At 37.9% G+C, this 62,437-nt stretch overlaps 2 protein-coding genes across 6 annotated transcripts; one reads left to right on the top strand and one right to left on the bottom strand.

The window, feature by feature from the left end:
• Window positions 1–2,342: 2,342 nt before the first annotated feature.
• Window positions 2,343–29,312, bottom strand: LOC127451124 (histone-lysine N-methyltransferase EZH1-like). Of its 3 annotated transcripts, XM_051715563.1 has the most exons (20): window positions 28,976–29,305; window positions 25,913–26,059; window positions 24,701–24,826; window positions 20,454–20,576; window positions 19,852–19,969; window positions 19,443–19,646; window positions 17,774–17,876; window positions 14,918–15,081; window positions 14,465–14,556; window positions 14,156–14,315; window positions 12,720–12,901; window positions 11,272–11,363; window positions 11,118–11,146; window positions 10,079–10,204; window positions 6,312–6,490; window positions 6,017–6,112; window positions 4,237–4,318; window positions 4,068–4,148; window positions 3,890–3,974; window positions 2,343–3,640 (listed from the first exon to the last, which is right to left on the bottom strand). In XM_051715563.1, exons 2-20 carry the CDS (start codon window positions 26,048–26,050, stop codon window positions 3,580–3,582), a joined length of 2,241 nt encoding a protein of 746 aa, XP_051571523.1. In that variant the 5' UTR covers window positions 26,051–26,059; window positions 28,976–29,305; the 3' UTR covers window positions 2,343–3,579. The 3 variants fall into 3 exon arrangements, 2 of the variants coding, with proteins under 2 accessions (XP_051571523.1, XP_051571524.1); XR_007899063.1 differs by lacking the exons at window positions 2,343–3,640; window positions 3,890–3,974; window positions 4,068–4,148 and having other exon boundaries at window positions 4,277–4,318; window positions 6,286–6,490; window positions 28,976–29,311; XM_051715564.1 differs by lacking the exons at window positions 2,343–3,640; window positions 3,890–3,974; window positions 4,068–4,148; window positions 4,237–4,318 and having other exon boundaries at window positions 6,029–6,081; window positions 6,286–6,490; window positions 28,976–29,312.
• Window positions 29,313–38,686: 9,374 nt separating this feature from the next.
• Window positions 38,687–48,958, top strand: LOC127451126 (receptor activity-modifying protein 1-like). 3 transcript variants are annotated; one of them, XM_051715568.1, is made up of 7 exons: window positions 38,687–39,415; window positions 39,507–39,626; window positions 41,694–41,758; window positions 42,615–42,672; window positions 46,052–46,081; window positions 46,236–46,404; window positions 47,426–48,958. In XM_051715568.1, exons 2-7 carry the CDS (start codon window positions 39,602–39,604, stop codon window positions 47,673–47,675), a joined length of 597 nt encoding a protein of 198 aa, XP_051571528.1. In that variant the 5' UTR covers window positions 38,687–39,415; window positions 39,507–39,601; the 3' UTR covers window positions 47,676–48,958. The 3 variants fall into 3 exon arrangements, with proteins under 3 accessions (XP_051571528.1, XP_051571527.1, XP_051571529.1); XM_051715567.1 differs by lacking the exons at window positions 38,687–39,415; window positions 39,507–39,626 and adding an exon at window positions 40,501–40,719; XM_051715569.1 differs by lacking the exons at window positions 38,687–39,415; window positions 39,507–39,626; window positions 41,694–41,758; window positions 42,615–42,672 and adding an exon at window positions 45,120–45,761.
• The last annotated feature ends 13,479 nt before the right edge of the window (window positions 48,959–62,437 follow it).

Below are 62,437 nucleotides of genomic sequence, written 5' to 3'. Positions count from 1 at the left end.
CGATGCTCTATCAATGCTGAGCCATTAGTTTGTACTATAACTGATCGCAGATTTGTGTCAACAAGGACTTAACATAATCTACTTTAAGTTTAACAATTTATTAGTCAGGTAAATATGTATCAAGTCAGTCACATATGGAGAAAGACAACAATGAGGTAATTCTTGCTCAGTTGGGTGTGAGATGGTATCTTTGTGAGAAAGTTTCTATGCTGATCATACATTTGCTCTTTGCCTCCCTGGTGATTTTTGTCCTTTGAATTCAAACACCCTGGCACCCCGCCTTACATAAATTTTCATCCAAGCCGCTAGGTGTCAGTGTAAGTCCAAGATGACACAATGACAAAAGTTACTGAGTGCACCTTTAAATATACATTATTTCCACTGAAAAAAGAGACAATAATGGCTAAGACTCTTCAGCAACTAACAATAAGAATGCAGGTTTAAGCAATGGAGACTTAAAAGGGATAGTTCACTCAAAAATGAAAATTCTCTCATCATTTACTCACCATCATGCCATCCCAGATGTGTATGACTTTCTTCTGCTGAACTCAAGTGAAGATTTTTAAAAGATTATTTCAGCTCTGATGGTCCTTGCAATGCAAGTGAATGGTGATCAGACCTTTGAAGGTCCAAAATGTGAAAGTGGAGATTTATCTGTTTCTCACCCACACCTATTATATAGCTTCAGAAGACCTGGATTTAACCACTGGCATCATATGGATTACTTTTATGCTGCCTTTATGTGATTTTTGGACCTTCAAAGGTCTGGTCACCATTCACTTGATTTGTAAGGACCATCAGAGCTGAAATATTCTTTTAAAAATCTTTGCTTGTGTTCAGCAGAAGAGTCATACACATCTGAGATGGCATGAGGGTGATTAAATAATGAGAGAGTTTTCATTTTTGGGTGAAATATCCCTTTAAGTGATCCCGATCATTCATCATAACCACTGTCCCTCTGAACACTTGACTTTAGGTTGCTTCATGGGAATTGTCCCTGCATTTGTTGTACTGTATATTCTATGGATTAATTGCTGAAATAATCCTCTGAAAAATACAAAAAATTAACTACAGTAATTTGATGAGATCAGACAAAACCTTGTAAAAGTGTCCCTTTATGTCCTAAAAAGAGGCAGTTTCATGTAGCCAAGGTGTTACAACACTTAACTTTTTTTACATTCTTTAATTTTGTCCTTGTTTTTTTGTTTTGTTTTTTGCACTTTCATTGTAAATGACCATGACTATCAACACAAATCTGAACTGACACTTTAATAAAAGAAGCCTGAAGGAAAAACTCTTTCTCTTATGGAATATTCCATATACAGGTGCACTATATCTTTTGTTTTTGTCAGGTTTCTTTTCTGAAGAATTCTTAATTCACATCTGAGAGATAACTACAATATAGAGATGTTTTCTACACACATGCATATTTTTAAACACATCAGTAATTTCCACTGCACTTCAGTCTACTACAGAAAACATATTTTTAAGTGAGCTTGAATGTTTTGGAATAAAGAAAGTATTTAGGAAGTTAAACGTTAACATAAAATGCTAACTATTTTTTTTTTAAAGATAAGTTTATTATCTTTTATCTTATCTATTATTTTATTATCTAATTTTACAACATAATTTTTCATAATTGTACAAACATCGTTTCATGCTGAACCAACCACTTGCATTTTCGTGTGAAGTATTTGGCAACCTGTACTGAAGACAGGAACAAACTTTTTTTTAAGGAAATGTCACTACAATTTGACAAAAGCACAGAAGGACTGAAAGATGTATATATAATATATATGAAAAACTTTATGGTGTATGAAGTTTACATATTAAAAGCTAATAATAGTATATATCAGGGCATTTTTGGGTCTTCTGATTTTGAAGACATTTCAGACATTGCGTTAGGTGAAATGAATTAGGAATGATTGAATTTGTGTCTAAAATTTACAAGACTCTCAGGATTATTCTCACAGAATGTTTTTTTCTGATGTTATTTTCATTTTCACATCCTAATTTTGGTTGCATGTGTTAAATTATGAAACAAACAATAACATTTATAATATGAACCTCAACCTTTTCATTGATCAAAACTCCATTCCAGATTTACCAATATAAACTAGAAAATGTTTCTTTAAAATAAATCCCTCTTGTATCATTCTTATTCCTAACAAGATGGTTCATTCATTACAAAACTGCTACTCAGTTTCAGGCATTTCTCTTCATATGTATTAAAAATATAGAATATGTATAAACTGTTTTGTGGTGCATTCACAAAAACGTCCACTAATTGAACTTGTGAAGTGTAATTACAACTCTGGGTTCATGTAAAACAACTATGGCAGTTTGGTTTAGCTCTTTATTTACATAAATTGGTACAGATGACAGTGGAACCCACTTGTTAGGCCTATTTTATAAACTCATTCTAAAAAAGCCGGCTAAACAATGTTCTTTAAGTCACTCTTTAGTTCACATTCAGCCTGTCGGTTTACATGGTTACTTGTTTTGTTTATTACTACAGAACATGAACAACATTTTACCTTATACAATTTAAGCAGAAATGAAGTTTAACTGCCTTAGTGCTAGTTTAGCTAGAATGCTCATCTCTGACAACATTAGCCAGCTTTGTGCAATACAACAAGCTGCTTACAGCTGATGAAGGAAAAGATATTTAGAAACAGACAGACAGAAAGACAGATCTAAACACACTTTTCCCGAGTATTTGCCAGCCACACTACATTTAAAACACTTGGCATATGCTATGGCTGACAAAGATAATGAAAAAACCTTAAGAGATGCAGATCAATGCACATTACAGTAACAGGCTAACATCAAATTAAAGCAATTTGAAGGTGAGTACTGAAGATTGCGCTAATAGTTAAGTTTTTTCTAGAGAGAAAATACTGTAGCTTGACTTGACTGACTACTATAAGTGCAAATGTAATATTGAAATATTGCTTGATGTGTTCCACAATGAAATATTCTGACCAAAAACAACAACAACAGTAAGGTGTGATGCCTTCAGTTTGCAGTTACAGTATATATAGAGCATATAGAGGATATAACTATTTACGGTTCAAGCTGTTTACAGAGACTTGTGAATGGAGAGATTTAATTTAAAAACAGAACTGGCATTTTTTTCTTCTTTACATCATCTGTTAGTGGATAGAGGTACATCACTGGAAAATGGTGGAATCTATCTTATCGAGATCCTGTGGTGTTGGCCATTTAGTGCAAATGTGGATTCGTAGATTTGAGGATACAACCTTTTGGTTTCTTCAAGTTGTCACAAACGTCATCCCAAAAACGTAAACAAGAACGCTTGTTCAGACAATTCAAATCAAACCACAGGTCAAATCAGAGGATCAAGGTAGTGACATCCCCCTTGGAATGACATTAAATGACTCTGTGATGTCATACAAATAAGCATGACATTACAAAAACTCTCCCTATGGGCATTCATAAAGCCCAGAAGGCAGAAAACCATGTTTTCTTCCACTCTCAGTGAGGTGCAAAGCATTGTGAGTAGGCAAAATATTTTACCAGATAAAAGATGCGGAGATACTAATAATGAAAGCATGTCTATACTATGTCGATTTCTCTCTCAATACCCACATACTTCAATGCATCTGCTTGACTGTACCTAAGAAGAACAGAAAAATGAAAATAAAACTACAAAAGCATCCATTCCATTAAAATGCATATATGAGACATCATTTTGAGTCACTTTGAACTAGAAATACATTTTGATGCATTTTGTTTTAGGCACTAAAGGAAAATGAAAAGTCTCAGCTTTTCAATGATATAATAATTATCATTATATTATTAAAATTAAAAACTTTGTTTCTGGGTCAAAGTGACTCATAATGATAAAACAACCAAAACAACCTACCTGTAATCAAAAAAGAGCTCCTCTCCACGCTGTATGGCTCGCTTGGCAAAGATTCCGATGCGATGGTCTCCATTAACCATGACGACTGTAACAATAACCAACAATTAAAACTGTCAAATGTGCTTAATTTAAACTCAATGTTTTTTACTGTACTTCAATTTTATGAAATAAAGACTACCTTTTGCATAACAGTTGGGGTTCACAGAGTGGTTGGCAAACCGTATTTTATTCCCTTTTCGAGTGGCATCCACTACAAAGTCTGTTAAAAAATAACATACTTGTGAAAATCAAATTGAGACCTACAAGACATTAAACATTACAACTCCAAAAATTACAAAGGCCAATACCATTGTTCAAGTTGAACAGGAAGCTCGACATGTACTTGTCATAGATCCTGCCCCTCCTGTCTGCCTCATCCTGCGAGATAAGCTACACGCACACACATAACGCAAAAACTCCATCACTAAGGATACAACAGTTGGAAGAATCACAGCTTGTTCACAGTATCTAATGCTCATCATATACAGTGCATCCGGAAAGTATTCACAGCACTTCACTTTTTCCACATATTGTTATGTTACAGCCTTATTCCAAAATGGATTAAATTCATTATTTTCCTCAAAATTCTACAAACAATACCCCATAATGACAACGTGAAAGAAGTTTGTTTGAAAATTTTGCACATTTTTAAAAAATAAAAAAAATTACATGTACATAAGTATTCACAGCCTTTGCCATGACACTCAAAATTGAGCTCAGGTGCATCCTGTTTCCACTGATCATCCTTGAGATGTTTCTACAACTTGATTGGAGTCCACCTGTGGTAAATTCAGTTGATTGGACATGATTAGGAAAGACACACACCTGTTTATATAAGGTCCCACAGTTAACAGTGCATGTCAGAGCACAAACCAAGCCATGAAGTCCAAGGAATTGTCTCTAGACCTCCGAGACAGGATTGTATCGAGGCACAGATCTGGGGAAGGGTACAGAAAAATTTCTGCAGCATTGAAGGTCCCAATGAGCACAGTGACCTCCATCATCCGTAAATGGAAGAAGTCTGGAACCACCAGGACTCTTCCTAGAGCTGGCCGCCTGGCCAAACTGAGCGGTCGGGGGAGAAGGGCCTTAGTCAGGGAGGTGACCAAGAACCAGATGGTCACTCTGACAGAGCTCCAGCATTTCTCTGTGGAGAGAGGAGAACCTTCCAGAAGAACAACCATCTCTGCAGCACTCCACCAATCAGGCCTGTATGGTAGAGTGGCCAGACGGAAGCCACTCCTAAGTAAAAGGCACATGACAGCCCGCCTGGAGTTTGCCAAAAGGCACCTGAAGGACTATCAGACCATGAGAAACAAAGATTGAGCTCTTTGGCCTGAATGGCAAGCGTCATGTCTGGAGGAAACCAGGCACCGCTCATCACCTGGCCAATACCATCCCTACAGTGAAGCATGGTGGTGGCAGCATCATGCTGTGGGGATGTTTTTCAGTGGCTGGAACTGGGAGACTAGTCAGGATCGAGGGAAAGATGAATGCAGCAATGTACAGAGACATCCTTGATGAAAACCTGCTCCAGAGTGCTCTGGACCTCAGACTGGGGCGACGGTTCATCTTCCAACAGGACAACGACCCTAAGCACACAGCCAAGATAACAAAGGAGTGGCTCGGGACAACTCTGTGAATGTCCTTGAGTGGCCCAGCCAGAGCCCAGACTTGAATCCGATTGAACATCTCTGGAGAGATCTGAAAATGGCTGTGCACCGATGCTCCCCATCCAACCTGATGGAGCTTGAGAGGTCCTGCAAAGAAGAATGGAAGAAACTGCCCAAAAATAGGTGTGCCAAGCTTGTAGCATCATACTCAAAAAGACTTGAGGCTGTAATTGGTGCCAAAGGTGCTTCAACAAAGTATTGAGCAAGTATTTTTATTGTTAATACATTTGCAAAGATTTCAAACAAACTTTCACATTGTCATTATGGGGTATTGTTTGTAGAATTGAGGAAAATAATGAATTTAATCCATTTTGGAATAAGGCTGTAACAAAACAAAATGTGGAAAAAGTGAAGCGCTGTGAGTACTTTCCAGATGCACTGGATGTGTGTGTGTGTTGGTGTGATTTCCACACACCTCTCCACAGTACTCCGAGATGAACTCGTTCTTCTGGACTGGCTCTTTGATGAATGTACCCCACCCTGCAACATCAGATGGGGCCAGGAGCAGGTGCTGGTAAACAGGTCAAAGGTTAACATCTTCAACATGCATGTTACACAAGCATACATTTCTAATATTGTTTTTCTCATTTGATTCCAATTGAAACACTATTGTGTTTGATCAGATTCTATGATTTTGGCTCTCCTAAATGATTTTTGTCTGTCATTTGATCGGTCCCCACACACCTTGTTCACTGGATCACTGTTCATACCTTCTTGAGTCCTCTCTGGATGCTGCAGTTCTTGCAGGAGACTTGTTTGCTGTCCCAGTGGTCTGCGGCCCCACAGGTCATGCAGAGGTCAGGATCACATTCACGCACTGCCAGATAACATGGACACTGCTTAGTGTTACACTGAGTCTTACAGCGACAGCCAGGAAACCGATTCTGACCTAGAACCCAAACATAGAGCAGAACTAGGTTAAAGTGAGCTGTGTTGAGTGTGTAATGTTTGAGGTGTCAAAATGCCTAAAATAAAGTATTATAATATGAGTAAAGGTCAAAATGGTGTTTTCAGTGATTGATTGTCTCATCTTGTTGTCTTTGCATTGGTGCCCTCTAGTGGTGTACACATATTACACCTTTACCCTTAAATTAATATTCAATACTCAATATTGAATATTCAGTACAAGTTAAACTCAATTGACAGCATTTGTGGCATAATGTTGATTACCACAAAAAATAATTTCCACTCATCCCTTGTTTTCTTTAAAAAAAACAAATTTGAGGTTACAGTAAGGCAGGGGTTTTCAAACTTCATAATAATATAATTATCCTCTTGCAAGGGACCCCCTTCATAAATCATATACAGGCACATACTGTATATACACTGATCAACATCAATATTAAAACCACTGACAGGTGAAGTGAATAACATTTATTATCTTGTTACAATGGCAGCTGTCAAGGGGTGGGATATATTAGGCAGCAAGTGAACAGTCAGTTCTTGAATTTCATGTGTTGGAAGCAGGAAAAATGGGCAAGCATAAGGATCTGAGCGACTTTAACAAGGGCCAAATTGTGATGGCTAGATGACGGGGTCAGACCATCTCCAAAATGGCAGGTCTTGTGGGGTGTTCCCAGTATGTAGTGGTTAGTACCTACCAAAAGTGGTCCAAGGAAGGACAACCAGTGAAGCGGCGACAGGGTCATGGGCGCTCAAGTCTCATTGATACACAGAAGAGCTACTGTAGCACAAATTGCTATGATATAAAGGTGTCAGAACCCACAGTGCACCGCAGCTTGCTGCGTATGGGGCTGCGTAGTCGCAGACCGGTCAGAGTGCCCATGCTGACCCCTGTCCACTGCCAAAAGCACCTACAATGGGCACGTGAGCATCAGAACTGGACCATGGAGCAATGGAAGAAGGTGGCCTGGTCTGCTGAATCACGTTTTCTTTTAGATCATGTGGACGGCGAGGTGTGTGTGCGTTGTTAACCTGGGGAAGAGATGGCAGCAGAATGCACTATGGGAAGAAGGCAGGCCAGCAGAGGCAGTGTGTTGCTCTGGGCAATGTTCTGCTGGGAAACCTTGGGTCCTGGCATTCATGTGGATGTTACTTTGACACATACCACCTACCTAAAGATTGTTGCAGACCCCTTCATGGCAACGGTATTCCCTGATGGCAGTGGCCTCTTTCAGCAGGATAATGCACCCTGCCACACTTCAGAAATTGTTCAGGAATTTAAGGTGTTGACTTGGCCTCCAAATTCCCCAGATCTCAATCCGATTGAGCATGGGATGTGCTGGACCAACAAGACCAATCCATGGAGGCCCCACCTCATTACTTACAGGACTTAAAGGATCTGCTGCTAACGTCTTGGTGCCAGATACCACAGGACACCTTCAGAGGTCTTGTGGAGTCCATGCTTTGATGTGTCAGAGCTGTTTTGGTGGCATGAGGGGGACCTACATGATATTAGGCAGGTGGATTTAATGTTGTGGCTGATCAGTGTATTTTTGTGTATGAAGACCCATTTATACTGTGTGGGCAAAATAGTAAGTGTGATATTATGAAATAAATAAATAAATAAATAAATAAATAAATTCATGTTGTTTGCAAAATTAAATTATCTTTTATGTTGACATTGTACTGAAGACAACAAAAATTATTATCTTGAAAATATTTACTTAAATACCCATGTATTTTGTATCTTTTTTCCCCCACACTATAGAGTAAGTTTATTCATTTTAGATGAATTACTTGAAGAGAAACATTTTAAATAAAAATGTATTTGTAGTCTTAAGAAAGCAGAATAAAACAATAATGTCAATATTCAGTGAATGTTTACTTTATCCTATTTTTTCTTGAACATTTTCTGCAGACCCTCTTGCACCCCCTTGGGGTATAAATATATATATATATATATATATATACAGGTGCATCTCAATAAATTAGAATGTCGTGGAAAAGTTCATTTATTTCAGTAATTCAACTCAAATTGTGAAACTCGTGTATTAAATAAATTCAATGCACACAGACTGAAGTAGTTTAAGTCTTTGGTTCTTTTAATTGTGATGATTTTGGCTCACATTTAACAAAAACCCACCAATTCACTATCTCAACAAATTAGAATACATCATAAGACCAATAAAAAAAATGTTTTAGTGAATTGTTGGCCTTCTGGAAAGTATGTTCATTTACTGTATATGTACTCAATACTTGGTAGGGGCTCCTTTTGCTTTAATTACTGCCTCAGTTCAGCGTGGCATGGAGGTGATCAGTTTGTGGCACTGCTGAGGTGGTATGGAAGCCCAGGTTTCTTTGACAGTGGCCTTCAGCTCATCTGCATTTTTTGGTCTCTTGTTTCTCATTTTCCTCTTGACAATACCCCATAGATTCTCTATGGGGTTCAGGTCTGGTGAGTTTGCTGGCCAGTCAAGCACACCAACACCATGGTCATTTAACCAACTTTTGGTGCTTTTGGCAGTGTGGGCAGGTGCCAAATCCTGCTGGAAAATGAAATCAGCATCTTTAAAAAGCTGGTCAGCATAAGGAAGCATGAAGTGCTCCAAAATTTCTTGGTAAACGGGTGCAGTGACTTTGGTTTTCAAAAAAAACAATGGACCAACACCAGCAGATGACATTGCACCCCAAATCATCACAGACTGTGGAAACTTAACACTGGACTTCAAGCAACTTGGGCTATGAGCTTCTCCACCCCTCCTCCAGACTCTAGGACCTTGGTTTCCAAATGAAATACAAAACTTGCTCTCATCTGAAAAGAGGACTTTGGACCACTGGGCAACAGTCCAGTTCTTCTCCTTAGCCCAGGTAAGACGCCTCTGACGTTGTCTGTGGTTCAGGAGTGGCTTAACAAGAGGAATACGACAACTGTAGCCAAATTCCTTGACACGTCTGTGTGTGGTGGCTCTTGATGCCTTGACCCCATCTTCAGTCCATTCCTTGTGAAGTTCACCCAAATTCTTGAATCGATTTTGCTTGACAATCCTCATAAGGCTGCGGTTCTCTCGGTTGGTTGTGCATCTTTTTCTTCCACACTTTTTCCTTCCACTCAACTTTCTGTTAACATGCTTGGATACAGCACTCTGTGAACAGCCAGCTTCTTTGGCAATGAATGTTTGTGGCTTACACTCCTTGTGAAGGGTGTCAATGATTGTCTTCTGGACAACTGTCAGATCAGCAGTCTTCCCCATGATTGTGTAGCCTAGTGAACCAAACTGAGAGACCATTTTGAAGGCTCAGGAAACCTTTGCAGGTGTTTTGAGTTGATTAGCTGATTGGCATGTCACCATATTCTAATTTTTTGAGATAGTGAATTGGTGGGTTTTTGTTAAATGTGAGCCAAAATCATCACAATTAAAAGAACCAAAGACTTAAACTACTTCAGTCTGTGTGCATTGAATTTATTTAATACACGAGTTTCACAATTTGAGTTGAATTACTGAAATAAATGAACTTTTCCACGACATTCTAATTTATTGAGATGCACCTGTATGTTCATTTATGTTGAACTTACACTCATGATCGCACAGGCAGAATTTCTCGCAAAAATTTTGGGTCATCACACATGGACAGGAACTGTCACAGGGGTGCTCAGGGTGGTCACAAGGCTGAAAATTGTACACTTGATTGGATGAGTTGTCTATAAAACAAACAGCAAGGAGAGAGCAATAAATTATCTAGGAAAAAACTCAAAGCCTTCTGGAAATTAATTGACAAGTGCAGTTTTCTATCCTAAGTTGACGTATTTAAAAAAAAAAATTTTTTTATAATAATGAAAGAAAAGCCAACAGCCTCTAGTTTACACCATAGCTATGAATCATGGTAAAAGGTCTGCACTTATATAGCACCTTTTTTAAACCTTAGCGGTTCTACAAAGCACTTTACACTGTGTCTCATTCAACCATTCACACACACACCAATGACCGCAGAGCTGCCATGCAAGGTGCTAGCCTGCAATTGGGAGCAACTTGGGGTTCAGTGTCTTGCCCAAGGACACTTCAGCATGTGGAGTCATGTGGGCTGGGAATTGAACCACTAACTCTGTGAGTGGTGGACAACCCACTCAACCACCTGAGCCACAGCCGCCCAATTGTGATTTGCTACTGCGAGTTAGTTTCAGGTGGTATTAGGAGGAGGGGCATTCTCATTCTAGAGAGTATTTGATTGGACAAAAATGTATATATGCAACTGCAACTGCAACTCTTCCTAGAAGAGAAAAACTGCATTATCTGCTAAAGGTTAATTAATTTTGTCATCTTTTATGAATAAACTAGCATACAGATGGCTTCAGAGCTAACCAATATGGACTAAAGACCACACAACTCCCCTTTTGGTTTCATGGGGTCTTTAAAAGAAAAAAGAAAAACAGCTGGCTGTATCTGCTCAACATTTATGCTATCAGTTGTCTGACAAATAATAATACAGAATGAGGGAATGAGAGACAGAACACATTTTTCTCATATTTTGATGGTATCCTTCTGTTTTTTCCATTTCTGAACCTGCCAAGCCACAAAAATCTTTTCTCAACCCGCAGTTGCATTTAAGGTGCTTACCTTTCTTCAACTGTATCTTTGCCCATAATCTATAAAACAAAAAGAAACACGGTTACACTCTAGTGTTCATATTTTGCAGTCTTGTGTAACATCTAGCTTTGTGGTTATTAAAGCATGACTGTGATTGGCAGGTAGCAGTGGGAGAACATCTTGCCTGTGCTTTCGTTTCTTCTTCTGAGGTGAGATCCCACCATCCTCCAGCGGAACACGGAGAATTAGTGCCTCTTTCTCGGCAAACTCATATACCTGACACAAATACACAAACACACACATACTTGAGACATGCATTGCAACATGTTACACTCCCCCCACATACAGCATCAGAATTCCTTGAACACTTAATGGACAATTTTCAGAATTTTGAAACCCAACTGGGGTATAACTGTTCATTACCATATGAGCACGCACACACAATAACACACATATACACACACAAACTCACAGTCAAAACAACATACTTCTAGAAAAAGATTTGGATCATTCCCTAAATGCAAGAAAAACACATGATTTGAGGTAATCACATTTCCAGTTAGTCAAACCACAGTCTTTCTGGGAAAAACATACAAGCACACAGACACACACTTTTAACACACATTTAAACACACAGTTTTTGTTTTCTCTGCTTTTGAAAGCAAAAATATTATAGACCTTCCCAACAGCCCCTATTTAATAGCATTAAATTCACTGTAGATCTGTATTAAAGGAATATTCCAGGTTCAATACAAGTTAAGCTCAATCAACAGCATTTGTGGCATAATATTTTAATTTTACCTCCTTTTCTTAATAAAAGCAAAAAGCGCAGGTAATCACATAACCCAGAGTTCTCTCTCTCTCTCTCGCTCTCTCACACACACACAAATGCACAAACTACCTTGTAACTCCAGCAAGTGTTGAAAAGCATCACAAGGCTATGTTGCTAGTTCTAAAGTGATGCTTTCTAAAGTCAAGTCATTGTTATTTGTATACCGCATTTCACAACACACAGTTTCGAAGCAATGATCAAAGAAAGACGCTGAATCCGTGGCGAAAGAAAGTAGTTCTGCTCACAAGAGTGTTTTAGGGATGAAAACCTGAAAATGTCTTGAGGTGTGGTAACCGTGATAAATGTGGAATAACTGACTCCGACCCATTGAATTATTAAAAAATAATGCACACCCGAGGTGTAATAGCAACTCCGCGAAATACACTCACATGAATTCTTCTAGTAAAATTCTTCTAATAAAACTTGTGTATTATTTATGCTGTAAAGTTTTTTAAATTGTCATTTATTGGGATAACATGGTTTATGGCGTTAAGTCATCATCATAACTTTACACAGAAAAGTTAGTTAGTGATTTTATAACAATAAAAACACGTTAACACACATATTGTTTATGTCTTGTGGCTATACTTTTGAAACAGTGAGTATTTAAACATTTACAGATTGGCTCCAATTCACTTCCATTATAAGTCCCTTTCTGTAACCCACGATTTTTGCTTTTATGAAAGAAACGCAGGTACAAGTCAAAATTAATTTTTTTTGGTTATCAACATTATGCTTCAAATGCTGCTGATTGAGCTTAACTTGTACTTGACTTCTATTGTCATTGTATATGTGTGTACCTCTCTGCATGTCTTGGTGCCAATGAGTCGTGCAATAGAGCAGAAATTGTTGTAATATGTGCCATGCAGGACTCTGAACAGAGACTCCTCTGCTCCGCTCCACTGTTGAGGTGACTCAGACTCCTCTGCTCCTTCCTCTCCTGGTCTCAGTTTAGTGGGGCTGGGACACCTAGAGTTACCCTCTAATACACATACACACACACACACACACACGGGCACACACACACACACACGGATAAATGATAGCTTTAAATCAAATATGTAAATCTACTAGTGTGTCATATGCCTCTTTACAGAACTAGAATGTGTTTTGAGTGCGGTCAGAGATTATTTAGCAGAGAAGGGCCACTTCTATTAAAAAGAATGGGAGAAACTGGAATGCTCAACCATGGAGCTCTGAGCGCCCAACGGTCTACGGATGTAGAAAGTAAGTCCTGCCTTACAGTTAAAAGAGCCAATCCTTTTAGATACATACATCACCTGCCAATCAACTCATCAACATGTTAGCGCATTAGCTATACAAGCAGAGAAAATGTTTTTTTACCATAATATGAGGTAAAGAATCACAATTTATGATTCCAGTATTGTCAGATTTTATTGCAGATTTGAAATATGTTCTTTGATCGTACTCTTGACCAACCACTTTTGAAATGTTGGTCTTTCTCCATTCAAGTAGATAGGAGCTGCATTGGCATCACTGGAAATAGCCTCCCGAGAGTGTTCCAAAGATGGCCAACAGTGGACTGACTTTCTAGAAAGACTTTGGTGTGGTCTAAGTAGTTGCAAGGGCATTGCTAGTTGGTTGTTAGGGTATTCTGGGTGGTTGCTTACTGGCCCATGTCAAAATAGCCCAGAGACCATTTTTCACAGAGACAAAAGTCTCTAGATATGGCTCCAGTCACTCCTTCAGTGTAAGTCTATGTGATTTTTCACCCGTTTTATTATCCACAAGGCTAATATTGTAATTCCGATCAATTAGAAAAATAATAGCAAACCTCTCCTTAAAAAGCTGCTTGATTTAATGCCATTTGCAAAAACAGCACCTTATATTAGGGGTTTGTTCAAATCCCTAACCCTAGCTATGAGCAATAATCATACAGATGCTTTAGCAAGCACTATTAATAACGTTCTTGTGTTTCTGTGTGCAGTTTTCAGTGATGTCTCTTTGATGCAATACAAACAAATGTTATGTGTTTGTTATGTGTCTGTTATGTACTTTGATCACTTTGCACACACCTCCATGGCACAAGAGCTATTTTATTTTTTTGCAAAGCTAATAGTAAAGTTTGCCTTTGTGTTTAATCTCTATTCTGTTGGCCTGGATAAACTGGTATTGACACAGTATCTGCTGTACATTAAGGTGTTGTTTAGATATAGGTGTGGTGTTTGCATTTGCTGTATGTTTGTGTTTATGCATGTACAGTTTGTGTGTGTACCTGAGGAGCTGGTTGTCTCATGGTCACTGTCTCCTTTTCCCTCTTCGCCTGAGCCTGAGGGGGTGGGGCCACATGAACTTGAGGGGCGGGGCTGTCGCCGTCGCCGACGAGGCCTTTGAGACCTAAGCATGTTCTTATCAGCAAACTCTTTTGCTCCTTTCTGTGTGAGAGAGAGAGAGAGAAAGAGAGAGAGAGAGAGAGAGACAAGTGATTTGTACAAAATTGTAAGAAGAAGAACAAAACCAATCAGAAGTCAGAAATAAAATTAAATAACAACTGGCATATAAACACACAGGCAGAAAGTTGTACCTGCAAAAGAAAGCAATCGAGTCCACAGGGTTCTGTCTCCATTCTGATCTCTTTATTCTTCCTCTTGTACACGTTGGGAGATGCATGGAATGCTGAACACAGAAGACATGAACTTTTCATTTACAAAACTTTTCATTTTAGATGCTGACATACTGTATCTATTTCCCTAAATTATTTACATTTATGTTTGATATACAGTACATGAGATAAAGTCAAATATTGAGATGCACAAATATTCAACAATATATTCAAGAACATGAACTGAATAGATTAGACATGCATTGAATAGATTGCAACATTACTCTGCCAACAGTGGAGGATGAGTCACATGCCTTCGTTTTATTATTAAGGTTTGTTCATATGACTACATATGAGCAATAATAATAATGATGCTACCCTTAGCTAACTATCTAAAACACAAAAACAAAAAGAGGAAAATGTGTCATATCATACGGTGCAGGAAGCAGTCGTATTTGAAGCAACGACGACAGAAGAGTGTGTGAAAGGAGTGTAGACTTTGCTCTCTCTGAACAGATTTGGCAAAGGGACCGTCCATATTAGGCGTACAGAGTGGAGGCAACTTCACAGGACTTGATGGCTCCAGGAGATCTTTATACCTGCGAGAGAGATAGAGAAATGCCATCACCATAATTTGTTATACCTATAGAGCACACTACACTGAAACTGAGAGTGAGATACTATGTGGATGTACCCTGAAAAATAAAAAATGTTAATCTAAAAAATTTGCTTCATGAGGTAGCATCTAATTTAGCTGGTTTGATGCAAGTAAAAAATATTATTTAACATTACTGAACCATTGTGAATGCATTAGGTTACACCAACAAAACACATTTTAAGGGTTAGATCAGGTAGAAACAGCTTCTTAAGGGAACAATTGGAGAATATGGGCATAAATAGAAGGTTTAATTCCAATCTTGGATGCTGACTGACCAATACAGCGCTCCAGCCGTGCTATAATCCACAAAGTTTCCTAGTTCATATAGTCCTTTAAGGTAAACAGATTTGGTGTGCTGTCCATAACAGAGGGGTTCTAGCACAGGACTGGGCTTGAGCTCTGAGTTCCCCCTGGACTATCCGACTAAAGCAAGAAATAGAAAGACAGTTTTGAAATAGTAATTGGTATAGGCGTTTTGAACCATAAAGTTGTAGATAGGGAGGTGGAGGGATGCCGTAAGAATCGCACTAGTGTGAGCGTAGCAGCCGCTTATATATCCTTGGGATATCCGACATCCTTGGGACAAGCGACATCTGAACTTACGTTTAGAACTTCATTATAGTAACAGCTATGACACTCCTGTTTACCATATCACCCATAGATGATCATTATTTTCTGCTTAGCAACATTTCTTTATGTCAGGAATTATACCTTTTAATGAAAGGATGACAATGAATTTACTTTATAAAATATATATGTATTTTTTTTCTCCCCTTTTCTCTCCAATTTGGAATGCCCAATTCCCAAAGCGCTCTAAGTCCTCGTGGTGGCGTAGTGACTCGCTTCAATCCAGGTTGCAGAGGATGAATCTCAGTTGCCTCCACGTCTGAGACCGTCAATCCACGAATCTTATCAAGTGGCTTGTTGAGCGCGTTAACGCGGAGACATAGGCCCACGCTATTCTCCGTGGCATCCACGCACAACTCACCACACACCCCACTGAGAGCAAGAACCACTTTATAGCGACCACGAGGAGGTTACCCCATGTGACTCTGCCTTCCCTAGCAACCGGGCCAATTTGGTTGCTTAGGAGACCTGGCTGGAGTCACTCAGCAAGCCCTGGATTCGAACTCGCGACTCCAGGGGTGGTAGTCAGTGTTTTTACTCGCTGAGGCCCCCCCCATTTATAAAATAAAATTTTAATGAAAAACTGTGTCCTTAATATCTGTATTATGTTGTGACCATTTTATAAAAGCAATAAGGCATTCAGGTCATACTTTACAGTGAATACAGTCACTGCTATAGGGGATGCAGGCACTCCATTGCATGTTAAGCCAAACAACGTCCTTTAGCCATGACTATATTCACAATATAGCACAGTCTCTTGTACCTTGTTGCTTAGGTAGGGTTTGAGAATGAATATGTCTTGTACCTCTTTAGTTATAATGTCAAAAAAAATATAGATGCAAAATATTGATACTTGAAGGTGTTTTATCTGTTTTACACACATAAGAGAACATTAAATACAAGTTAACATGCTTCATAAATCTCATCAACATATTTTCCCAGCCAGCGGAAAGAAATGACATGAGCACAGCTGGTGGAATGCAGAAGAATGGCATGAAATGGTAAACAGTTGGATGATAATGCAGACTGTGAAGGCTTTTTGTTTCCACTGCTGCTGCTGTTGCCGCACGCCAGCTGACAGTAGAGCTACAGAAGCGTGACATATTCTTTCCAAGTCAAATGGAAGAATGTGCGCACATGTTATTTTTGCCTTTATGGTTGCATCATTTTTGTGGATAAAGGTTTGGGTTTTGGCAAACAGCTTGTACAGTGTCCTCATAGAGCACTGTTTAATTATAATACAAATGAGTTCAACTAAATTGAAATGAATTGGATTTAATTAAACTGAACTGAATTAAAAATTAGCTGAACTGAATTAAATCAATTTGTAATTATAAGACTTGAGAATACCATCAGGTCACGTACATTGGCCCGAAAAAGTTTTTGGATACTAAAGCTACACTTGTCATTGTATTATTTAATAAAATATCAAACCAAATGGCATTTATTTTAAAGAAACATAGCGCATATACTTACGAGCAAAAATAAAAATAAAATAAAATAAAAAATAGATATATTGTTAAAAATGATGACAAAAAGTATTGGGACACTTTCGGGTTGTTGAACTTTGTGGAACATGTCCAAAGTTGATGTGATGAACTACACCTGTGGATACTCTGCTAGCAAAGTGAGCGGAACTTGAGGGGAATTGACTTCCACTAAATACATCCACTAAAAATAACCTTGACACCAACTGATTGAAAGATATTACATAGATGGCAAAGAAAAGCATCATTTGTTTGTAGATGTTTTGATATTCTGTTATTAAATGCAATGAAATTCAGAGATTTTTTAAGTGTGCCACTGCATATTGATATCTATTGCTCTTTAAATCTGTTTAACTACTAAAGAGACCCGATGTTGTCGGACTGGCCCAGTGTTTAGTGCACATGCTCCGTGATTTCCTCTCTCTACTGTCCTCTCTCGAATGTCTTTAACAATACAAGGTGTCAAAAAGCTAAAAAAATAAAATCATAAAAGATCAGATTTTCAACAGTAGGCCCTACTTGTCTTTCAGCTGCTCCATGGTGCCTTTGTATGGAAACATGGACGCTACAGCTGTGAAGATCTTGTCATGAGGAATCTTCTTATTGGTGGAGAGCTCTCTTCCTAATGATGGAAAAACAAGGGAGAGAATGTCGTAAAAATGGAATTGTCCTGAATTTCACGTTTAAAGCAAGGAGTGGTGCTTATGTGTGTGAGTGTTTTCTCTGTTGCGGTGAAGTTGGGGTCAGGGTGTTCTGTAACTGGATACTGGCCTAAAACAAACTGAATGAACAAACAGAGGAGACACTCAGAGCAAACAATTGTAAACAGACACACACTGTGACTGACCAGCACATGTGAGCTCTGATCTACTTGTTGTTTCAACTCTAGTGTCCCTGGTCATATGGTGCTTTACTTCTGATTGTCTCTTAAAATTCAAATGATAAAACAGATATTATTACCAGTTATATTCTATAATAAGCCACTCGAGATTGTGCGTTACAATGAATTTACCACAAATAAGGGGTGTTCTGAAATGTAGTAAAATCATGGTAATGCACTGCCTCTACTGGATTATTGCTTTATTTTATGGCATCCTTTAGGCATCCCGTATTAAGCGTACAGTCATTACAATTACTACAGTTATTTTCATGATTTATAATTATAATTAATGCAATTGTGAGTGTGATCCAACTCTTCTCTTAAAGGAACAGTTCTCCCAAAAATGAGAATTCTGTCATAATTTACTCACTCTACTTCACCAAACTTTATCTTTGGTATGTAGCGTTGTATGAAATTTCTTCGCATGAGCTTGCATTTACGGTCTCCTGCGTTTGGATGTGTTTGAATGGGAGTGAATGGAGCAAAGAGTGTAGTGTGACCACCCCTGAACACAATGTTTTAATGAATATTCTGGCCTGTATATTCAACACAATGGCAGTTGTATGTGCGAGTACTGACGCTGACTACCACCCCTGGAGTCGCGGTGAGTTCGAATCATGAGTGACTCCAGCCAGGTCTCCAAAGCAACCAAATTGGCCCAGTTGCTAGGGAGGGTAGAGTCATATGGGTAACCTCCTTGTGGTCGCGATTAGTGGTTCTCGCTCTAAATGGGGAGGGTTGTAAGTTGTGCGTGGATCACGGAGAGTAGCATGAGCCTCCACATGCGGAGTCTCCGCGGTGTCATGCACGACGAGCCACGTGATCAAATGCACAGATTGGCGGTCTCAGAAGCGGAGGCAACTGAGACTTGTCCTCCGCCTCCCGGATTGAGGTGAGTAACCGCGCCACCACGAGGACCTACTAAGTAGTGGGAATTGGGCATGCCAAATTAGGAGAAAAGGGGATAAAAAAATAAAAAAAAGGACCCAAAAGTATCATAAAATAAGTTCATACAGCTCATGTGTCATATTCCAAGTCTTCTGAAGACATATAATAGATTTTGGTGAGAAACAACCCGAATGTAAGTCATATTTCAGTGAAATTCTTGACATCTGTTGCATGTTCATTAATGTATGAGAAAACCTCTTTCACAGAGGCTCACATATTCATGCTTTTAACACCTTTTGTGTTCTGCATAAAAAAGAAGTCATACCAGTTTGGAACAACATGAAGGTAAAATTATGAAATTACATTTTTATTTGGGTAATCTCTCCCTTTAAAGACCATTCAGCATTCCTCAGAACTCACCTTCAGCAGTGCTCCTCCTCTTCCTCTTGAAGAAGCCCACTTTTGATTCCTCTGGTCCCTCTGTTGTACTTTGCTGTGTCCCTTTCTCCTCCTCCTTACTTTCTGCTCCCTCTGTGGGCTCCTCCTCCTCTTCCTCTGGGTCTGAGTACTGGCTTAGAGCCTCCACCAACTCCTTAAAGATCTCATCATTTATGATGCCTCCCTCTGTTGTCAAATTACAAGACACTAAGTTACACCACACCACACCACCTGTCTGAACATTTCCATACATACCACATATTGATATTACAACAAGAACAGCATGTATGTGCACTCAACAAGTGGTTAGGGTTGAGTGGTTGAACAAAAGATGGCAATAGCTAGGAGATATGTATTTGAGTGTTGTGTGTAAGAATGTGTAGACCCTCACCTCTGTCTCCATGCACCCCGTCATAATTATCGATCAGCTCCTCCAGGAAAGCCTCATCCTGTTCCAACACCTCATCTCCCATATAGGGGATATTATGTAGAAATGTCTCATCTTCCACCTCAGAGAGACAGAAGGTGAAAATGAGAGGAAGACAGACAGTATTGGAAGGGGTTGAATTTAAGTGATTCATGTGTTTTAATAAAGACACATTTCTAAATGAGAGGTAAATACATAAAAATGCTGTAAATGTCAGTATATGTGTTTGGGGGCGAGGGTTTTCATATGTCTATATTTGTGCCTGTAAGTGAGTGTAGGCGTTTAAAGATGCACATCCTCCTCTACCTGAGACTGAGAGAATATTACAAAAACACATGCTTTGGGCTGTCATGTGAATGCACCGCTGCAGGGTGACCTACTTTCAAAATGACCAGTGTCATAAAATTATGCTTTTCTTCTCTCTCTCTCTCTTGCTCTCTCTCTCTTTCTCTCTCTCTCTCTGTTTCTCTGTCTATTTGGAGCATACAGTACACAGGCTCCTGGTGGTGATCATGATTGAGTGCTTTTTTGTAAATGTGTGTGTGCTTATTGTGCATAATCCGTACCATAAAGTTCTGCTGCAAAGGGGACCAGGAGTACATGAATGGTATCCCAGCAACAGTTGTCAAGGGACGCATGGCAACTGACTGGTTCGGAAAGGACGGAAAGCCAAACTCTACCATGCACAACTGTGATTGGACAAGAAATGGAAGACAGGAAAACACAGAAGTCATGGTGTCACTCAAAACTATGAGCTTACTGATTTGAATTTAATAATTTCATATTAGTTTATAGTTTTATATTGCATTTGAAATTTCAACAAAGGTTACACAGAGATAACTGCATATAAATAAAAAAAGATTATTTATTAAATAAATAACTTTAATAATATTAATTAATGCAATAATTTCTTATTTATTGTTAACATGTAAAAGACCACCTTTGATATTATTAATTTAAAAAGTAAATATTGTTTATTAATAGGGCTGGGTATTGATACAGATTTCCCGATTTGATTCCGATTCACAAGTTCTCGATTTGATTTGATTCCAAAGTAGATTCTACAGTTGTGCTGAAAAGTTTGCATACCCTGGCAGAAATTGTGAAATTTTGGCATTGATTTTGAAAATATGACTGATCATGCAAAAAAACTGTCTTTTATTTAAGGATAGTGATCATATGAAGCCATTTATTATCACATAGTTGTCTGGCTCCTTTTTAAATCATAATGATAACAGAAATCACCCAAATGGCCCTGATCAAAAGTTTACACACCCTTGAATGTTTGGCCTTGTTACAGACACACAAGGTGACACACAAATGTTTAAATGGCAATTAAAGGTTAATTTCCCATACATGTGGCTTTTTAAATTGCAATTAGTGTCTGTGTATAAATAGTCAATGAGTTTGTTAGCTCTCACGTGGATGCACTGAGCAGGCTAGATACTGAGCCATGGGGAGCAGAAAAGAACTGTCAAAAGACCTGTGTAACAAGGTAATGGAACTTTATAAAGATGGAAATGGATATAAAAAGATATCCAAAGCCTTGAAAATGCCAGTCAGTACTGTTCAATCACTTATTAAGAAGTGGAAAATTCGGGGATCTCTTGATACCAAGCCAAGGTCAGGTAGACCAAGAAAGATTTCAGCCACAACTGCCAGAAGAATTGTTCGGGATACAAAGAAAAACCCACAGGTAACCTCAGGAGAAATACAGGCTGCTTTGGAAAAAGATGGTGTGGTTGTTTCAAGGAGCACAATACGACGATACTTGAACAAAAATGAGCTGCATGGTCGAGTTGCCAGAAAGAAGCCTTTACTTCGCCAATGCCACAAAAAACTCCGGTTACAATATGCCCGACAACACCTTGACACGCCTCACAGCTTCTGGCACACTGTAATTTGGAGTGACGAGACCAAAATAGAGCTTTATGGTCACAACCATAAGCGCTATGTTTGGAGAGGGGTCATCAAGGCCTATAGTGAAAAGAATATCATCCCCACTGTGAAGCATGGTGGTGGCTCACTGATGTTTTGGGGGTGTGTGAGCTCTAAAGGCACAGGGAATCTTGTGAAAATTGATGGCAAGATGAATGCAGCATGTTATTCAGAAAATACTGGCAGACAATTTGCATTCTTCTGCACGAAAGCTGCACATGGGACTCTCTTGGACTTTCCAGCACGACAATGACCCTAAGCACAAGGCCAAGTTGACCCTCCAGTGGTTACAGCAGAAAAAGGTGAAGGTTCTGGAGTGGCCATCACAGTTTCCTGACCTTAATATCATCGAGCCACTCTGGGGAGATCTCAAACGTGCGGTTCATGCAAGACGACCAAAGACTTTGCATGACCTGGAGGAATTTTGCCAAGACGAATGGGCAGCTATACTACCTGCAAGAATTTGGGGCCTCATAGACAACTATTACAAAAGACTGCACGATGTCATTGATGCTAAATGGGGCAATACACAGTATTAAGAACTAAGGGTATGCAGACTTTTGAACAGGGGTCATTTCATTTTTTTCTTTGTTGCCATGTTTTGTTTTATGATTGTGCCATTCTGTTATAACATACAGTTGAATATGAATCCCATAAGAAATAAAAGAAATGTGTTTTGCCTGATCACTCATGTTTTCTTTAAAAATGGTACATATATTACCAATTCTCCAAGGGTATGCAAACTTTTGAGCACAACTGTATATCTATTCATATGTGTATTTCAGTTATAGTGTCCCTTTTGCTTACATATGAAATAAATAATCTTCCAGCTAATGCTGTTAATTATACAGGGGACCTTCTAACTAGGTACATTACACAAATATTAATTTTACTAATTATATTTTATTAGTTTTTCATAATTTTGGTCACATTTTCGCTTTTTTTAAAATGAACAAATCCATGTATTCAATCAATAAATAAGATATTCTATTGCATATTTTATTTTTTTGTTAAATGTTTATTGTTTAATAACATAATTTGTCCTATTTACAAGTATTTACACTGATTTGTTGAACACGTGCTAAAACCGGAACTGTCTCTTTAACAAACCTGAAATTTCTGTAAACAGCATCTTTAAAAGAGCGCATGTTAACGAGACAGGACTTGAACAGTTTTATCTAATCTGTGCCATTCATTCCTAGAATTAAATGTTTATTTTATTTTATTTTTTAAACAACAACTGACTGTATAGAACAGAAAGGCTATTAAAAGATACATTATTCAATGACAAAAGGGTTGCGTGTATCTTGTCTTTGGACACACACACATTACACGGAATAACTTTTACTCTCAACACACAGTGAAAGGATCTTGCTGCTGAATACTCCACCACTATACTACACTGGTGAGTGAAATCGAAACATTTACCTGCCAGTTGCCAAATATATACATTTTTGTCATATAATGTAAAATCTGGTTGCTAATGCGAGTGATTTCCTCTTATTGTAGTAGAGTGTTGTGCATAGAGTAAAAGATCGATCTTGGGATTAAAGAGTCGATATCTATTCAAATAAAGATCGTGATGTATCGGACAATCTATATTTTTATCCACCCCTATTTATTCATTGTTAACATTAACGCAACATTAAACATTAAAGACCAAACCAAAAACTTCCACATCAAACTGGGTACAAAATCTTGCCCACAGATAGAATTATGCAATTACATTTGTGAACAACATCATAATTCAATAAACAAATAATATTTGGTTTGATGTTAAGTTATTGTTTTTTTATTTCAGTGTTGTTGCATACAGGACCCATCCGTGCTGGTATGTTGAGCAGCTCAGTATTCCACAGAGCACATGGCTAAGCTGTGCCCGCAGGCTGCTTTTATTGTGGATATCACAGAAGTTTTAGATTTAAGTGCTGGCTTGGCAATCATACAAACACATTTTTGGCAACAGAGCTATTTTATGAAGAGAAGAAAAATCCCACTTTGCACCATTTCTGCCAGTCTGCTGGTAATATTTGCCCTGTCTGATTTATGAGAGGTTAACTGTGCTGCAGTCAGCCCATTACTAACATCATTATATTGATTTAAACTCTTGTCAGATAGAATATGATAAAGTGGGTAGTGAAGGAAATGGAAGGTGAACTGTGATCTTGAGCTGATGTTTTGTCAGAGTAAATTAGGTTTGGAAAATTGCAAGGCAAAACTGACTATGTATTGATTAATCTCATGATATAGCCAGTGGGACAGTCTTAAGCTGAATTAAAGGTGTATTCAGCAATTCCTGAGAAACACTGTTGATATTCGAACTCAACTGCCAAAACAAACACAACTTTCCCCTTAGTGCTCCTTTGGAAGCTCTGCCCTTGATTTATCATAATCCTTCTTTTTTAGTTTATATTCGCCTGACCTTTTCCTCTTGGTCTGTTTCTCAGTCATTTGTCCTTCTTGGAGTTTAGAAAGTTCGCATCAGCCAGATTTGCCGTCACTCTTCTAATGAATTTCCCTCTCATTTTGCCCCCACCCCCCATCCTGTGCACGCGCAAGAACCACCCCCTGTTGCTGATTGGCTGGAGTAGTGTTGTGTGGATCAGTCCGATCCACTTTGTTTTTGTCCCATTTACAGAGCCAGGGCTGTGTACAAATACTAGATTTTTTTCAGCCCACCCACAGAAGGACAGCTAGCAGACTGTGAAGAAATATTTGCAGAATTTGACAAAAAGTGTATTGAATTAGAATTACTGAGTGCACCTTTAAGGCAGTCAATCCAAAATAAAGCTATCTTGTTCCCTGAGCAGATGCAGCATGACTGACACCTGTTAATGGTGGTCAGAGCCAAACCCCTTGGTTGTGTCATTCTTGCCTTTTTGCTGGGCACAGAGCCACTGGGCTTGGACAGAGGGATGGACTGGATTCGGAGCTTAGACCATTCCTCATTCAGGAGTTCAGTCCTTGCTTCAATCTTACGCCGATTAGAGAGGAACAGAGCCTGTATGAAATCCACACAAACAGTCAGTCTATAATAGTTATGTGGACTTTAAAGAAATACAAACGCCTCAGACAAAATGTATTATAATAGAACAATATAGAAAAAGGAAAGGAAAGTAAATGCAAGTGGAAAGTTAAAGGTGCACACAGTAACATTTTTGTTTATGGTGCCTACAAAACCCAGTGGCGTGGATGGAGATTTAAACGAGAGCAGAAGTTCTCAATTAACAATGTCATAGTAAAAACGTGCTATTCGCAGTCAGCCAATAGTAATTATTCAATTACAGGGGATTATCGAGATAAAAGAAGTAATAAAATAGAGTAATATTCAGCTAGTCATGTGATACATGGCAGCACTTATGAATGTGTGCCTAGCACCATATGTACAATAAATCCTGATAAGAGTCTTTATTTCATGTGTGTATATCATTTTAAACATATTGCTAAAAAAATACTATTAATTTCTTTCTGTTTAAAAGTCTAGTAATATAAAAAATAAAAAAAAAAACAATCACAAAGTGCACATTTAAAGGATAATTCACCCCAAAATATTTCTTTTTTACTTTAAATCTTCACTTTCAATTTCAGAATGTGAAAGTGGAGATTTAGAGTAAAAAATTACTTAAGTATTGATCTGTTTCTCGCCAACACCTATCATATCACTACTGAAGACATGGATTAAACCACTGGAATCGTATGGATTACTTTTATGCTGCTTTTATAAACTTTTTGAAGCTTGAAAGGTCTAGTCACCATTCATTTGCATTGTATGGACCTACAGAGCTGAAATATTATTCTAGAAATCTTTGTTTGTGTTCAGCAGAAGAAAGAAAGTCATACACATCTGGGATGGCATGAGAATGAGTAAATTATTAGAGAATTTTCATTTTTGGATAAACTATACCTTTAAGATTAAAAATAAAAACACATATTTTATATTTTGTGCAGAACAGATCAAAAGAGTTAAATTTGTTTGATGAGAAAAGAGTGGGATATGCATTGAATAAGATCACAAAACAATCACGAAATCAGTATGAAAAAGAGAAAAAGAGAAAGAACAGACTGATGATTAAAAAAGGACTTTTACCTTAACTTCCTCAGCTTTACGAAAGCGTTTCAGCTGTCTTAACCTCATGTACTCAGATTTGACTCTCTTCTTCCATTCCAGCAGACTGCAGAGGGGTTTTGCAGTACGAGACCGGACACCTGACACCTCCTCCATCATCACCCTCACCTGGTAACAGCACATAGGAGTGAAACTTATATATGGAATACTGTATATATACAACACCAATTTCAGAAATGTTGGGACAGTATGAAAAATGCTAATAAAAACAAATAGAAGTGATTTGTAAATTATATTCACCCTTTGCTATATTGAAAGCACTACAACTACACATTATATGATGTTTTTCCTTGTGAATTTAAAAAAAAAATGTATGTGTAGTATTTTGAAATCAGATGATTGCAACAAGCTACAAAAAAGTTGAGACAGGGGCAATTTAAGACTAATAACAATTTGACAAGTTAAAATAACAAGGCAATGTGAAACAGAAGATGTTAAACAGGTGAGACAATCGTGTCAAAGTATATAAAGAGCTTCCAAAAACAGCCTAGTCCTTCAAGAGCAAGGATCATTGGAGACTTGTCCATTTGCCAACAGATGCTTCAGCAAATAATCCAGCACTTTGAGAACAATGTTCCCCAAAGACAAATTGGAAGGATTTTGGGCATTTCACCCTCTACAGTGCACAATATAGTCAAAAGATTCAAGGAATCTGGTCAAATCTCGGTGCGTAAAGGGCAAAACGAAAACCACTTCTGAATGTGTGTGATCTCTGATCCCTCAGACGTCTTAAAAAACATCATTCATCTGTAATGGATATCATGAACACGGGCTTGGGATAACTTTAGTAAACCTTTGTTAGTCAACACCACTCGCCGCTGTATCAACAGATGCACGTTAAGACTTTGCTATGCAAAGCAGAAACCATACATCAACACTGTCCAGAAGCTCTGACAACTTCTCTGGGCTCGGTCTCATTTTAGATGGAAAGCAGAACAGTGGAACTGTGTTTTTTGGTCTGAAGAGTCCACATTTCAAATAGTTTTTGAAAAACACAGCTGCCGTGTTCTCCGGGCCAAAGAAGAAAAGGACCATCCAAGCTGTAATCAGCGTCAGGTCCAAAAGCCAGTGTCTGTATGGGCCAGGGGTATGTCACTGCCCATGGCATGGGTAACTCGCACATCTGTGAGGGAACCATTAATGCAGACAGATATGCAAAAATGTTGGAGCAGCATATAGTGCCATCCAGCACCATCTTTTCCAGGGACGTCCCAGAATTTTCAGCAGGACAACTTCAAACCACATACTGGCCAAATAAGCAGACAGTGCAAGTGCTAGATTGGCCTGCCTGCAGTCCTAAACATCTCCAATTGAGAATGTGTGGCGCATTATGAAGCACACAATACAGCAATAAAGACCCCATACAACTGTGCAGCTGAAGACCTGCATAATGGATGAATGGAGGAAAATTCCACTTTCTAAACTTAACAAACTTGTGTCTTCAGTGCCCAAATGCTTAGAAGTGTTATTAGAAGAAATGGTGATGTTTCACAGTGAAAAGACTCGATGGTCCCAAATGTTTTTGGAGCGTATTGCAATCATCTGATTTGAAATTACTGTACAAAAAAAACCAAAAAAAAAACAAGAAAATTCACAAGGTAAAACATCATTTAATGTGAAGTTGTAGTGCTTTCAATATAGCAAAGGGTGAATATAATTTACAAATCACTAATTTTTGTTTTTATTAGAAATTTTTCATACTGTCCCAACTTTTTCGGAATTGGGGTTTTACAATATAAATGGTTCATATATGAGGACACATTTAGAAGTACAAAACTGAAGTGTGGGACAACTTCACTTGGGTAGTTGGCATGACATTTCAAGCAGAAACAGCAGTGTCCTACAGTGTGATATGCAATACTCCTTCTAAAACTATTTTAACATTATTCTAATTCTTGTATAAATATTAAACATTATAACAATTAACGTGTCTCACTGCACCGGTGACCTGAATACTTAAAATATATACTTTACCATATACATTCATAAACTTTTAACCTAAGATCTTGATGTCCCACATGTCCATGTTATTTGTCAATTACCCACATATACATTACATATTGTACTGGTGGGCAAATTGCAAAGTGAATAATAAATAATTGTGGTATATCCATGTAAAGATCAAAGGCAAAAGATCTCCAGTGCGCGTAAAATCTACATTAACATGATAGATGAAGTATTTTCTTGAAAACATAGCTTCAACTTCATGATAAATGAAAAACATATTCTGTGATGTGATAGGATACAGTAGAAAGAAAATCTTCCAGAAGGGTTCCCGTAAGGTGACTCATTCTTTTTCTGGCGCACACACACACACACACACACACACACGACTCAAACTTTATCATTCACTAGTGTTGACTCCAAATAGGAATGACTGCCCCCTGCAGTTCGAAAAACAGAACTAACATTCCGCATTATCACGCCATTTAAATGTCTCCAATTCATGCAGTACTTCAGATCAGTATATAAAATGTCGAGACGCGCTTTATGGAAATCTACTTCTTTGAACGAAAATGTTGGCTGTCCAGGAGTAAAATAAGGTATTCAAAGCACATAGCAGTGACACTGCTCGGAAAAACACGCGCTCATCTCGCGCACAAACACACACTGGAAGTGGGCGTGTCCCTCTCGCGAGCCCATTTCACTACGGTGCGGATAAGTGCGTAGTAGACTTTTCTCCATTTCATAACCCTCCAATGCAGTTTTCTCGAACTTTCGAAAAACTATTATGAAATATATGTATTATTCTATATGTAAGAAAAGCGTAAGGCTAAAAAAATCGTCTTACAGCAACCGATGGGAACACGGGGCACGAATGAAAGCGTTTATAATGAGGGACGTTAAGAACATAACACGTTGAACATACTTGCACGAGATGCCAGTCACAGACACCTTGAAGCAAACTCTAATCGATACACACCGAGACGATATAAACATGTCTTATGCACTTCTGCATGCACATGCTCGCTCTCGCACATGCTGGATAATAATACGGTTAATCGCTGTCGCAGTTAGAAATACCTTAAGAGTCCTTCTGCTCCTTCCTTTAAATCCTAGAGAATCAGGTTGAGCTTAAAGTACGCAGCAAAGAACTCCGCGTGCTCAAAAACGTCCTGTAGTGAAAAACGATGTCCAGACTACCGAGCCACTGCAGATGTCGGTGCCAGAATGTTTGTGTTGACGAGCGCAGGGGGTGCGAGGATTCCTCGGTTGCCCGTAAGCATGTCGAGATTGTAGTTGTACAGTTAAGAGCTGCGCACTTGGTTGGCACGGTCAAAGTGGAGGGTGACGTCTTTATTGTGAACATACTCCAGCTCTCTCCTGCTGGACCACAGGCTAGTGCACGAGTGTGCTGAGGAAAAAATATATGCAACTAATTATCAGAATCATTAATGGCTTAAATGCAAACATATGCCTGAACTTTCACATTTAATAAACATATAAAATGGCAATAAAACGAAATATAATAACATGTGATATAATAATAATAATAATAATAATATATTTGTAATATAATATTATTAATTATTTTTAATTTGTATTATTAGAATAGTCAAATATTTAATAATATAATATTTATTATTATTATTATTATTATTATTATTATTATTATTATTATTTTAAACCAATAGTAGCATGCTTTATATACAGACTGAGATATGTTTTAAATGTTAAAGTGTAGATAGGTATGCTATGCAGCAATAGCTCTTCTTATTTTTATCAGACCGTTTAGTAGCAGTTGAAATGATGTACTTTAAAGCAAGATACGTAATCATATTTATAGACCTAATTTATACACGTAGAGGTACATCCAGAATAGAAAACATCTGTGCAGAAGGGTTCGACCCAACGCATGTTGTTTTGCACTGCCCCCTGGGGATCCGCAGCGTATAGCATGTGCATGCGCTGTGAATGCGTGAGGTCCGCCCTCCGCGCGACGCAGTTCGTCACGTGACCTAACGGGACGCGCTTTAACGATTACCTACAGCTGTTATTACTACTAGTAGCCTACTACAGATTAAAAATAATAATAATCGTAATTATACTACAACAATTGTATAAAATAATAATAACGAATAAATAATAACGGGTTTCTTTTTTGCTTCCTACAGATGTCGTGATATTTAGATATCCACAAGATGGCGACATATAGCAATTTATAGTTAAACTTATTCTGTAGTATGCCAGAGTATTCATTTAGTCTACGTTAACTCTATTCTCTACATTTACTCCACGTTTACTTCATTTACTCTAATTTTCCCCCTCTCCTAGGCGTGCAGCATTATAAGTGAATGGACAAACATTGTAGTTGATTTGCAAAAAAACATGTCAAAGCATTTATTGTCATATGTACACAGTACAATGTACCAGATCCAATTAAATTCTTACTTGGGTGCTTCTTGCAGAGCGATAATATAAAATGTGCAATATCCACAAACAGACATTATTGAGTAAACATACTGTAGGCTACTTACACAGACAACAAACTTAACCCAAATTCACACAGCAAGTGTACAATATAAACATGTGCATAAAGTGTAGCCTATAGTGCTGTATGTACATGTATGGGCATGACTTCACATATTCGAGTAACAGCGGTACTTTAAAATTAGAAGCAATATGGTAAGGGCTAGTACACAGAGAGAACAGTATGATAGTGCAAAAAGTGTTGTCGTTAAATGCCCAGTGTTAATGTCAATGAAGCACAGTTAAACTTGTCATTAAAATAGATAAATAACTTAGGCAAAGCTTTTAAATTGACAGTAAGAGAGGTGCTTTGTAGCATACTTGGTGCTCCTAAAGCACATTCAAATATAAAATAGAGGTAGTATTGAAGTAAACTAAAGATTAATTAACAGGATAAATTCTGACATGTGTAAACATTTGTAATAGATTGTTTGGACCCACTTTATTTTGGTATCTTTAACTATGTATTTAAGCATTTGATATTTTGTACTTATTATGTAGATACTTGTTGCATTGTACTTGGATCTGTAGTTACACTGTTAGGAGCTTTAAGCCATTTTTTAATGGAATGGTATGCAAAAAATGTTCCTTCTCCGTGAAAGATATCACTGAAATTAGTGTCCTGAGATATCTTACCAGTCTCTGTAAGAGCAAATTCATCAGCCTGTCAGAATACTTTGATGTGTTTCTGCCTGTCAATCATTTTGCAATTTTTTATTGTGTAGTAGTCCAAGCGGATCATTCAGGTTTAATATCATATTCAGATTCATAACAGTTGTCAGCTAAGGCCGCTATTTTGCTACTGTTGTGTTTGACAACCGTGAGAAGACACACTGCTTAATGCTATCTCTGGAGGGCGGTGTTTTGAAAAGAGGGGACGTGGCTAATTCAAGGGCTTGGTGTTGTGGATGTTCCAGAATGGCTAAAATCACTTATGGAGCTTTTCCACTGCACGGTACAGCTCAACTCGACTTGATTCTGCTCGCTTTTTGGGGGTTTTCCACTGTGGATAGTACCTGGTACTTTTTTAGTACCACCTCGGTCGAGGTTCCAAGCGAACCTAGCCGATACTAAATGTGACGTCAAATCCCTGCAGATCACTGATTGGTCAGAGAGAATCGTCACTACCAGCATCACTGGATTTGCGACACGGGATATCAACCCACTAGTTTTAAAGTTCGGAACAGCGACAGCAATATCATTTGTTCACGCAACTTTCGAATTGTAAAAATAAATGGCTGTGCGCAAAACCACACCATGGTCAATAAACGAGGTGCAGACGTTCCTCTCGTTAGCGATGAACAAAACGACGCACAACAAAAAAGTCTTTCAGGAAGTGTCTCAGCAGTTGGCCACACACGGCTACCACCAGACCTACCAACAGTGTAGGGAAAAGTTAAAAAACTTAAAAGTGACTACAGAACCATCAAGAACCACAACAGCCAGAGTGGTTCAAACAGAAGAAAGTGGAAGTGGTTCAACCAAATGGACGCTATCTATGGCAATAGACCGGCAAGCAATGGGAGGGAGAGTGCCCTGGACTCAGCCACGGTGTTGTTGGAGTCCACGATGAAGGATGGTATGTTTTGTTACATTACCTCTATATTCTGCTTGAAAGCTTCACTTTATTTAGTTGACCAGCTACTGGAAAGCTTGCTTCTAAAACAACCAGGCCAATTTAACTGTTACACTTGTGTAAAATCACCTTGCAAAAACTGCTTTATGCAGCACAATGAGCTAGTAGCTAACAGCTAGCGGTCGTGTTATTGTTTATGGTCAGTAATGTTTGTGTCACGTTTAAGATTATGTCACGGCAGTAGAGGTGGCGCAATTATGACGATCAGCCTATAATCCCACCCACGTTGAGGCGGCATTAAACTGCAGTGGAAACGCAAGCTCAGAAAAGTCGAGTCGAGTCGAACCATTACGTGCAGTGGAAAAGTGCCATTAGAGCACCTTTAACTCCTAATCCTAAACCTAACCCTACTCTAACCCTTACACTAAACCCAATCTCTAATCTAAACAATAATCCAAAACCTATACCTGCCCATATCTCAACCTCAGCAGCAGCAAATGTGAATCATTTTCATGTAGTTACAAAGTAAGTACATTGTAATGTATGTATTTTGATGTTAGTACATAGTAGTTAAAGACACTAGAGATGTGCTGATGTTTTGTTTACAGTATTTGACTTTCGCCAGATGTTCAGATTTCCTGTGTTTTACAATTAACCCTAAGCTTTTTCTCATATTGGCATTAAGACTCACACTTGTATGTTCATCTGAGGTTATGAGGTCTTGGCTTAAGACTGCTGTGCAGGTGTTTCAGCTTTCACTATGTCGGGTTGCGGTGGTATTCCTCAGCGGTATGTAATGGGTGTTAACATAATTTTTCCTCATGCCCTTATCCCACTAGTGGGCCCATTCTTAAGGGGTTTCCTCAGGCCAATGCAGTGTTTATCTTGGACCTCACAACAAAAGCAAAAACAAGCAGGAGGACAGACATAAGAGGGAGGACTTATCTGTGGAAAGTTTTTAATTATGTGTAGTGCAAACCCTGGATGTTAGTTTTGGCATGTAAAATGAAGATTAGTGTGTGGGGTACTGAGGGATGAGCTCTTTGCTTTGAGATTGGAGTTCACAGGGTGAGATGAAATATAGCAAAGTCTGTGACATTTGACATGGTTTTGAACATCTCCAGATACAGAGACTCTAAAGCATGTAAATGCAAAAGCACATGAATGCACATACGCACAGCTTTCTGTATGATTTTTATTAATGATATTTGAATACAAAATGAAGTATCTGTTGCATCCTTTTATATTGTAATGTTACATCATTTGCATTAAACTATTCTAGGTGTGTAGGTAATTTTATTACCTATGACATTGCATAATGGACATCAGATTGCGCATTCTGCGTTTTATGTTAAATAGTGAAACTTCTGTTATTACTCTTGAACTCTGGTTTGTTATTCGGCATGCTAATAATACTGTTGGCTTCTGTATGATACATTTCTTATGCTTTGAAAAACAGCATCTGCTAAATCAGGGGTTTTCAAACTTTTTGATGCTAAGGACCCCCAAAAGGATCCTCTTGCGAGTGACCCCCCTTCATAAATCATATAAAGGCACATACTGTATACACATGGGCTGTACAGCGAAGCCATTATCTGTATTTGTATCTGTATCTGTTCATATGACAAAATTATCTGCATCTGTCTCTGTATTCAGATAGAACCAGGTGTGGGTTGGCCTTAAACCGGAAGTAAGTCAAAACTAAATGAAATGCCCATTTTTAAGTGTTACTCTTACATTTATAGTTTTTATTAATAAAATATGCCTTGTATATGCCTTTTCATAATAATAGCCACATAATAATAATAATAATAATTATTATTATTATACAATTATCATTAAAAAAATTCTATTATATAATAGTTTTTTTCTTACCCGATGAAGCTGAATTTGTAGGCTACATTAAATGTGGAATATGCTGTGGTTTCTCCTGGTATTTCAGATATTAATAACTGCATGAAACAGAATTTTCTGTATAACATTATTCTGGAGGCAGGAGGCAGGAGGTGCCAAGCAAAATGTGAAATGTCAAGCACACATTTTGCAGTGAATAATAAATACAAATTCAAACATTAAAAGAAAAATAATAGCCTACAAACAGGTGAATGTCCCATAAGTCTATCAGGAATTTTTACAATAGGACACCATTATTTAGTTAAATACTACTACTACTACTACTACTACTACTAATAATAATGTTAAATTTATATAGCGCCTTACCAGAGTTCAAGATCATTTAACATTTTAAAATTTAGCACAGTTTAAAGTAGAAGAAGAAAAAAGAAGGAGCATGTTTCAGTTTCTTCATTTTACATGAGGAGGAATATTCCTAATTGATGAATACTCTATGGAGCTTTTAAACCTTTATGGAGCATCTTAAATTTTTTTTCAGAATAGTCTTAACCAGTTAATTACATTAATCTCTGATGTGAATATAAATGTGGTCAACTTTAAAAGACGGAAAGACGAGCTCCGACATGAAATCACTTCAGGTCAGGAATTTAACATCACGCTCAGGTTTAGACTATAAATAAATACATGAGAATCAGGTGTGAATCGTGTGATACATTAACATAGACATTTCATATGTATATGATGTCGTCTCTTAGTTAATGTTACACTTGACAAGTTCTAGACGTGCATAATTAACAGAGATCGCAAACGGTGTTAAGACCGCGTCCATCCGATCTAAAATCAAAATGTGCGCATTTTCATTCATAAGGATTACACTTTAGAAATATTGGCTGCACAGATTCATAAATTCATTATAATTTTGGATATGTTTATTTAAAACATCACTTTATCCTTGTGCTTTTTGAATGATCAGTTTTTTACATTATTCCGATGAATCCGTTATTCGTTTTGAAGTCATTATTGCTGCCTTTCAAAATAAGGTATTCGGCTTTGGGCACATCCCTAGTATACACTCACCGACCACTTTATTAAGTACACCTGTACACCTACTTATTCATACGATTATCTAATCAGCCAGTCGTATGTAATGCATAAAATCATGCAGATATGGGCAGGAGCTTCAGTTAATGTTCAAATCAACCATCAGAATGAGGAAAAAATGTGATCTCAGTGATTTGGACCATGGCATGTTTGTTGGTGCCAGATGGGCTGGTTTGAGTATATCTGTAACTGCTGATCTCCTGGGATTTTCACACACAAAAGTCTCTAGAGTGTAAAGAGAATGGTGCGAAAAACAAAAAACATCCAGCGAGCGGCAGTTCTGTGGGCGAAAATGGCTTGTTAATGACAGAGGTCAGAGGAGAATGGCCAAACTGGTCCAAGCTGACAGGAAGGTGACAGTAACCCAAATAAACACATTACAACAGTTCTATGCAGAAAAGCATTTCTGAATGGACAACACATGGAACACTGAGGTGGATGGGCTACAGCAGGAGAAGACCCCTCTGGTACCACTACTGTCAGCTTAAAACAGGAAACTGAGGCTGCATTGGGCACAGGCTCACAAAAACTGGACAGTAGATGATTGGAAAAACATCACCTTGTCTGACAAATCTGGATTTATGCTGAGGTACACAAATGGTAGGCCCACTGCAGCCTCAGTTTTCTGTTCTTGGCTGAAAGAAGTGGAACCCAACATGGTCTTCTACTGTTGTAGCCATCTGCCTCAAGGTTCGATGTGTTGCGCATTCTAATATGTTATTCTTCTCACTACAATTGTACAGAGTGGTTATCTGAGTGTCCGTAGACTTTCTGTCAGCTTGAACCAGTCTGGCCATTTTCCGTTGACCTCTTTCATCAACAAGGTGTTTTCATCCGCAGAACTGCCGCTCACTTGTTGTTTTTTGCACCATTCTCTTTACACTCTAGAGACTGTTGCGTGTGAAAATCCCAGGAGATCAGCAGTTACAGACATACTCAAACCAGCCTGTCTGACACCAACAATCATGCCATGGTCAAAATCACTGAGATCACATTTTTCCTCATTCTGATGGCCGATGTGAAATATCTGCATGATTTTATACATTACACTGCTGCCACACGATTGGCTGATTAGATAATCGTATGAATAAGTAGATGTGCTGGTGTACCTAATAAAGTGGCCTGTGAGTGTATATTTTCATGTATAAATACCCATTTATACTGTGTGTGTCAGGGTTCTGCCCTTAGTTTGTTTTTTTTTCCCCCATTGTAGCAGAGCCCTGACATGTACGTGTTTTATGTCTGTTTTATGTCTTGTGTCTGGATTCAGCCACTTCAGTTGGTTTGATTTATTTACTGTGTGGCTGAATCCAGGCACTTGTGTTTAGTCTCGTGTTATGTGAATGCACCTGGTTTTGTATTTTCTCATTTCCTTGTGCATTCGTGTCTGGCTTGTCTTCAGTGATAACCCCGCCCTCTCGTTTGCCTTGTTATCTGTCTGATTATTAGTTGATTGTTTTCACCTGCCCTCCTCGTTATTCTGTGTTACCCTCCTGATTTCTCTCCCTTTATAATCTCCTCTTTATAATCTGTCTGGTGCCAGTTCGTTGTGGGATGTTGCTTGTGTTTATGTCCCCTGTTAGGTCTCTGTCTGTCGTGTTCCCTGTTTTGTGTGGATTCCTGTCGGTTCCTTGCTCCAGGCCATCCCGTCATTGTTGTGTCACCCTGGACTGTGTTTTTTCCCCTTCGGGGTAGTTTTTGTTTGTTTTTGTGAGTAATGAAGCCCCATTATGCTACTCTGCGTTTGAGTCCTGCCATTTCCTCTACTAAACCTGACAGTGTGGGGGTTTATGGCTAACATCACCTATTCTGATGTTTACTAATAGAAAAAATATCTGCCTGTCATGAAGGTCTTATTGTTTTTCAGGAAGTTTGCTAGGTCTTCAGACTTTCCTTTGTGAAATCCCAAATCTTTTAGAATTTAATTGCCATGTGTTTTGTTCTCACTAACTTAATCTGCTTCATAAACAGAGCAAACCAATAAAGGAGGCAAAACAAGCCTCTCCTAACTAATGTGAACGAAATGTGGAAGCACTTTGTGTCCACAGAACTTCACAAGGCACCCAGACCAAGCACATCTGGAGTGAGAGAAGGGGGAATCGCAGGATGACGCTGACTTACACATCTGTGCCTGTGTGTTTTTGTGTGTATAAGCACCAGGGGAATGATACTTACTTTCTCCTCTTGCATCACTAGTAAGCTGTGCCGAGTGCACGCCAGTGATCATAGCGTACATGCGTCAATTGCAGTGGTGTAGCGCTATGTACGTCAATAGCAAGGGTTGACACTCCTCTAAGCCAATGCTTAGGGGGTGGATTTGTCATCAGTCTTTATCTTTCCCCTTCTCTCTGAAGCACAATTCTCTCTCCAAAGCACCTGGGGTCAGACCCCCTGTATGGCCCAATGTGGTTAACAGAATCCCTCCCAGAAGCATTAAAAGAAACAATCTGTTTGGATTGAGGGTGCTTACTCAACTCTGTACAATAATAAACAATGTGAGACCTACCACAGAAGTCATTTTCAGTGTAATATTTGAAATGAAGAAAGTATTTAAACATGCATTTTTATCTTAAATTCTATGTGTTTGAATATGTGCAGGCTACCATACCGATGCCTGTTTGCATAATATGCATTTATATATGCAGTGCATTGTACAAAAAGAGGTGTTTATTTGAGGGAAACTGGGCGTTGTCCAAGAATAGTTGTTTTCTTTGAATGTGCTTTTGAGTTGGACCAGAGTAAAGAACTAATGTGTGTTTATCTTTTTCCCACTATTTCTTCAATAAACTCAACCCTAACTACAACATCAGCAGTAACTGAAAATCCTCCATACACAATATCACACATATTGAAAATGGCTGTTTCTTTTATAGCTTAACAGTTGATTTGGACATTATTGACTTAGAGTTTTAAGCTAATAAAACACTTACTTGTGCATGTAAAACAATAATTGTGTTTGGTAATAACCTAGAACCAAAAAAAAAAAAAAAAGGAAAACCAAACACACTCTACCATTAAATTCTACAAGAACCATTTGGATGTTCCAATCACATTGACATTATTATTTAACAAAATACTGTACAAACTTTCAAATCCCCAAAATCTTGTGGTATTGATGTCATTCAGAACTAAATAATCAAGAGCACAGAACACAAATTCAGCTGGGCATTCTTGAACTTTTCAGTAACACCCTGAACAACTGTCTTAATACATTAAATGATTAACAGTAGAGACAAATTCATACATAATACATACAGCAATCAGTGGAATTAATAACTGGAATATGTGTAAACAGAAATGTGACGGTAACCTCCTGAACAGCAGATTTCCCCATTTCCTCAGCAACAGAAAAGTTCTGAGCAAATTCCAATTAGTACTTGACCAAAACAACAGATCATACAGTATAGCCTACACTCTACATACACTGACATACAAATGAACCAAACCAAAAGCAAAAGCTGTGCCCCAAATGACACACTATACACTAGGTACTTATAATATACACTATGGACTCAGCCATAGTGTGTGCCCTGATAGCACATGTACATCACCCAGATGTCTTTTTGATGTGTGTCTGGAAGATGTATTTTTTTTACGTTGTGTGCTCATGTGCAATACGTCTATATGTTTCCTCTTGGATGTCAATAAGACATTCAGCAGGTGTCTTTGAGATGTTTATGATTTAGAATGTTTGTAAATCTGATCTTTTGAAGATGTTTAGCAGATATTAATTAGATTTTGATGTTTTCCAGATGAAAAGATCTAAAAAAAAAAAAGGCATCTCGGAGATGTACGTGTGCTATCTGGGTGAATTTTCAAAGTGTAGTATCATCTCACATGGAACACATAATGTTCTATTACTACACGGAAGCATTCGCCATTAAATAGCTGACGGAAGTGATGTTTAAAACACATGCAATGCATTGCCGTTAGCTTTAGCATGTTATCCAAACCAGAGACTATTTAGCAGAGACAAACCACTTCTATTAAAATGAATGTGAGAAATTGGAACACCCAACCAAGGAGCTCTAAGTGACCAGTGGTCAGCGGATGTAGAAAGGAAGTCCCGCCTTACAGGTAATGAGTCAATCCCCTTTTAGAAACAGACATCAGCTGTTAATCATCTCGAGAACGCGCATGCGCATTAGCTATACAAGCCAGGAACAATTTTGTTTTTAGCATAATCTGAGGTAAAGAAACACAATTTATGATACAGTTGTTGTCAGATTTTAATGCTGATTTGAAATATGTGATTTGATCATAACCTTGACCAGCTGTTTTGGAGATTTCTGTCTTTCCTTATTCAAGCAGATAGGAGCTGTACTTTCATGACTGGAAATAGCTTCCCGGGAGCATTCCAAATAGGGCCGCAATTGGACTGACTTGCTAGAAAGACTTTGGCCAACCTCAGTTCAACACGTGTATCTCAAAAAACGTACATTCTCACACAGAGTGGGGTGATGGTAAAGCATTCAACTCACATTTGTAAGGTGCTGTCTTCGCTGAAGTTTCGATGGTTGCTACATTCTCCATTATTTACAATTGTTTTGACAGATCAGCAACTCAGCATAACTCCACCCCTTCCGCTATGTATGGCAAGCCACGAGCGCTGAGTGCATGAAGTGTCCAACATTCCACACTTTGTTTTGATGGCTGAAGAAGTGCATCATCCAGGTACTCATATTACACTTCTTTTTGTTGCATTTTAGTGTTAACATACTACTCACACTACTGACACTACAAAATCTACGTAGAATAGTGTGGAAGTGTGCGATTTGGGATGCACCTAAAATCTTCTCATGCTTCATTGATTTAAAAAAAGCCTTCCACTCAATGTGGCACAAGACTCTCACATTGATTGAGAGTGGTGAGGAAAAACATACAACATCTTCAAATAAATGTACACAAACACCATACAGAATGTGCAGTTAACCCAAGTGTGCAGTGACAAACACAGACTTTAGCATGAGCCCCACATTCTTCAAATACATTGGTATAATCTGATATAGAAGCACACTTATTATTTTAAAAATTAGTAATTATTCAAACAAGCAAGAAAAATACTTAAAACATTGGATATAAATTTCAACAACAAATTTGGAGTGGTTCTTATGCTTAAAAAGAGTACACATCACAATGGCCCATGTTCATAAGCCACATTGCCTTGCCATACAATGAAAGGCTGTGCTCCTGCAGCCTACGAAATGAGGCAGAAACAAAACCTTTTACAATCATTACAATTTCTCTTTCCTGCACGATCAAACCCCAAATACGTATTCATATTATTATAACATAGTAATAACCTCATTTGTAACAACACTGTTACCTTTATAAATTGTGAAATGTTTAATAATGCTTTGGTGGTAATCCCTTGTTTATTGTGCCAGTAAAAGTTTCTGAATCCTGAGTCTAGAGAGAGAGAAAGCGAGCAAGCCAGAACGAACAAGAGAAAGTGTCAAAGAGAGTGAGTGAAAGGGAGACTCTGAGAGTATCCTGACACAGAGAGACAGATGATGGCAACATTGGGATATATTAGATCAGCCCGCCCTATATGTAGTGTCTCTTCATTTGTGTGAATTCACCACCCCTTTCAAGGAAATGAGGACATCCTGTTGTTTTAAAAGAGTCTTCCTGTTGAAAAGTCCATACATGTGATTTGTGCAAGCTGAGGTAGACTGACAGACAGAACTTGCCCAGGAATACATGACAATGGCCAATATATGCTACAAACCAGCTTCAAAACTGGTAGGGACTATTCTGTTTTGGGGTAAGTAAGATCTGTACCCTCAAAATAAAAATGGAACTTTGATTTTATGTACTGACCTAATCATTTTGAATGTCAATTCTAGCGTGACCTCTAGTGCTATAATATACAGTATATATGCATATTATAAAAAGACAATTTAATAGTTTAAATTTAATTGAAATCTAATTAACTTGCACTCATGCCCATATGAACAAAATATACTGGAATATCATGTAAATAATCCTTACAGCCTTTTTTTTTTAAATGGCTCTTTAGGTAACTATAGATTTACATTGTTAAAAGTGGTTATGTGCAGTTGTTCTCTTAAAAGAATAGTTTACCTAAAAATGAAAGTTCTGTCATCACCTACTCACCCTCTTTTCCATAGCAAAAATATACTTTTTTGCATCTTCTTATATTGCATCTTCTTTTCCATACAATAAAAAGTGAATGATGACAGAAGCAAACATTCTGCGTTCTAAGAGACGAGAAGTTAATTTTTGGAACAAAATGAGGGTGAGTAAATGATGACAGAATTTTCATTATTAGCTGAATTATCCATTAAAAGAGCCAATTTTACCTGATCTAAAAATAAAAACTTTGATTCAGTCAAAGTTGATTCAGTCATATTAAATTAGATTTTTGACTCAACCCAGCTAGTTTAGAATTAACCATGTGAAGAATGGGTCATTTGACAAAACATTTCTAAACTGTAGACAGCTAGTCAGGAAATGACTATCATGAACCAGCTCGACAGAACAAAGGGAGGATGTGCAGATGGGCTGGATGCCTCCCACTTCATCTCCTCCCTTCCTGACACTTTTTTCATGCCAGTCAATATTGCCCTAACAGCTGGTATTTGTTTTGTCTTATTACAGTATATTGCCTTGTTAAGACCTAATTAGATATCGTGAGCAATATACTATGTTGTCAAACAAGAGTGTGTCTGTGAGAGCGATACACATGTACTATAATACGTTTTATTTTTATTTCAGTCTGTCTGTGTCTATTGGTCACGACACTGCAAACTCTGGTTCCAAACGGACAGAAACACACAGTGGTAAGATGTGTTGAAATTGTCTCCTGATGAATACAGTATCTGCACATTTGAAAAGTCAAAATATAATAAACAAATATAACTGCCCTTGTTTTTACGGTTTCTGGTTTTCCTCATTTATCTGCTGTTGAAAATACTACCTCATATTTTTGACAACTGAAATACACAAGCCAATTCTAAAAGCAATGTGTCCCAAACATACATTTCTTTAATTACCGATACTCAAGCTGTCATTGTTGAATAAATACGAGGTGCGTCCCAAACCGCACACTTCTGCACTATTTTACGTTATTTTGAAGTGCAAGCGAGTAGTATGTTTACACTGAAAATGCAACAAAAAGAAGTGTACTATGAGTACCCGGATGATGCACTTTTTCATGTCAAAACGGAGTGTGTAATGTTGGGCACATTGTGCATTCAGCACTCGTGGCTTGCCGTACATAGCAGAATGGGCAGAGTTACCGGCAGCGATTGTGCTCTGGCAAAACAATTGTAATTAATGGAGAATATGACAACTAGCGGAACTTCTATAAAGACAGCTCCTTACAAAAGTGAGTTAAACGCTTTACCATCATACCATGCTGTGTGAATATGTATATTATTGAGATATAAATGTTGAACTGAGGGTGGATAGCGTGCTAAAGCTAGCGGCAACACAACGTTACTTCCGTCAGCTGTTAAATGGCGAATGCTTCCGTGTAGTAAAAAAACGTTAAGTGTTCCATTTGGGACAGTACTAGACTGAAAATTCATTTGGGACACAGCTATGGATTCTTTTTGCTAATACTTTAAGCAAATTATTTTTGTAAACTTATGCTTTGTATCTCATTAACATTTTTATTTTTCTTCTGTGCCCTAGAGGCAGACAGTATCAACCCCGCCGACTGAAGTACACAGCACTACATACATCAGAGCAGGTGTGTGATACAGCTGTATAAATATGACAGGCTGCTTTTTTGTTTTTCTGAGTTATATGGCCAAATAAACCCTACTGTGATATTTTTTCAGAATATGGGTTCTATTGACTGAGTTCTAAGTTGTTAATGGATGAGTGAAATTTTAGGTTTCTGTATGATTGCGCATTTTGCTATCCAAATCTCATAGAATGATTACTATAACTACATTTTGCAAACGGACTTTTACGTGCCAAATTTACATTTCGTCGCAGTTTCCTGGTGAAATGCACACTTGAGGTGCTACAACAACTGTGTGTTTTATTAACTTTCACACAAATCACAACTACGGATAAACTAGTATTTTTTGCACTATTACTCACACACTTCTTTGTATGATATCGAATTATTTTTACTCTAACGCATCATTTGAAAAAGAATAAATTTTAATGCTTGTATTATAGACCCACATACATTTATACACTTATTCCAAAATGATTTACTTCCGCTGTAGTTCACCTGATAGAATGTTGGACTTTGGACTCAGAAGACCACGGTTCGAGAACACTGATCTGAGACCAGTCAAGTACACAAGCTGACACTTGAAACGAGAGTGTCATAGAAGTAACATGAGATAATGTGGTTGCTTCAGAAAAAGTGCTTTTCATTTTGTTTATGGACACTATCGGTTAGGTTTAGGCATTGGTTAAGGGTAAGGATGTCTGTTTTGTGTCTACCTCTCATTTAATTTTAGATCACTATTGGTTAAGTTTAGGTTAAAGTTTTAGGTAAGGGAGGTGCAATTTACTCATTAAAACATACATCTAATATTCTCCTTAAAAACTTTGTCTGATAACGATACCATTTCACTCACTTTTGGTGCCCCCGCTGGACATTTCCCTGGGAAACTGTAGCCTAATGTGTATTAAGGCTTGTAATTTCGTTTTGCAAAAATGTTGCCACGGTCACGTAATGCTCATGAGACCAGGCTGTATTTTTCTTGTATTCCAGCTAAATATGCAGAGTCAACTAAAAGTATGCCATTTGTAGGTTGATGTCACCTAAAAGTGTAACACTGCATCTCTGTGGTGCTACTAAAACATTCTTTTATTATAAATATTAGTTTGAGTGTCCAACCAGCCCAACACAGCAACATTAGCTTGTCCAGTGGTGTGAGTTTGGGGCCGTAATACCTGTTTGTTCAACCTGACGTGAGGAGTTTTCTGGAATCTGTTTGAAAACAGAGATTATTTTTGCAATTCTGTATGGTGATGCTAGTGGTGCAGAAATTGCACACTTTAGCACCAATGGGTGGTAGACAATTACTGCTTCGGAATTATACAGCTAGAATACAGCAGAAGACCAGGTGAAAAGAACATTGTTTTTTCAGTTGTGAAAAGACATGAGAAAGAGTGAACCACGAGTTTACTATCATTCTCAGTAAGTCTTTCTTGTAATATATATATTCATGGGAGAGTCTCTGTAACACAGTATAAACCAGCTGTTTCAGTTTGGGTTTTAAATAAACACATGAGCACAGAGGAGCTTTTGACACTAAAAAAGACAAAAGACTGGATTGCTGTTAGCATATAAAATTCCAAATTAATCACTTTTGGGGCTTACAGAAATGTACACAATAGTTTTAAAAGCTTGAAGTTTGAAAGTTATACAGGCCTTACAGTATGAGAGAGAGAGAGACTGACAGAAAGTCAAACAGAAAATAAAAAGGTCAGGCAGAAAGTCCGACAATCAGATAGATTGTGCATCTGCAAGTTGTTGCTAGGGAATTGTTAGGGTCTTCTGCCTGATTGCTAGGGTGTTCTGGTCGGAGCATTCCTTTAAGGCCTAGCACAAATGTGTGAGAGTTTCGCTGTGACAGCTGGAGTTTGAAATCATGAACATTCTGTGAGTCTTGACCCATTTGAAAATTCTGTCAATTTAAGTCTATGAGACTTTTGATAATCTGCTACAGGAAAACCATAATTCCGATCAGTTAGAGAAGATGCCAACCCAGTCTGTGTCGGGTTTGGTGAATGTAGCTTGAATGCTCTAATACATTTGTTTATTTTCTGATTTTGGGGGAAATAATCCTAATTTAAGTTTGTAGGTTTTGTCAAACCAACATAATAAATGGTCTTTAAGCTTTTAGCTCTGAAAGGCAGAGTAGCATATGTTTCCAAAGTACAATGAACTCTTTTGTCTCAGATGAAGTAAAAAGTGGCTTCAAATTCTCTACAGATTAATGTAGGATAGGAACTTGATAAAACATGTACTGTACTAGACTTAAACTACTGGTTCCACTTTAAGTCAAGCTCACATGGTCAACATGGGATCCACAAGTCCAGAAAGTGTTACATAAACTGTTCCAATCCTCCCTCTCCTTGTATTTGCTTCTTGCTATTCCTTTGAAGTGGGTGAGCTAAAAGTTTGTTTCAATCACTGCTGGGCTAAAAAGCCAAACGTGCGGCCTTTCGAGCACAGATGGCAATCTTTGATTGTATCGTTTCTCTAACTCAATCTGTTTAATATGACCCAGTTATTCTTAAACGCGTCCGTTCCACCAGGACGCCCTGCTCTGCCCCTAAATGTTCACTTATGTTTCCTGTTTGGAAACAGATGCAAAGAACGCAAATAAATCAGAACCATTGAGCCGGAGAGGAATCAACCTGAGACAAACGAATTGTTTTTTCAAGGGGGGAGACCAGTTTGCAGATGTGTATCTGGCAGGGGTGTGCTCAGCTCAGAACAGACCCGCGCCTCAGGGAAACGGTGCAATCTTTTGAACACAAAACTTTTTTTTAACAATAGAAAGACTGACTGGGAGAGAGCGAGGCGGCCAGAGGAGGAGCCTTATTACGTGGGAAAATCAAAGCGTTCTATTGCGCGAACTCGGTCAGCAGCGTTCTGAACATCTGGTAACGGCGATTCCACATGTGGTGACGGCGCATCATCGCTCTCTTCCACCCTGTCGCGTTTCCTGTTATGCCTCGCGTTCTTCGGTGTAAAAGTTCAGGCACACTCAGCGGCGGGGTGAGACCAGCTCGCCAACGCTCGTTGCTTTGATATGAGGTCATCGTTCGGCTTCTTTGGCGTCTTACTTTCTATTCTCTGTGGTAAGTTTTGTGTGCGTCGATTTAACTTCTGTTCAGATGATAGAGACACTACAGTAGACATCTGTGAATTCAAGCTGCACCAACATGGTAGCAAAGGTTTATCTAATAGGATTTCTATTTTTGCACTCTTCTGATGAATTTAAAATAAGTTTTATTATTTATTCGTTATTTTCCAGTGGATTTCATTGCCGTATATGGACACACATTGTATGCACGTTTTGCATTTATGATACATTCATTTATGAAGGCTTATATCTGTAATTATTTACTTTCTTATTTGTATATTTTAGATCTTGGCCATGGAGAGAGAAAAACATTCGGTATGTATGCATATTTGTTGCCATAATCAAAAAAATGTTATTTTTTAAAATTCCTTTATTTAAAAATGTATTGAAAGTAACCATTGACAGCTAGGCTGTGACACCTGTAAGATACATGACTACTTTTTTGATTCATTTCATTCACATCTTCCAGACTGTGCTAACAAGACCATCTGTAACATGTACTGTTCGTTTTGTGTGAGCAATGATTGGACACCTCAAGGATGCTATGAAACCCTGGTTTCATTGTGTAAAATTAATTTTGATAATGCTATGGAGTCCATAAACAGTACCAACTGGTGTTCATTGGAACGAGTAAAAAGGTACATTCTTATGAGTTATAAAATGCCATACTTAAGGAATATTCCAGAATCCGGATTCAATGTAAGTTAAGCTCAGTCGACAGCATTTGTGGCATAATGTTGATTACCACAAAAATTTACTTTGACTCGTCCCTCATTTTATTAAAAAAAAAAAAAAAAAAAAAAAAAAAAAAAGCACTTACAATGGAAGTGAATGGGACAAATCTGTAAATGTTTAAATACTCACTGTTTCAAAAGTATAGACACAAGACATAAACAATATGCATGTTAACAAGATTTTAATGTGATAAAATCACTTACTAACCTTTTCTGTATAAAGTTATATATAATTTTACAACTTCGTTGCCAAGACTATATAATGCTGTAAACTCTAAAACCCTTTAAACCACCATAAATACAAAGATTTAAACAAATAAGTTTTAACAGAAGAACTAATGTGTGCTTTTATAAAATTATAAACTTCACATTTCTGCCTTTAACCCCTCCAAAAATTGGCCCCATTCACTTTCATTGTAAGTGCTTTCCTGTAACCTCAATTTTTTTTTTTTTTTTTAAGAAAAGGAGGGACGAGTTGAATTTTAATTTATTTTATTTGTGGTAATCAACATTATACCACAAATGCTGTCGATTGAGCTTTACTTGTAATGAACCTGAAACATTCCTTTAAAGGGATAGTTCACCCAAAAATGGAAAAAAAAATAATAATAATTTAATTTCCTTACTATTATGTTGTTCCAAACCCACATGACTTTCTTTCTTCTGCGGAACATGTCTTTGACACATCATTTTCCATGCAATGAAAGTGATCGGTGATTGAGGTGTCTTTCTGTCTAACATCCCCTTTTGTGTTCAATGGAAGAAAGAAAGACATAGTACGGTTTTGGATTGGAAAAACATGAGTAAGGATCAGTAAATGATGACAGAATTTTGATATTTGGGTGAACTACCCCTTAAACTCTGTAGCTTTATATGTGTTTGATAGTAATTGGTGACTCTCTTACTCCTTCTGTCTCTCTGGCAGTGCCTACAACAATTTCACTGTGTGTACCGAGTCTATTGCGGACTGTTTGCTGCTTCCCTGGCCTAACAATTTTGTTGAACGCACATTTGTGGATATCCACTCCAAATATTTTCTAGAGTGTCCCACAGAGGGACTGAGAGACCCCCCTCCCAGCATCGTTCTTGCCCTAGTCATGACCCCCATATGCCTAATCCCTGTTATGGTGATTCTAGTTGTTCTCAAGACCAAAAATGGAGATAGGAGGTCCTAGAGAAGATTCCAGATCCAAGAAGACTTTGTTCTTATACCTTCCTCTACTTTGTTGGGGTAGAATCCCACCGCTGCCCCAGGATAATTTCTTGGCCTGACACTGGGCCAATGAATTTGCACCTGACCATCTCCAGGTTTGAATACTTAAGTGAAGGATGGCCAATAGTTTGTCGGGGCTCTGACTGGCAAAATATTATTGCACCTCAATGAGGCTGAGTAAACTCATTGATGGTTAGAAAATTGCATTTGCATTGACAGTCACATCTCTGAATTGCACACTTTTCTGTTGTCTTCAGGTTTAAATGCATAATCCATTGAAATGTGAAATGACAATGGTTAAAAGATTCATTTGAATTAATCAGACATACAAGATTTATTGAGTGACCCCTTTATGCACTGTAAGAAATGGTAACTTAACTCATGTTTTAAAGGAATAGTTCACCCAAAAATGATAATTATCTTATCGTTTACTCACCCTCATGTCATCTCATACTTGTATGACTTTCTTCCGCAGAACACAAACAAAGGTATTTTATTGGATATATGATGTCTGATGTATGATGTCCATACAATGCAAGTGAATGGTGACCAAATTTTCAAGCTCCAAAAAGGACATAAAGTCATCATAAAGGTAATCCATTAAACTCCAGTGATTTAATCCATGTCTTCTTAAGTGATCTAATCGGGTGAGAACAGAACAAAATGTAACTCTTTTTTCACTGTACATCTTGCATTGCAGTCTCTAGGCACGATCATGCTTTCAAGCTAGATTACATTTCCTAGTGCTTGACACATGTGCAGAGTGCTAGATTCCCCTATTGGAAGTGTAATCAAGCTTGAAATCATGATTGCCAAGGAGACTGCTTATGTCAAGATTTAAGGAGTCATACTTTGGTCTGTTCTCACCCAAAATCAATTGGATCACATTAGAAGACATTGATTAAACCACTGGAGGTTTATGGATTACTTTTATGCTGCCGTTAAGTCCTTTTTGGAGCTTGAAAATTTGGTCACTATTCACTTACATTGTATGGACAAAACACCTTATATCTTCATCAAAATGTGTTTGTTTGTGTTCTGTGGAAGAAAGAAAGTCATACAAGTTTGAGACGACATAAGGGTGAGTAAATGATGGGAGAATTATCCTTTTTGGTCGAACTATTCCTTAAATGTAGATTTTGTTGTTAGTTAATTGACAAGTGCTGTTTAGCTGGCTCTGATTATAGCCTTTGTGATTTCATTTCTATTTTGACACAAGTCATAAAGATTGACTTTTTAAATGTATTTTATGACAACTAATGATTAATTAAATGCAAATGAGTCGATTTGTATGCCTGACAGAACAAAGCCAAAAGAACAGTCTCACTCCTTTCAACTGGCAGCTTATTAAATATCTGTTTATTTATATAAGTTAACAGCAGACATGTGTCTCTGAAAGGAAAAAATGGTGGCACTGTTGAAATGAGAAGGGGAGGAATAAAGGAGTGGTAGAAACTGATGGAGGATTACTTTATATATGTTGTAATGTCCTCTTTACTGGCGTTGTCCTTACCAATGTTTTAAACACAATTTTAAATGCCCCTCACACCACTGACTTAGTGGCCACAGAATAGCTTTACATAGCATTATCATTACTGTATATTTTGTAGACACATAAATGAGATTTTGGATTAGAATTATTTCTTGTTTCATTATCATTTCACAAGATAAGGATTGTTTCATAAGTGAAGGAAGCAGAGCATTTTCAAAGACATTTTCAAGCCTTTTTTTCCATATCTGTCTTAAAAGAGACGAATTGTACTGATATTTAATGACAATTCATTTAAGGGCATCTGTATCGAGCACTTTGCAGAACCACTTTAAGAGTCTGTGAAGCCTAATTTTATACTTTAATAAGTTACTTTTCATTTAAAGGGACTTTTTTTTTTTTATTAAACGACATGTTTTACCTATATATACCTGTATATAGTCTGTCATTGTGATTTTAGTACAGGTGCCAGTTTTTGTAATATTTCACTTTAAGAATATATCCTGTTTTGCTTTACACAAGACTCTATTTAAACTTGAAGTTCATTTCACATTTTGGAGAAAAAAAGAGGATGTTGTGGTGGAGGAATGAAAAATGCTGGAAGAAGTGAGTTAAGCAGCTGTTCATATAATGTTAGAACATGTTCCCCTGAACACTATTTAGGTTTCTAAAAACTACAGGGTCTCACTTTTTCATAATTAGGACAATTTAATTTAATGTGAAATACTGACGATTATCTCTGAACTTTTAACTATATTTTGTGGATTTTGTTGTGCCACATTCAAGTATAAAGACTCCAGTGTGCAGCTGTTCCACGTACAATGTAAAAGACAAACACAAACATATGCTTATGTAGAACATAATGTGTTTTGCTAAGACTCAGCCTGGCAGGGTGTGGTGTGGTGGGAATAACAGCATAATCACCCTCCTTCTCTGCCTCGTTCTTCGCCTCTCCTCTTCTTCCTCAAGCTCAGGTCAAGTCTTCCATGCACCCCCACCCTCCTCAAATAGCTCATCCAATTGGGCGTCATTCTCACTGGTCTCCGGGGAGAGGACACACCTCACATTGTAGCCATTCAGCCATTCAGATCAGACCAGATGCTTCAGGCCTTCATTACTGCCAGATCTGGCTGCCAAATCCCAGACACGGATCTAAAACACAGATTCACATCTGTACCCTCACCTGCCCAATGACTTATGCAATTAGGATTATGCAGTTGCAATGTGCAGCACTCTCCACAAGCTTTTGACATACCCTTAATACTCTTGCATTGCATACGGAATTTACATTAAAGGTGCACTCAGTAATTGTTTCCTCAAAAAAAGTTTTACTCCTAAAGAAAATAGCAATTTTGAAATCAAAGTCAGTCATGAAGGCTGCAGTCATATCAGTAACCTTTAAAAGCTGTTTTATTCTGCATGGAGAGGGCCCCTCATGGGGGCTGCCATGTTAGGATATCACATGACCAGCTGAATACAACTCACTTAATCTCAGTAATCGCTCTGTTACTGAACACTTTAACAAATGAATTAAATGAATTATGGCTAACTGAGAATAGCGCATTTCTACAATGGCATCTGTAACTGAAAACTATTGCGTTTGAATGATGCTTCATCCACACCACTAGGTGTCTAAAATTATATAAAAACAAAAATTACTGAGTGCACCTTTAAGCATTGTAAATTATGTTCTTTTTTTTTCTCTCTCCCCCCTTTTTCTCCCCAATTTGGAATGCCCAATTCCCAATGCACTTTAAGCCCTTGTGGTGGCAGAGGACAAATCTCAGTTGCCTCCGCATCTGAGACCATCAATCCACACATCTTATCACGTGGCTTGTTGAGTGCGTGTGGAGGCTTCACGGTATTTTCCGCGGCATCCATGCACAACCATGTGAACCACATTATAGTGACCATGAGGAGGTTACCCCATGTGACTCTACCCTCCCTAGCAACCGGGCCAATTTGGTTGCTTAGGAGACCTGGCTGAAGTCACTCAGCACACCCTGGATTCGAACTCACGACTCCAGGGATGGTAGTTAGTGTCTTTACTCGCTGAGCTACCCAGGCCCCCTGTAAATCAGGTTCTTGAGATAAACTTATGGTCTGTTCAAGTCCTCCTGGGAAGTTCGTTCATACGAGGTTGGAAATCGCAAATAAAGATGTAATGTGCGTTCAAGTGATTTTACTCGGAAAGAACAGAACCATTTTTCAATTTCATGTTTCTTTCTCTTTTTTTTTTACTTACTAGTGAAGGCAGGAAGCCTTTTTTAGCACCAATGCCACAATACAAAGAGCAAAGCCATACATTAGGTGTGTAATTAATGCTTTATCTACCTATCATTATTGTGCAACCAGCTAAATGAGTCTTATTTTCTGGCAAGATTTATCGTTATTCTTCATTAACAGTACAAAAATGCATACAAACTGAACTGCACAGTCAATAATTACTGAATTATTACCAATAACAATTTGCTTCCGCTATGATTCTTAAATTGACACACCCCCAAGAAATGTGCCCTTCAAGTGGACTTGGAAATATCGCAATTACAAGTTTCAAGCACATGAATGACCCAGCGAAGTCGGAAGTTCAAGTGGGAAACTTCTGTAGTGAATGACAGGTTTTGTTCATTTTTCTAAATACAGCTAATTGTTAGCACTTGCCGTTTTGGTCATATTTATTTATGTATATCAGCAAACGTTCTATGCAAGTTGTACATTTTTACACCGTGAAAATAGTTTGTATTTGACCAAAATTCCATTATCGTCAGCAAGCTGAGTGATATGTATTATGGTGTCAAAATCAAAGTTCCTCAAAAAATATGAATGAATGAACCTGGCATCTAGGGTTGCCACCCATCCCATAAAATACCGGATCGTCTCATATCGAGTCAATTCGATTGAATCAATACGCGATTTGTCCCGTATTTAAGCTGGTCAGAGGGCGTCACGGTGAAATCGTGCCAGATCGCTAATATAACATTGATGTAAGTTGGAAAATTTGCCTATGGTGGGTAAGGGACCGTCTAAAAAGTCCACAAATGGTGCTAAAACTGGATTTTGTTTTTCTATATAAATGTTCAATAAGAACAAACAATGTATGAATACAATCACTGAGTCATAAAGACAAGTACAGGTGAAGGAAAAAAATAAACAAATAAAAAAAAAATTTAATTATAATTTTTTTTAAATACGTATAAACCAACCAAAATCTAAACATAAATAAGAAAAAGAAGAAAAATAATCGAAAAATAAAAATAAATATATTTTTTACATATAAAAGATGTATATATATATATATATATATATATATATATATATATATATATATATATATATATATATATATATCTCATGGGTCAGGAAAGTTCTCATTTTAGCATATAAGAAAGGATATACAATTTTTTATTAATAACGCATATTAACTCTGGAGGATGTGGTTAGTGGCCAAAAGCGGCAACCCTACTGGCGTCGTCCATGTTTCCTGTTCTTTCCGACAACAAAGCACGTGAACACGACGTACTCCTAATTACAATTTAAGAAGTGGGAAGTAGAACAATTCCAATAGCATATGAAGGCAGCAAAATCCCAAATTTCCCACTCGTAATTACGATTTTGTGGTGGGGTTCATGTGCGTTCAACTCGTAAAAAGATCATTTCGACATGACTTGAACGCACCATTAATTCTAATGCATCTTGAAATGAATTCTTAATGTGAATTTCAATGTAGCGTGTGCTGCTCTGACCTCTGGGCAGCACCTTGTTTACTGATTTAGTCTCGCATAAACTTGTCTCAGTTTACCTGACTGAACAGAAAAATGAAAGTTTGTGGAAAGGTTTCATGTGACATTACTACCACCCAGTGGTTAAGTAAGTCACGAGCGTGCTGTCGGATCAGTTCTGACCGTTGGGTTTTGGGTTAAGGATTGAGGACGTTACGTCTTTTGCCAGTTATCTAAAAATTACGTACACACATACAATATTTGTACTGGTCTGTCATCGTCAGCCAAAGTGAAATTCTCACATTAAAACCTGTTTGTAAATGTATATACAATTTTCAAAATCAATAGGAGTGGAATCAATATGGAAAACCTTACAGAATAACCAGCAACTGATCAAACTGACCTGGTTGTTCTTTGTCAGTAAATCACTACTGCAGTCCCACAACAAGCTGTTTATTGATAATACCGATAAAGTCTGATTGTTAGGAAAACTAGTGAAACACCTGGAACAAAGTGTTCTGATCTAAAGTGAATTGGTTATAGAATTTGTAAGGGGCAGTTTAATCCTTAGGATATAGCTGTTGTTTTCTAATCCAAAAGATGGCAGCAAAACTTTAGAAATGTTTTGAGAGACAGTACCAAAATAAGCATTTTAGTATTTTGTTATGATGGCATCTTATATATAAATATATACATACATACATACATTATATATATATATATATATATTTCTAATTGAATAAAAACTGAAAGAACAATCACATTCACACAGCAAATACATTGGCTCTATTTCTATGCGGCACCTTATTGATTCACACCGACTGTTTCTGTGTACCATCAGTGTCCAGACACAGTGTTCAGGGTTGAAGAATTAAATGTTTTCCGAAGAATTATAAATGACAATGTTTTTTTTTTTTTTTTTTACTGTGTAAAACTAGACTGTTGTTCATATAGTCAATTACCCATAGAGGACGAAAGTGTTGTCGGTTCTCCTGGTATGAAATGTGGTCTGGCCTGAGGTGAGTCAGTTTATTTAATTTGGACAATGACCCTGCTGGTGGTTTCAGACAGACATTGAGGGGGAAGGTGGGATGCCACATTGTGAAAATGTCTTTCACCAATGGCATGCTAGGAACTGTTTGTTGATTGCCTTGGTGTTACACAATGTATCTTTCTACTCATTTGATGACCAAAATCAAAACAAATAGCAGAGGCTATGATCACAAAACTTTTATCTAATTTCCGTGGACTAAATAAAACTTAAATAAAAATAAAATTTGAATTCAAATATAAATAGAACTATATTTCACAACAGTAAACAAATATTGCTCATTTTCTTTTAAAGCTTTTCAAGTTGTTAAATGGTATAACTGTTCTCTTGAAGTGGAAAAAATAAAAACAAGATACATTTACTTGTTGAATGCTACCTGTAAATACATGTAAATTGCCTGCAGGCATTTTGGTATTGCAATTATATATGATTATGCCACTGTAGTTAGCCCAGTTTCAGCCATCTTACAAATCACAATGCATTTTGTTAAAATGCCAGCTCACAAAGCCTATCTGAAATAAATATATTCACATTATGAATATTAAATTTTTGAATCATGACCAATTGTTCAAACAAGGACAAAAATGTTTCACATATTGTATTATATTCTGTATTATGTTAATATACTATACATCTTACTGGATGTAAATTTCTGTGAAATAGCTTGTGTTTTTCATTTCTAATTGAGTCTCCGTTAGGCAAGAAAAAACAGTGTTGAAAAAAACAGACGTGTTCATTGTTTTTACAGCCATGTACAGCATTGTTCTGAAGACAAGCTTGTAATAAAAGTTCCCAAGAACTAAAAAATGGCATATTTTTCCTCCTTGTCAATCAGCCTGGTCCAGCCACTATATGGAATAGGTGTTTTCCTCATTTTAGGTCACATCATGGTGTTTTCCTCATTCAAGGCCACATCATGACTAAGACTTTCATCTTTGGGCATACAGCCTCAGTTCCTGTAAATTATATATACACATCCCAAGTTCTACAAGGAAAGATATTTTTTTGTTTCAGGAGATTTGAAGTCCAATGAGAACAAAAATAAAGTGTAATGACCTGTGACTCCAGAAAGTAAAAGGTCATTAAGGAGACATCAAAGTTGTCAAACAATGTAAAATACACCATCTGAGGAATAAGGCCCCGATATACATTGGAGGCCAAAAGTTTGGGAAAATGTACAGATTTAGCTGTATCGGAAGGAAATTGGTACTTGAATTCACCAAAGTGGCATTCAGCTGATCACAAAGCAAAGTCAGGACATTACTGATGTATAAAACAGCACCATCACTATTTGAAAAAAGTAATTTTTGATCAAATCTAGACAGGCCCCATTTCCAGCAGCCATCACTCCAACATCATATCCTTGAGTAATCATGTTAAATTGCTAATTTGGTAGTAGAAAATCACTTGTCATTATATCAAACACACTTGAAAGCTAAATGTTTCATTAAATGAAGCTTAACATTGTCTTTGTGTTTGTTTTTGAGTTGCCACTGTATGTAATAGACTGGCATGTCTTAAGGTCAATATTAGTTAAAAAATGGCAAAATAGAAACAGCTTTCTCTAGAAACTCATCAGTCAGTCATTGTTTTGAGGAATGAAAGCTATACAATGCTTGAAATTGCCAAAAAAAACTGAAGATTTCATACAAAGGTGTACATTACAGTCTTCAAAGACAAAGGAAAACTGGCTCTAACAAGGATAGAGAGAGATGTGGAAGGCCAGATGTACAACTAAACAAGAGGATAAGTACATCAGAGTCTCTAGTTTAAGAAACAGACGCCTCACATGTCCTCACCTGACAGCTTCATTGAATTCTACCCACTCAACACCAGTTTCATGTATAACAGTAAAGAGAAGACACAGAGGTGCAGGCCTTATGGGAAGAATTGCAAATAAAGTGCCCGACAAGACAGCCACATCTATGGCAAGTGCTATAGGAAGCGTGGGGTGAAATATCACCTGAGTATCTGGACAAACTGACAGCTAGAATGCCAAGGATCTGTAAAGCTGTCAAGGATTTTTTTAGGAGAACACTTTGAAGTAGTTTAATTTTTTTTTAATTTTTAATTTTTTAATTGTAATAGTAATTTGTCACATTAATAATGTCCTGACTATACATTGTGATCAGTTGAATGCCACTTTGGTGAATAAAAGTACCAATTTCTTTCCATAAGAGCAAAATCTGTACATTATTCCAAACTTTTGGCCGCCAGTGTACTTCATACGAAATCGAAGAACGAATGGGTGTGATGTAATTTAGAACAAATTCTGGCCAAAAAGAAGGTGTTTTTGAGTTTGTTTCGGTGTTCGTTACAGCTTGCCGGGATGAACTTTTAGGAAAACTTCTTACTGGCTGCTAAACACCTTCTAACTGCCATTGGTCCACGTTATCGGTAGGTGTGACCTTAAGCTCCACCTACTACTTTGTTTACATTGTTCAGTCAGTGTTCAACATGAACCCACCGGCGTGCAGAGTTATTAGCATGTAAATGTACCTGCATCTGTACAATTGTTCACGTAGAAACATTTTCCAAGACCATGTCATGCAATTTTTTTTGTTTAATTAGTCTACAATAGGAATCAAATCTACTAAAATACTCTCAAGAGCCTATTCACTCATGTGCCATCTGAGTGTGTCCGGTGTCTGAATGTTATCAAACAGTATACCGTTGCTCGGCTGTTTCTAACTTCTTTTTACCCCTGAACGAAGAACTTCTCCCGAAGTATATCAGGGCCTTAACTGTAAGAGAATTACAGATTGATTATCTTATCTCTAATTAAACAATGAATATAATAGTTTCAGGCTAAGTAAATCCTCAAAGGGTTTCACTCTTTTGATTTTGTGGCACATTTTGTGAGTAGAAATAATCCACCTTACTACAAGTTTCTACAAAGTATCTCTCTCTCAAAGTTTCACCTCTATAGATTGTGAAGTTCATGAAGAAAAAAATGTTCCAGTCTAATTTTGAAATACCCACAATACTCTATTCCAGAGACATTAATGTCTTCTAAAGCGAATCGATCCCTTTTTTCGCACTTGCGTCACAGGAGCATTCGGGTAAATTCGGCCATTCGTCAACGCCTGACTGGAAGCGATCTTTTATAGTTAAAAAGTGCTTAAATATCGTTCTTTTTCACACACAGTGTGATCAATTCACTTTAGTAGACTTTAATGTCACAGCTGGAGATAGGATTGGATTACTTTTATGCTGACTATCTGTGCTTTTTGGACCTACAAATATCTAATCACCATCCACTCCCATTCTAAGGACCTGCTGAGGCTTGATCTTTTTCTAGAAATCTTCAAAAGAGTTTTGCAGAAGAAAGAAAGTCATACAAATCTCAGATGGCATGAGGATGAGTAAATTATCAGAGAATTTTCATTTGTGGGTGAACTATCCCTTTAAAGTGTGACTTAACAGCGCTAGTCAGCAGAAGTGCGCAGCCCGGACAAACCATTCACGCGACCACTGCTCATAACAAGCTGCTCAAAGCGCGACACATATCAGGTTCAGCAGCGCTGCAGTATGGAGGGAACTCCGTGCCAAAACCCAAGCGGCCAACCGACCAACGGACCGACTGAACGTCTAACCGAACATCTGACTGAACTTCTTGTGCTTTGAGCGTCTTACACAGCGGGTGACCCACATGACGACATCACGTGACAACCTGATGTGACGTCAGCATCTTGAAATAAGCTGGTTTTCATCTAATTAAGGAGCCCAGCTGTTGTTTTTAGACTATAAATGGACAATACAGGCACTAGATGTAGATATTTTATACCTAAAACAATACTCAACCATTTTTCCTGCATCCTGATGTACTTCCCTCAATAAGCATTTAGAGAAAGGTGTTGAAAGCTATTCTAAGTCATTCTGAGTGATGAACTGATAGCAATAAAAAAGCTACTACCTGTCTATCATGACTTTCTCTGATAATTTTGAAAGACACTTACATACCACATTCCATGACAGAAGGATGTAAAGTTCTATTTTCATATTTCAAAGGCCACGTGTGTGCGTGCGTGTGTGTGTGTGTGTATGTGTGAGTGTTTGTGAGTCTGTGTGTGTGCTTGTGAGTGTGTGAGTGTGTTACTTAAAGAGAGCAAACATACTGTACATACATACATACATACATACAAAGTCTTAATTCATGTCTTTCTAATTTTTCATATTATTTTATTATTCACACATACACTATATTGCCAAAAGTATTTGCTCACCCATCCAAATAATTGAATTCAGGTGTTCCAATCACTTCCATGGCCACAGGTGTATAAAATGAAGCACCTAGGCATGCAGACTGCTTCTACAAACATTTGTGGAAGAATGGGCCGCTCTCAGGAGCTCAGTGAATTCCAGCGTGGTACTGTGATAGGATGCCACCTGTGCAGCAAGTCCAGTCGTGAAACTAAAGTCCTCGCTACTAAATATTCCACAGTCAACTGTCAGTGGTATTATAACAAAGTGGAAGCGACTGGGAATGACAGCAACTCAGCCACGAAGTGGTAGGCCACGTAAAATGACAGAGCGGGGTCAGCGGATGTTGAGGCGCATAGTGCGCAGAGGTCGCCAACTTTCTGCAGAGTCAATCGCTACAGACCTCCAAAGTTCATATGGCCTTCAGATTAGCTCAAGAACAGCGCGTAGAGAGCTTCATGGAATGGGTTTCCATGGCCGAGTGGCCATACATCACCAAGTGCAATGCAAAGCGTCGGATGCAGTGGTGTAAAGCACGCCGCCACTGGACTCTAGAGCAGTGGAGACGCGTTCTCTGGAGTGACGAATCACGCTTCTCCATCTGGCAATCTGATGGACGAGTCTGGGTTTGGCGGTTGCCAGGAGAACGGTACTTGTCTGACTGCATTGTGCCAACTGTGAAGTTTGGTGGAGGGGGGATTATGGTGTGGGGTTGTTTTTCAGGAGCTGGGCTTGGCCCCTTAGTTCCAGTGAAAGGAACTCTGAATGCTTCAGCATACCAAGAGATTTTGGACAATTCCATGCTCCCAACTTTGTGGGAACAGTTTGGGGATGGCCCCTTCCTGTTCCAACATGACTGCGCACCAGTGCACAAAGCAAGGTCCATACAGCCATGAATGAGCGAGTTTGGTGTGGAAGAACTTGACTGGCCTGCACAGAGTCCTGACCTCAACCCGATAGAGCACCTTTGGGATGAATTAGAGCGAAGACTGCGAGCCAGGCCTTCTCGTCCAACATCAGTGTCTGACCTCATAAATGCGCTTCTGGAAGAATGGTCAAAAATTCCCATAAACACACTCCTAAACCTTGTGGAAAGCCTTCCCAGAAGAGTTGAAGCTGTTATAGCTGCAAAGGGTGGGCCGACGTCATATTAAACCCTATGGATTAAGAATGGGATGTCACTTAAATTCATATGCGTCTAAAGGCAGATGAGCGAATACTTTTGGCAATATAGCGTATATAATTTATTTATTTTTATTTTTTTTACAAATTCTTCACATTGTTATTTGACAAATTGTTTAATTTGATGTTGTGTGCTATATTGTCTCACAAGTTAGAGATAAAGAGTTTCAATTTTATGGACTTAAATGTCATGGGATGATGTTGTGAAGAAGTAATTGTCCATTGACTTTGCATGGTATAGAAACACTTGTTGAATTTGTGCTGGTCAGACAAAGTCAGACTAAGCATTGAGAAAGCTGCAATTAAGATTATTTAATAAACTCTGCTCATTTTTACCATCATTTCTTCTCCTGCCTTCTGCTCTATTCCCCCTGCTGACTCTTGGGCTGGTAGGAGAGTGAGTTAACATAACAAGCTGTTGATGTTGACTGGTTTTGGATATCAGACAGAACTCCAAGAAAAAAGAGAGGCGTATTATATTTATACACTTAACAATTTGTATCCTAAGGGTCTTAACTTGGATTTTGATATCCATCCGTGCTTGTGACTTATTTACATTTTGGGATAACGTTTACTTTTGTATCTGTGTTTGTATTTGTTTAACTTTGACCTGTGTCTGATATTTGCTGTTTGAAACATTTTTACTTAAATTGCAACGTTTTCATTCAAGTGATTCAGTGATGTTTGTGAATTGTTGTAATTGAGGGAGACTGATGTTTTGCTGACATTTGAACTTATCTCTAATTAATTGTTTTCATTAAGTGAGATTGAGTGATCATGAGATAACTGATCCTGAGTATTAACAGGTGAACATAATGATGTGTTTGGTTGTAACAAAAGTACTTGATTGATGTGTTGCCTATTGATGTGTGCCTGACGAAGATCATTCTGATCCAAACGTTGCTGTGGTTTTTAAATTAATAAAAGGGAATAATTAAACAGTGTGCGGATCCACTTCAGTTTTATTATTGGGAAGAAAACAGAAATATTCATCAGAAAATGGGGATATATATGAATATGTTTTACAGACAAAACTTCAGAAGTTTAGAAGAAAGAGATCCAGGAGAAGAAAAGGTCATCTGGCCAAGAAACTGTGAAAGAAGGCTCTAAAGGCTCTCTTAAAGCTGCACATGACATCATCTGGAGATTCTCTAGATTTCCTGGAAAGAGGGATACAGAGACTGACTATGTAAAGAATGATGGATTGATAGGCATCAATTTGAGATGTATAATTATCAATATGAATACTGGTGTCTGTGCAAATAACAATAATCAACAACTGATTCATTTGGAGTGTTTTGTATGGAGTGTGAACATTGTACTATAGGCAGAACCTGCAATTCGAAACTCTTTAAATTAATGTATGGATTCAGATGGGAAAATTTTATTTGTATTTTAAATGTTATCTATTTATTTCTTAATTTTATTTATGTACCTTATCCTGCAATTCATTTACCCACCGCGTATGTATATATCCTATAGACAAAGATGTGATGCCATGTACAGTATTCAATGATATGCATAGAATATGAAAACATGAGAAGCAGTGAAAAAGCATGTTAGATCCAGTGTTCACAAGACCTCTCTCTCCATCAGAAGATATCCATATATAAGAGTTCTGTCTGATATCCAAAACCAATCAGCATCAACAGCTTGTTATGTTAACTCACTCTCCTACCAGCCCAAGAGTCAGCAGGGAGAATACAGCAGAAGGCAGGAGATGAAATGATGGTAAAAATGAGCAGAGTTTATTAAATAATCTTAATTGCATCTTTCTCAGTGCTCAGTCTGACTTTGTCTGACCAGCACAAATTCAACAAGTATTACTATATCATGCAAAGTCAATGGACAATGACTTTTTCACAACTTCGTCCCATGACATTGAAGACCTTGAAATTCAAACTCTTTATCTCTAACTTGTGAGAAAGTATAGCACACAACATAAAATTAAGCAATTAGACAAATAACAATATGAAAAATGAGTAAATAAAATGATTATATAAAAATTATATATGTATGAATAATACAATTATATGAAAAAAGAAAGACATGAATTAAGACTTTGTATGTATATATGTATATACAGTATGTTTGCTCTCTTTAAGTAACACACTCACACACCCAAAACCACACAGACTCTCTCTCTCTCTCTCTCTCTCTACACACACACACACACACACACACACACATGTTGCCTTTGAAAAATGAAAATAGAACTTTAGATCCTTCTGTCATGGAATGTGGTATGTAAGTGTCTTTCAAAATTATCAGAGAAAGTCATGATAGACAGGTGGTAGCTTTTTTATAGCTATAAGTTCATCACTCAGAATGACTTAGAATAGCTTTCAACACCTTTCTCTAAATGCTAAGATGCTCAAAGCACAAGATGTTTGGTTAGACGTTCAGTCGGTCTGTCGGTCGGTCGGTTAGATGCTTGGGTTTTGGCACGGAGTTCCCGCCATAGTGCAGTGGATGGTAGACTGAGTAAACGCGTCTCCTTTGTGTTGGTCATGCTGTGCGGTTGAACAAATGACAGCCTACAGTTTATTTTATTATTAGTTACTTTTTGCTTTCAGAACAATAGCCTACTTGCCTGGTGTAAATAAATAGTTATCGCTGAGATTATCAAGCTGGCATACACAGTCCTTAACGTTCCACAAACACAATACGGTGACTCTAAAATCAACATAATTAAAGGTGCAGTAACTCAGCAGTAAATATTTATTTACACCAGGCAAGTAAGCTACTGTTCTGAAAGCAAAAATTAACTCATAATAAAAGAAACTGTAGGCTGTCATCTGCTCAACCGTACAGCGCGACCAATGCTAGCTATGACCAGGTAGGGCGACCATCTAAAACCAGCCAACCAGCTTATGCTGGTTTTAGCTGGTCTTTTCATCAGGGCAGTTTGTAATGATTATTTCTATGGCTCTGCAATGTAAATCATTAGGTATGTACATTCAATAATATGGTAGCCTATCATACATGTCTTTATAGGCAAAAAACACAACACTCAATTTTATACAATATGTAACAGGGGTCCCGGCTCTGTCTCTCTACTCACCAAGGGGTCCTTGGCC

This window comes from Myxocyprinus asiaticus, chromosome 14, assembly GCF_019703515.2.
Source record: "Myxocyprinus asiaticus isolate MX2 ecotype Aquarium Trade chromosome 14, UBuf_Myxa_2, whole genome shotgun sequence".
NCBI classification, from domain to species: Eukaryota; Metazoa; Chordata; class Actinopteri; order Cypriniformes; family Catostomidae; genus Myxocyprinus; species Myxocyprinus asiaticus.
Note: the sequence above shows the minus strand (reverse complement) of the source record. Positions and strands in the feature narration are given on the sequence as shown.

Excerpts from the sequence above, each read along its gene's own strand:
- LOC127451126 (XM_051715567.1), top strand. The coding sequence starts at position 40,656 with ATGACAATGGCCAATATATGCTACAAACCAGCTTCAAAACTGGTAGGG. Across the intron at positions 40,720-41,693 it reads AGGGACTATTCTGTTTTGGG|TCTGTCTGTGTCTATTGGTC; the intron begins GTAAGTAAGATC and ends TTTTTATTTCAG. Across the intron at positions 46,405-47,425 it reads TCATTGGAACGAGTAAAAAG|TGCCTACAACAATTTCACTG; the intron begins GTACATTCTTAT and ends TCTCTCTGGCAG.
- LOC127451124 (XM_051715563.1), bottom strand. The coding sequence starts at position 26,050 with ATGATGGAGGAGGTGTCAGGTGTCCGGTCTCGTACTGCAAAACCCCTC. Across the intron at positions 4,319-6,016 it reads TCTCGGAGTACTGTGGAGAG|CTTATCTCGCAGGATGAGGC; the intron begins GTGTGTGGAAAT and ends GTGTGCGTGTAG. Across the intron at positions 3,641-3,889 it reads GAGCTCTTTTTTGATTACAG|GTACAGTCAAGCAGATGCAT; the intron begins GTAGGTTGTTTT and ends TGTTCTTCTTAG.